This window comes from Diadema antillarum, unplaced genomic scaffold (assembly GCF_040938485.1).
Source record: "Diadema antillarum isolate AM-2024a unplaced genomic scaffold, OU_Dant_1.0 seq00000321_RagTag, whole genome shotgun sequence".
Lineage (NCBI taxonomy): Eukaryota > Metazoa > Echinodermata > Echinoidea > Diadematoida > Diadematidae > Diadema > Diadema antillarum.
This window is the reverse complement of record NW_027271340.1, coordinates 1275530-1347618: the sequence shown is the minus strand read 5'-3', so window position 1 is coordinate 1347618 and position 72089 is coordinate 1275530. Positions and strand designations below refer to the sequence as shown.

General features: G+C 39.1%; 2 protein-coding genes across 3 annotated transcripts in view; one reads left to right on the top strand and one right to left on the bottom strand.

Moving 5' to 3' along the window:
- The window catches only part of LOC139730583 (endoplasmic reticulum membrane sensor NFE2L1-like), a 14992-nt gene extending 7720 nt beyond the window's left edge, over positions 1–7272 (top strand). The window contains exons 1-4 of one of the 2 annotated variants that reach the window (XM_071641437.1): positions 1–585; positions 1043–2000; positions 3117–3224; positions 4239–7272. The exon at positions 1–585 is cut by the window's left edge and continues 815 nt beyond it. In XM_071641437.1, the coding sequence (XP_071497538.1) occupies positions 19–585; positions 1043–2000; positions 3117–3224; positions 4239–4891 (2286 nt within the window). In that variant the 5' untranslated portion in view covers positions 1–18 and the 3' untranslated portion in view covers positions 4892–7272. The remainder of the gene's footprint in view (positions 586–1042; positions 2001–3116; positions 3225–4238) is intronic. The other variant, XM_071641438.1, reaches the window with a different exon arrangement.
- Positions 7273–20169: 12897 nt separating this feature from the next.
- LOC139730582 (uncharacterized) lies at positions 20170–71366 on the bottom strand. Its single transcript, XM_071641436.1, has 21 exons — positions 71161–71366; positions 65213–65288; positions 63384–63503; positions 60381–60499; positions 59726–59832; positions 56094–56325; positions 54811–55035; positions 52297–54222; positions 51197–51407; positions 49459–49841; positions 43981–44121; positions 41651–41722; positions 34410–34457; positions 33396–33514; positions 28525–28612; positions 27515–27639; positions 26399–26692; positions 25803–25946; positions 25138–25297; positions 23828–23994; positions 20170–20883 (listed from the first exon to the last, which is right to left on the bottom strand). The coding sequence occupies exons 2-21, from the start codon at positions 65253–65255 to the stop codon at positions 20823–20825; spliced, it is 4785 nt and encodes a 1594-aa protein (XP_071497537.1). The 5' UTR covers positions 65256–65288; positions 71161–71366; the 3' UTR covers positions 20170–20822.
- Between the last annotated feature and the right edge of the window lie 723 nt (positions 71367–72089).

Here is a 72089-nt window from a genome sequence, read left to right as displayed (position 1 = left end):
CCAGATTCAGAACTCATCATGATTCGCAAGAAGCTACCCTACGATGCAATGCTAGCGATAGCATTGATGATGAGTGTTCTCCGTGTCGACTGGACAGATTACATGAGAGATCATCTCTTCGTAACCCACCCTAGATTGCAAGACTCCATCCTAGGGCCCAGTGTGGGCCTGACTGAGACTCAGTTTCACAACTTGTACAATGCAGCAGGGGTAGATTTAGGCCAAGTGCACAGCAAAAATATAATTCGAGACTCTTTTTACTACAATCGCTCGGTGTTCAGGGAACTGGACTCGCTTTATCATGGACATGGGCTTCCATCTATCACAAACAGATCAAGGGTGGAGCTGCAAACATTTTTACTTGAGACGCTAGACTCGGGGAGTGGGCACAGGACTAATGGCAATGCAGTTGCCCAGCCCCATCCCCAGAACCCAACGCAATTAAACCTAAATGTTGACCAGCCGATGCACGATAGTGACAGTGATGAAGGCTTTGAAGAGATGGATACAGAAATGGAGGGGGCTGTTGGACAGTCGCCCCTGTCCGTATCCCCAGTGCCTTCCTCGGATGAGCTCAGTTTAGAGGTACCCGGGCATTTTTGACGATCATAATAGATCATACACAACATATCACTTATCTGTGAACATGTGTTCAGTACGAAATGGTACAATTAGAAGCAGTATGTAGCCCAACTAAGGGATTTCCTTGTTGGTAATACATTTATATGCATTGTGTGCTGCTTGTTGTCATTACAATTTAAGTTCTATGAATATTTTCTATTATTTTGTGGCCATTTGATGTTGAACAGTCTAGTCTAATCGATGTAAGTTTTACTCCAAGATACACATGGCACTAATGGTCATGCAAAAAAAAAAAAAATCAAAGCTAAAATGATGAGAAGTTATACTTTTCCTTGTGAATCTACCATTAATGTTTGAGTTTTTTTTTTTTTTTTTTTTTTTTTTTTTTTTTTTAAAGAAAGACAATCCTTTATTAGACCTGTTGGACTAACTTTACATATTATCTTGTGTGTCTTTCCAGGACATGGACCTGATAGAAAGCTTATGGAGACAGGACATAGACATGGGAGTGTGTCCAGACACTTACCCATACAAAGGTGACATCAAGCCAGGCTTCAACGATGACCTCAAAAAGAACATCAATCCGTGGGAGTACAGCATAGATGGGGAGACTGGAGAGTTTGTGCCCGGCCCTCTGCCCGATGATGGGGTACAGACAGCAGTCCAGCCACAGGTTCCGCAGCAGCCCCAGCAGCCCCCAAATGATCCACAAGAGACTAGCCTCTCGCTGGAGGACTGTTTGCAGCTCTTGGAGGACGAGTATTCACCCGACACAGCACAGACTGATCTTTCCCCAATCCTAACACACCAGGAAGCGGAACAAAGGTGGCAGGACCTTGCCACCATCCCCGAACTGCAGGGAAGCATTCCCGAGCTCCTTCCCAACTCCACCACATTGAACAGCTCACAGGGAGGGTATGCTGCCCCACAACAGCACTACATGCAAGCAATGACCAACGGAAGCAGTGGACTCGCCCCAGAGGTCAACGATCTCTCCCAGACACCAAGGCTAAACGACGTGTTCGCCATGAATGCCACAACTAATGGCATGGTGAGTCTGCAGAATGCCACCCAGACCCACCAACAGCCCCTCCTGATGCAGAACGACACATTTGGTAACTTCACAAACCTCAACTCGCCAAGTCACTCCTCAAACGCCTCAGTGGCCTCAAGCGACGGCAATATGACAGACTTCCTCATGCAGGCATTACCACAGCAGTTGAACCAAGCCAATGCCTCAGCAACGTACTCGCCGGCTAACTTGAACATGACAGACAACAGCAGCTCTCTCCTCATGGAGCTCCTCAACTCACCCAGCGCAGCCCACCCGCTCAACCCCTTGGACCTTGACTTTGATGACCAGATGCAAGACGTCCTGGCGGCTTTGGACAGAGATTCAGTTGAAGATGAAGACAGTGGTGAGTGCACATTTAAAAGTAAATCTCAAACATGAAATGCAGTCAGATAAATGGCGTACCCAAGCTCACTCGGATGAACAGAAGGAAGGGGGGGGGGGTCCAAAATAGACCTGTATGCATTCTGGCTATGACTTTATATCAAACTACAATGACTATTGTTAGGATCTTCTGTCTGATAAGACCACACTCATTCATGATGTTCCAGTTCTAGATCTTGTTCTTGCTTTTCTTTTCTTAAAGAGGAATTGGGTCATACCTGAATTGGTAACTATTCCTTGACCTTGTTTCTGTGCCAGGAAATGTCTTGAGAATGTCCAGACACTAGAGTTACAAAGGGATTTCAGGGAGGCAAGAGCAGAGCATGACTTAAAGCGAGCACGGAGTGTGGGCCTCCTAATTTAGGCCATGCAATGTTCCTGTGCTTTCTTGTGGAACACTGCCCTGCATTGCCAAACTTGGAATTGTGCCCGCTCTCAGCGACTGACATGAAAGGTCATCGAGAGTTTTGAGCTGAGCTGCAAATTCTCGAGAGAAGGCTGATAAGGTCTATTTGCAACCTGATCCTGTTGATGCAGGAGAATATATTTTCTTGTTCTCTGTGCGTCGCTGCTCCTCACAGACTCAAAAGTAGTTGCCGAAGAGTTATTTCTTCGTTTTGTTTTTTTCTGTCTATTGTCGAACAACAATGTATCGGGTATCAGCCCAAAGTGCTTTGGTTGGTGTATTGAAGAGGGGCACGGTGTATTGTTCTGCTCTCTAAAATGATGCATTTTGGAAGTGAAGGGCGCTTGCTCGAATTGTGTAGCACAAGGCGAGGATTTCGAGTAAAAACACCTGTTAAGATGGCTTACATAGTTCCAGCTTGTATTTGGATTCCTTGTGGTATCCGCATGCAGACTGTTGCTTTTCTGCCAGTGAAATCGCCATTTTATCCTCATTCATTGCATGGTGAGTTCATTTTGGAAATTTTGAGACATTCAAAAGAAGTGCAAATTGTACTACCTGCTTCATTTTGAGCCCTAACATGTCTTTTGTAGAGTTGGTTTTCTGTCCAGCACATGTTTTAATCTCAACATGCCTGTCACTCGTTTTTTCATCTCACGTGTCTCCTTGCAGATGACTCTATCTTTGATGAATCGGAAGGAGCTACTGGCGGCTATTCCTCTTCAAGTTCAGAACAAGATGTCTTCAAGGGTGCTACTGGGGGATATGGTGTCTTGAGAGGTGAGCAGTGAGCAGTGACCCTTAGCGGGGGTCATATTACCCGGTCTATCTTTTTGTACCTAGAGGTGTAATCCACAATCCATTTAATCATCAAGTATCTGATGTTTCGTGCATTGTCCAACTGCACTCGCTGATGGACCCAGTAGATTTGATAAGTTATGACAAAGGTATTGCGTATTCACAGAGATTGAATTGCAGGGTAGGGTGAAATGAGATTGATGTAGCGTGGGCCAAAATACTCAAATAGTCCACTGCACAAACAAAATCACTCATAAAAACAGGTGGCTGTAGGAGCTAAAGGGATAGACATTGCCAATAAGTTAAAAGAAGTAGGTATAGCTCTTCTCAAAGCAGTTTATAGATCTTCAAATCTAACAGACAGATGTGTTGTAAAGAATTCAAGGTCATTTGCGTGAATTTGATAGAATAATACAGCTCTTTGACAATATTGTAAGTGACACTGATGTGTCAAGAATTTACCCCCTATGATGCATACAATTTATGCTTCCTCCAAAACGAAGTAAAGCTGTCTTTTCCCTATTTCGGTTTTAGCTTGGGGTTATGTGATCTTTGGGTCACATGTCTTGTCTTTGTGTCAGATGATAGCATTGCAAGCATGTGGCCAGTTTCCAAAGTTCGTACGAATACTTTCAGCCCATTATTTTATCTGCGTGACACAGCAAATATACTTCCTTTTAAGGAACGCAATTCTGCTTCCCTCGGTTGCAACTCGAGCATGTTGTCACTAACCACCAAAGCTACACACTCGCCACCATTATATCTGTAATCAAAAATAGGTGACTGAAGTGTGAGTGCTGAATAATGATGACTTAACGTAACGTTGGAAAGGACCTCTCAGCGACTGCTTTCCATTACAAACAAATGTTTTCCTGGCATCCTCCTAGTCATATGTATAAGGTTTGCGGGAAGTCCAGTCAGTTGAGGGCTTGAGAGTCGTCGTGCTACCCCTTTGCCAGTATTCATCTTGTCATTGTCCGTGTTGTTTGCATACAGGTCACGAGAGGCAGTTCGGCAGCGATTCCAGCAGTAACAGCTACAGCAGCCAGCCGCCCAAGATGGAAAACATCAAACACAACCATTCCTATGCTGCCCCCTCACAGTCACAGATGCAGAATGGGAACGGTGCGCAGAACAGCAGCTACAACGGCACCAACAACAACTCCTTCAAAAGCAGCCGTGACGAGAAGCGAGCAAAATCCCTAAAACTGCCCATGAGTGTCGACAAGATCATCAACATGCCGGTGGATGCTTTCAATGACGCCATCAAGAAGTACGAGCTCTCCGATGCCCAGATGCAGCTGATCAGGGACATCAGGAGGCGGGGCAAGAACAAGGTTGCAGCCCAGAACTGCCGCAAGCGCAAAATAGATGCCATCAACATGGTGGAGTCGACGGTCGGCGAGCTGCGAATGGAGCGTGACAAGCTGGTGAAGGAGCGGGACAACATTGACAAGGAAGTCAGCGAGATGCAGCAGAGGTACGCAGAGCTGTGCGAGGAGGTCTTCTCATCTATCCAGGATGAACATGGCGGCCCTGTGGACCCCAATGACTACACATTGCAACAGATGCCGGATGGCACGGTGTTCCTAGTCCCACGCAATGGCAAGTGGTCTTCACACAGAGACAGAGATGAGCAGTCTATGTAGGCCTGTGAAAACCTTACGACGAGCTCATTGCAGACTCTTTTCCTTCGCAATACAGACTTGATATATATAGACATTTATATATATGTATACTCTGCAAGTTCATCGAGTAGGATCCCAAGCATCACTGTTTGAAATTTGATTTCACGTTTGTCCATGTGCCATTTTTTTGTTTTTAGATGATTCGTGTGTACATTTCCTGTATAGCTCTCATTTCCAGAGTTGCAAACTCAGTGTGTTGAATGAAAAAGAGTGGTTGTGATGTAAATGCTGTATCTACCAGTTCATTCTTAGAGGTATATTAGCCTTGCCGCAGAAATTGATATACTAACACTCCCTGCTGTCTCCACAGGATATTTCTTTTTAGTCTTTATTTTTTTCCTTTTTATAGTTGGCAGGATAATTGTTTCATTGTGCAATGCCACACTAGGGATAGTATTTCTGACAAATGTTAGTACATTTACTTTGAGCTAAAGCTCTCTATTGAGGGTGTGAATTAAGTGTGAATTTTCATTGACTTCAAAAAGTTGTCTATCTGTAGCAGCCACTTTGCAAAGATCGATTTACTTGACATGAGGTTTGGTTTGATCGAGTAGACTTTGCGTTACAACATGCAGGTTCATTTTCTGATATTACAGTCAACCTCTTGTTAATAGGCAAACTGTGGCATTTATTATACAGAAACTTCATGATTTTCTCCATTTTTCTGAAGTCAAGAAAAACGTCTTACTTAGAAGTTGAATTCTGTTTAATACATTATGCTTTCTTTATGCAAATGTCATGTGACATTTGCTGGAGGGGCTGTAATCTTAGTACTGCTTCCATAGCATGATTGGCATTGTGCATCTATAGAGTACACACTTGTATTGTGTAGTGGAGTTGTATGTTGCTAGTCCTATGAGATCCTAGGGACAGGTCTAGCGTAGAGCAAAAAATATTGTCGGCCTGGGAGGTTGGGGACTTGGTAGTGGACTCTTGATACTTGATGTGCCTCTACAGACAAATACAAACCATCTGTCTATCCACAGCTTCCAAAAAGTTCAACAGTTTCTTCATGTAGACAAGACAATCTTAATTTGTTTGTTGGTTGGTTAGTCATTTGGTTTGTTTCTTTTCTTTTCAACCAGTGAAAGATGCCTTTTGGAAATTTACTAATGATTTGACATTGCTCTGTTTTGTATTTGCTTATGTGTTTTGGTTTTTTTTTTACCTTGTGTGTAAAAATCATATCCATGTGAGGTGTCTACACAATACAACATATTTTCTAGAACTAAAGATAATCTGCTGTCAGTTTGTTGATGTTTTGCAAGTAGCTGCAGCCTAATGCCTTATGTACTGCCAATGAATTTTAGATTGTTTCACTTTATAGTTCAGTGTATGAAAAGTTATGTTGGTCATATGTTGATCATTGTCGGCAAGGCTGCCCGATAAAGTGTGGAAAACAGTGAACAAGCTTACTTTGGGTTCAATCATAACAGAACTGACAGTGGTTTTGTTTCACAATATGATACTTTTACTGAAAAGAGGGAATGCAGAAGAAATTTTAGTTTTGTTTAATTTTATGTTGTTTGCCTTCAATATGAATACAAGCATTTTTTTTTTTTTTTACTGTTTGTGAATGATGAGAACAGTCATGAGAATATAATATGAACATGCTAAGATTGTGATGCAACTAGATCATGATTTCTTGTAAAATAACCATTTGCTATCATATGGTCAGTCTTGTACATAGTGTATATAAGGATCGAAAGAGAAAACAGAATTATTATACCATGGATTTATCTAATGATAAACAGTGATACATGTATATGAAAAGGGCAAAGAGCGGATTATTTATAGATTGTTCATAGTGCAGTCAAAAAAGGTATAAATGACTCAGTTCTGCAGATTTACAGGTTCAAGTAGCGTGATTTATGTTTTGATGTTGAATTGCTTTCATGTTAACTATTTCTTGTGAAAAATCAAAAATGAAATTTTGATATCATTAGAAATATTCTAGCATTATTTTCCATATTTTGTGTAGCTGTTACAGACCAGTAGACACCTCCTATGTGTTTGACTTTTCTTCACTTGATATTCAGATGAGTTTTTGTATTTTCTTGAGATACTTTATTTCAAATTTCTTGTTGAAAGAGAACACTGCTTGAAAGCATCAACCACACATTTCAAACGATGTATATCATCTTGAACCGGTACGAGTGGAAACATGTGCGTACAAGGATTGTTGAAGTTCAGTCTTTTCCTTTTTCCTCCATCTGCCTTGCTACCAGATTTGACGGCTTTGGATGATGTTTATTTAATAGCTATGAATTGGCGTTTTGATTCATCATTTGATGCATGAATTCTACTCAGAAGAGATTGTGGAAAATATTGAGAGACATGAAGATCATATTGAAAAAGAAAAAAAGAATCGCTCCTGTTCTTGTAAATATTGATTATCTGCAGGAAATAAAAAAAATGAAAAAGAAAGATTGTCAAAAATTACAAATACATGCCTGTCCTGTGTCTTTTTCGTATCTCTGTAAGTGTGTGGGTATCATGGTATTTTTTTTTTTCTCCCACATATTTTAAAGTTTATATAAAACCTCACAGGGGTGTTCCTTAGGAAAAGGTTTATGCCAAAGATGTCGTGCAGATAAGTTACCATGGCAAAAATCTGATACTTATATTCAATCGGCTGTTGAGTAGCTGCTGCAAACATGGCTACAATTACTGCAAGTGTCTGTTGTTGGCCAATGCCACATGAAATGACTTGTGACTGCTTTTGCAGTAATTATAGTTCCCCTAGCAACAGCTCTCATACATGAAGCTGATTGGCTATTGTAAAGCTTATGCTATTGTTTGCTGTTGGTAATTTTGAGTGGTGACTGTGCATGCAGGAAGTGTGAATGTTATGAAGTGCCATCATCTGCTTGTACATCAGGCTAATAACAGATGTGTGGGAATTTTGTTGTTGTTGTGTAGAAGTCCTTGTGGATTGTGATGTGTGTGTGTGGGGGGGGGGGGGTGGTGGGGAGATTCATGTACTGTATGTTTGCAAAGAATGAAGGACAAAGGATGTAGAAATGCAAAGTGTGGTTTGTTTGGGTTTTTTTTTTTCTGAGTGGGTGTGCATCTGTCTGAATGCTGTGTGATTGTATTCATGTACAAGTGTGTGTGCGTGCGAATTTGTGCATGTCTGTTATGTATGGCTCTGCATGTGTGTGCATTTGTCTTTATGCATGTGTGTGTGCCCATCAAAGTGTCCACCATTACAATAACACTTTCATGTACATTGATACATTACATTGGCCACTGCAGTTTTCACACTTACAACACACACCAAAACTACACAGACATGTGTTATCACTATTGACTAAATGTGCTCATTATTAGACAAGTTCAAGGCATGTACCATATAGGCCTACATTGCTTTTGGAGTTGGTCTGCATGTCAAAGCATATAGGGCCTTCTGCTTATTAGCCAGAAATGTTTGTTTTGAAAGCAATTAACAACAACATGTAAAAGAGGAAACCAGTGAAGCAATGCAGACGCAAGGACTGAACACAAGTGCACAGAGTGATAATATTTGTGCCAGTTAATCTTTACAACATGGATGGCTTCCAGTGTTGAATTTCATACAGGATAGAGCAATGTTTAATGGGCGGGGGAGACTTACTGTGTACCAGCAAGTGCATGAGACACAAAGTCTATTACACTGTTTGCAATTAGCTATTTATAGGATTCATTGCAAGACGTGAGGCCAAAATAACAAACCAAGCCAACAAGAAATCAATCCAAACACAACCTTCACCACGGACCATGTATAATGTTCTTGGGGGCCTTCAGAATTTGTTCGTATGTGTGTGGGGTGCATGGGTTCGGCCTGTGTGTGGGGTGCATGGGCCTGTGTGCTTGGTTTCGCTCACTTCTCTTTTCAAGGCTGTTCAAACAGGAAAGTGGGAGAGTCAGCAAACATCTGTGTGATAGCTTTACAGAGCATGACAATTGATATTGAAATGCTGGTCAGTTATGGTTGGTGGTTTGTTTGAAGTTATGGATGGCTGCTTACTGGACTTTTTAAAGGCACAACACTTTTTGGTTGGTAAACAGTCCTGATCATACTTAGGCAGCATACTTTTTTTTTTTTGTAGGTACACAGTAATGATCAATATTTAGCGGAATACTCAAGAGGGGACAATTCTCAATAACTTATATCAAACAAATGCAATGTAAAGATGCATATAAAACTGAAAACATTTTTTTTTCTTTTTAAGTTGTAAAAAGGAACAAGTTGTTTTTGCATTCCTCGGTGACTCTTAAAAGTGCATAATGGCTATAATTCCTTTTTCTAAAGAAAAAGTGCCTTCTTTTCGTGACTGCTATGATATAATATGATATAATATAATATAATATAATATAATATAATATAATATGACATAATATGATATTTTATATATAACTGTTTATGATACAGCCTCGTACTTCTCTCCTTTTCTTTCTAAGGGGAATATTATATCCATAACAGCCATGAAGACGTTTAAACATTTTGATTTTACTAGGCCTACTGTTTGAAGGCATGCAGCGGTCAATACCCTTGAGCAAAGCAGAAAGACAAAACCAAACCCTCTCCTGATTTTGCACCAAACAAGAGGTACGGAGGATCACAACCAAAAGATATCTATGCAACTATGATTTATTTGATGAAAAAATATTGGATATCACAATGAGAGTTTGATTAAATTTGTATTAAAATAAAGAAGTTTCGGTCATTTTCTTGCAACATCAATACGAATAATTATGCACATTAGTAATTTGACATGTCACTGCTTCACAATTTCCTTTATATCATGTACAAAATAATTTCAAACATTCCATCATGTTTGAAATGAATACCAACTCCCGGTTGGTATTCATTTAAACGTAAGCTTAAAAACAAACTTCTTTCGCAATACTCTGGTGATAATATGAATCAATATGATTTAGCAGATGATTTGAAATGATTGATACTGATGTAGATTATTCGGCATGACTGTAGAACAGGTCTAAACATGGTTTCAATTTTAATTCTTTTCTTTCGTTATTCTTTCCTCTTGCAGCTGCAGGTACCATCATTTATACTGTCTCTATGACGATCTTGTTGGTGATTTCTCCTCTTCCTCTTTCTCATTCTCTTCTCCTTGTTCCTTGTGTGAGAGTGCACGCACGCTTATCCAGGTGCACTTGCGTGCATGCAGAGTGTGTGTGTCAGTGTAACAGCCTGTGTCGATTTTCTTTCGGGGAACCTACTCCCACAAGCATCTGCTTCTATGTAGGTTCCCTCCACACACAATTTTATTTATCCGTCATGAATTTACCCTTTAGAGTAATTTCAATTGATTTTGTGCTATGTAAATGCTTTTTGTATGTACTGAACTTATAACTTATAACATTTGTGTCACTTTACATTGTCATTGATGGATGTTGTAAACACAACACTGTATGATTTGTGTGGAAACCTAATAAATGAAATGAAATGAAAATGAAATGTTTACTCAAACATACATGTGCCATGCTCATATCACAGTAGGTATATATTTTATCAATTTAGGAAGGTACTAGATCGCGTTTTACATGTATATAGGTGTAATATAGGATATCTACCACTTAACATACACTGTACTGTACAATATACATCAAAACTTGGAAGGCAAATTGCACACTTAATCATCCATGTTTCCAGAAGAGTTTTGGTGAATATTTGCAAGACTTCTTGATTTAAAAGCTGTCTAGTTTTCCGACCAGTTTAAAGGACAAGTTCACCTTCATAAACATAAGGATTGAGAAAATGCAACAATATTAGTAGAACACATCAGTGAAAGTTTGAGGAAAATTGGACAATCGATGCAAAAGTTATGAATTTTTTAAATTTTTGTGTTGGAACCGCTGGATGAGGAGACTACGACAGCTTGTGAGTCATATGCGTACAACAGTATAAAGAAAATGTAAAAGAAAATTCAACATATTTTCACTTTTTTCGAATAATAAAAGAGCACTTGACTTGCCTCTTTCTAAAGGCAGGGGGAATAATATTACCCATAACATGTGTCGGTAAGGAGTCAGGGGAATGTGTACTTTTTTCAAAAGACGGAATTTTGTGAAATTCTCTTAATATTTTCCTTATATTGTTATACGCATGTGACATCTAAGTTATTCATACACAGCAGTAGTCTTCTCATCCAGCGGGTACTGCACAAAAACTTCAAAAATTCATAACTTTTGAACGGATTGTCTGATTTTCCTCAAACTTTCAATGATGTGTTCTACTAATATTGCTACATTCTCTCAATCCTTATGTTTATGAAGGTGAACTTGTCCTTTAAAGAAACTTTTACAAATGTGATGGCATTGTTTTTAATCCCTTTGATCAAAATCTGCTAAAACTGGTTTACAGCTGTAACATACATTTTTTTTTTCCTTTTTATTCAGCATCGTAAATTCACCTCCATGCAAGCCAAACCTTCTGTCGCTCTTGGGGTTGCCAGCCCAAATAGTATGACTAATAAGACGTTTCCTTAAACAGAATGAAAGATTCTGGGCAAAATGTCATGTATCAGGAAAAAAAGAATTGCATTATGTCAAAAATATTTTTGGATACGAGGCAGAAATGATACACAGTACTTCACATCTAATGGAATGTCTTGGAAATCATCTTTAATAACAACTCATTTCATGTCATATTTCAGTAATCTTATCACATATGCTACAGTTTATACGCTGCATAATGTTCGAGAATTTTCAGTGACATCAGCGCCCCAACATTAACACTACCAAATAAGTGAAAGAAATGTACAAAATACACATATATGCACGGATGTAATAAAGAACTCTTAAGGTTCATACCATCAATTTCTGCACTACTGTGGTCACTGCTTCATTGGGAAAGGTCGGGGGACAAATTTTTCACCCGTTTTAAAGTGGGGCCCCTCGCTTACATGGTGTCATGAAAGACACCTTCAAATTCTTAAAACAAAACTAAAACCAAAAAACAAACACACAAAAAAAAAGGTCTGAAAGAAAATCTGGGGACACTTCCATTGTGGGAAGCAGACCCAGAATGACATTGCTCATTCCAAATATGCCTACTCTGATTCATTGTGATATTACCAGGGGAAGGAAAATAAAATTGGTAGAAAATGGTAATCATCCAAATTGCTCCGCTATCTGGAAACAGAAGGGATGGACATGCACAGCTGCAGTATGGTATCTGTTTCCATGGAAACTGCATCATCACACCAACACTATCAAGATAGCTGTTTGTATATCAGTGACTTGAAACTTTTCTTTTCATATGGATGAGAGGAATGATACAATCTATAAAGGGGGAATTACAAAATTTAACAAGGTTCACATTATCAGGGAAAAAACAAACAAAATAAAAGAATCTTCAAGCACTGAACATGCAGGACACTGAACAGAAAATATCCAGAAAATTCTGCATCAGAGACTCCAAATATTAAATGTCACATTCCCTCCGATACATTTAGACACTATCATAAGCTTCTTTTGGTCACAAAATCTTTGCTAAATTTGTTTGTATTCTGCCACTGCCATCATGTGTCTCTCAGGCTAAATAAAAGATATACATCATTTTGACAAGTTCACTTTAATATCAAAACTGAAAACCAGCTTCAATCTGATAGTTATACATATACCTAAGAACATAGTTATACTAATTCAGAGGTATTAAATTGTTATCTTGAGGAAAATAATATAAATATGTTAATCAGGACAAAGTTATAGTTGTACTAATATTCAGATATATTCATTTTCTTTTAGGAAAATAATGTATGTATGTTACTTAGGACATTATTGGCGAAGACAGAGAAGTTTGATAAAATGCCAAGTGTCCTTGTGTAAATCTCTGGACATCACACTATCTACAGATGTTATACCGTAAGTGTCGATGTGAAGGAAAGACATGATGATGAAGTAATTATGACTACTACACAAGACATGTGATATGTGTCAATAAGTTGTTTATATGTTTGAGTATACAAATAATTCTATCAAGGACAAGGGGTGATTATAGAATACAAAGCAATTAAACCAAGTACAACAGAATGAATGTAATTACTAATATCCTTATCTTAATTACAAAAGACAGAGTCGCTACACCGCTGGCAGCCAAATAGAACAGGTCTATCTCTGCTTCATCAGCCTCAACAAAAAACAGACTGACTGAAACAGAGAAAATGATATACAGTTGAACATCTCGTATCCGGACAAGTCGGGACCGGGCCTCATCCGGATAAGGGATTTGGCCGGATACGGGAGACTCAATGCTTTATACATGTACATATACATACACATGTACTGATGTAGCCCATTGTAGTACCACATGTAGTAATGTGTATACTGCAACCTTTTCATTGTTACTCTCAGTAACAGACCTCAAAATAGAGGTTCGTGTTTGCAAGAGTGAAATCATTTTCTTTTATAAATTCTTGGGATGATTTACCTAAATAATTATTAAGAAATGTATCAAGTATATTATGTAATTCATGTGTGTTTGTGTAGAAGTTCTCAAGGAGTTGGGAATCACCCTTTCCTCCCGTAATTATTAAAAAAAGATTAAAAAATCACGGCGAGATTGCGTCCGGATAATAGAGAGATCCGGATAAAGGGAGGCTGGATAATAGAGGTTCAACTGTAATGGAAAAAGACCTAGCTCTGTTGAGGGACTTTTTGCCACTTTAATATCCTAGTAGGGAGAGCAAGGCCAGGACCAAAGAAAGCAGTATTTGGGTGTTCATGTGATTTTTTACCTGGGACCCTGCTGGTCTAGAATATTGTCATCTGGTCCACTCTGTTTTGGTCTGTTTTACATCACAACTAGCCTGGAAGAGGCAGAGGATTTTGATCAAGGTTGGTGATTACAGATTACGGGGAGGATTTGATTTTGTGACAGATAGGGGCTCAGGGAAACAAGACGCTTCCAACATGGCATAGTTAGACAAATATCAGGGAAAGACAAACCAGCATTACATGAAATCACAGTAAACTATTGTGCTGTTCTTGTAAGCAAATGGCAAAAGCTTAACCACAACTTCATCATGAATGACATTATATCATACACAAATCACTAGGTGTACACCATTCGATGCAATATCATTTAGACGAATGTGGCTTGTTGTGACGATTATGTCTGTGGGCTTCCTGCTACAAACCTGGTGGCTGATTTATGACAGCTTTGCCAAGCCGAAATGGGGCAAGAGTGGTTTCGAAGGCAAGACCTACTCTAGCGGATCCGCTCTTTGGCACCATTATGTCTTCCCGCCCTCACCGGGGCAATCTTATCAGGGACAATCTGACAGAGATCGCTCTCTTAACAGGGTCACAGAGCCAACAAATCCTCAACAGATGCTGTAAATAACATCAGATTCCTTCAGGGGCCTCTACACCAATGAAAGAGAAAGGAAAATAGTGCTATCAATTTGGTGCACAAACCTGGCCCACAAATTTTTTCCCACTCCACTTCATTCATAATAGATGCAGAATTTTAACAAGGAAGCAATATACTCAGCACATTCGTTGTCTGCGAAGATGAATGAATTCAACATTTACCTTGATCTCATCTAGATAATAACACTTTCTATTTTTCCACAAAACTTTATTTACCAAATTGTACAGATGCAAACAGTGCACACGTTTCTGTCTGGGAAGAACAAGCAGAATCACAAATCTGAAAATATTAGAATCAATCACCTCCCATCAAATGAAACAAGTTAAAAGCCTCAGACACAATATGGAACAAAAGTTTGCGGAAACACTCTTTCCATATCATTTACCTCACATTGCACCACCCTCATTAGCAGCCAAGGTCTAGGCACACTATACGAAATCAAAGTCAGAGGTACCTCCTAGTGTCATAAAAACTGGTATTGTGCAATACAACTCAGACTTTGCAGCCTTCCTTGTTGCGGAGGCTCGAGTGTTGATATCACATACAGGATTGCCAGATATCTAACACAGGTGTCTTTCCCCCCACATACTGGCATCAAAGACTAGGATGGAAAAGAAATGCAACATCAATAGTGTAGTGCCAAATGAATTCATCGCTGCAATCGATCTGTCAGTTAAGAATGTATTCATTCAGCGCATGATGACCACTATGAAGCTTTGAATCAAGCGCAGAATCTACAAATTCCACCTACTTCAAACATTGATGATCATCACTAGCACGAAAAGCACTGAAAAAATAAAAACTACAGTTGTATGTACAAACAATCACATTTGCAAGCAAAATAACACATAAATGAACATTGTGACGATATTTTTAACCATTGATATTACAATAAAGATAAAGCATGCAATATCTTTTCATTTCCACCCGAAAATGAAAGAAACAAACAAGAACAAAACATTCTGTAGATGCCACGTCCTCGCCGTAAAGGAGAGTTCCGGATCAGTTAAAAGTTAGTGTGAACAGGAAGGGTAACATTTTACAAGCCCAACAAAATCTGGATCAAATCAGATTAAAAGTATTGAAAGGAAGTTAAGAAATATCAAAAATTAGCTGATTTTTGCAAAACAGTTCTTGAACAGTTGATAAAAATATGCAACAATGAGTGAGCTGATGATGTCATCACCTTAGATGTTTCCATTGATCATGTACCCCCCCAAAAAAAAACTGAAAAAAAAAGTTTTTTCTGCTATTTAAGTGTAAAACATATTATTCCTGGGTAAATATTTCAAAATCATGATCAGTCAGATAAATCAGGATGCAAGAATAAGAATAAGGACAAACTACATCTTAATAAAAAGCCTAAACAAAAAACAGGAAATTAAACTACATGGCAAGTTGTGAGACCATGACATCATCAACTTACTATTTGCATATTCATATTGACTGTTCAAAAACAATTTTGTGAAAATTAGTGTAAATTCACAATTTCATCAGTTCCTTAATTTTCATGTCATTCTGATCAAATTTTCGCTGTATGCTTATAAGACTTTACTGTTTCTTTTCAGACTATAAGTTTTAACTGGTCTGGAATTCCCCTTAGATATTCTCTCAGCTAATTGCAAATGAACAGAGACGAACAGAACTGGCTATCATAAATTTCATAGTCATATCAGTAATAATGCCAAACATAGGGAGCATATTGCGTAACATGCAATGATCTCAATACTGTCATACATTAAACACTCTTCATCATCAATGTTACATTAAGAAGCCCACAAGATGTGAAAATTGCACAAATGTCATAGAAACTTTCCAGCAGTATACATAGCTGAGAATCAAATCAACTGATTTCATGTAGGATATAACCTTTACAAGAAAAAAAAAGGGGGGGGGGGCAATCACTATACCGTACTGGGTTAGCAAGACATGGCCTGGTTACAACTCCCCTGTAATAACAAGTTATGACAGATATGACGAATATAAAAATATAATTTGATAAACATTGAAATATAACTGTCAAATGTATAAGTGACAGGCATGTAAGAGGAATATTTTTCTTTTTTCTGTACACAAGTCTACTGGTAATACTCTACATGAATCCTAATTCTGGACAGCTACATGAATTGAATAAAAAGAAGCAACATAGAAAATGAGAACTGTGAAATCATATAGACATGATTCATAACCTCATTGTTGCACATTTAGTTGTTTAGGTTCAGGGGGGCAGTTCATGAAGCGCTTTGGTTGGATATTTTTCCGATAAACTGTTACAAGCTACTGAAATCCTAGCATCTGATTGGCTGAGAGTAAATTTATCCGACAACTTTGTCAGACAAAATGCTTCATGAAATGCCCCCCTGATGTGCCTAGCCTTGTAGCATCACTCATCACGCATCTGCCAATGGAGTCTGCGGTCAGTGGAGTCTACAGTTTCATCTCAGTGATGGAAATACAGCAATTCTCTCATCTCATTTTCAGGGGATACATGTATTCACAACACTCACAGAAATTACAAAATGTATATCTTAGCATTTAGCTCTTTCTGTGCCATGGACTTTGGACAGTGTGTACAATTCTTTGTACAAGTTAGGCAGAAGGTTAATTATCCACTGTTTTTATGAAGTGAATATGCTAATAACACTAATTGTCACTTTAGGCGTGAAATGTTTTTGGAATGTAAGAAATATTCTATCATCCCTGCAACATAGTTCATTCATACCGACATTGTGCACAGGTTTTGAATCTTGTGCAAAACTGCAGGGCAGGTGTTAGAAGAGTTTGAATATTTTGCAGTGGATCAATCTTTTTCATAATCCTCCATCTAAAGTTCGTAATTAAGCATTTCATCTGATAGAGCAACCTCATATTCAGGCCAAGATATTCACACTGAACACACAGAAAATTCTTGTAATACTTCATTCTTCAATGCTACACAAATGGATATTGTGAGAGCAGACATTATCTGCAGGTTTGGTGTCCCCACTCAGTCCAGTAATATAATTTCACCCATTATGGTATTAAAAAACTGACAACATATCACCAGCAAGAGCTTAAGTGAAATTTGAGTATCGAAAACAAATTTTCTGCATGTTTAATCTTTTTACTTCCTATCTTCTTTTTTTTTTTTTACTGTTATTGGTATCACAGAAAGCAAATACCCTCCTCTCAAAAAAAAAAAAAAAAAAAAAAAAAACAAACTACATTGCAAAACATTTCACTTTAAAGACAGAGGAAGTGTTCTGCCACAGTATTTTGACAGGAAATGCCTTCTCCACTACGGAAGTCAGGACTTGCAAGAGCAGGGCAGTTTGTTTGAAATGTTTTCTGAGTATCATTTGCTGCACATCTGAAAAAAAAGCCTGTAATTCATATTCAGCTGACTGTTCAGTCTTGATTTGCCTCACAGTACAATTCAGCCCAAGAGCTCAATTCTGAGGAGATACAGTAAACTCGAAATAAGTTGATCTTGACTGGACTGAGGAAAATTCATTGACTTATGCCATGTTCGTCTTATGTGTGTGTAGGTGAATAGTGCATGTGAGGCTATGAATGTAATTTGGGACTCATTTTCGCGAATTTCGCGAACGCCAAGATTCACGAAATTAAAATGCACGCGAAATTTCTTGTTTACACTATATGCATTGAATGCCAGTGGTAATTTGCGAAAATTTCATGCCACGAAAAAGGCCGTCACTTCCAATTCATGAAAATTTCATGCCGCGAATATATTATGTTTTACAGTAGTTGACATAGTGCTGTGGACTTATTTGGAGTTGACTGTATGTTGCTGGCCTATACCACTTTACGCCATAAGCTAACAAGGACTGCGAGAGATTGGAGCAAAGAGGATAGATGCCTGGAAAGGCGACTAGAAAGAGTTTTCAAAAGTCATTTAAATTCTTATGTATTTTATTGTTTTGGGAATTTCTTATGTATTTCTTTTTTTAATACTTTTTTCTTTTTTTTTCCAAGGAAATTGTCATGGAACACTTATGTACCATAATTTGCATATAATCAATCAATCAACCAAAGTGATGAATAGTACAAATAGTTGGGTTTGTATTAGTTTCATGACATAGCACTGTTTTCCATAGAAAGTGTACACAAAATTGTGCATGTTTTGGAGTGACATGCCGTTACAACAGTGGGTGTGGCTTCATAACGGTATGTGCGGACGTTGCAAATTTGGTCTTAAAAGTTGCACGAGACATGAAAGAAAAAAGTAAAGAAGCATCATGATGATGTCTTCTCGCGTTGCAGAATCATTGTGAGAAACGTCGGGTGGAGGGGGCCTAATTAGGATTAAAAAATACTATATTTTGTCTTTCTTTATAACTGTCTGTTTATTTGGCTGGCTGGCTCTCCCTCTCTTTCTTTCTCCTTTCCCACTCCACATTAGTTCCACTTGGAACTCCCTTCACCATAGAATTTCCTTTTCCCTCACCTTTGCACCTTCAGTCTTTCCTCCTTTTCTCCCAATTTCCCCAACATTCCTTCAAAGTGCTCCAACCAGGAATATAATTGAAGGCCCATCAACATCTGGAGCACACCACAGAAAGCTTAAAAATCATCCTGATACCTTTATCCTCTTATTGAATACTGCAGCAGAAGTAAAGTTGAAATATGACTACAAGGTTCAATTTTTTTTTCTGCTGTAATTTCTCTTGTAAAAATAATAATGAACCATGTTTATGTAATGCATGTCACATAAAGTAAATTGATATCTTTATGCTCATTGAAGGAGGGAAAATTAGCAATATAGAAAAGTATAGCAAAGGAACTGTAATACATCACGAAAATTAACACCCCCAAAATGATCTAACACTCGACCTTAGGTTTTATATAAGACATCAATACTAGCATATTCCAAAAACTTGTATCACAGCTGACCTTTACGCTCACATCTGCATTGATACTTAGTAGCATACATGACTATCTTGGTATATTTTGACATTCTAGATAAGATTGTTAGTCTACACTCATAACAGGGTATGGAAATGTAAACGTAAGTGATAAACTACTTATAAACAAAATTATCCACTTCCACCAATAAAGAAAAAAAACCCCAGAGAGTATGAAATGGAGCATGAAGTAATTACCAGAAAATTTACGGAGCCCCATGTGTGAGTATGATAAGTCTCGCTCTTACAAACTGTACTACCCCATCAACAAAATTTATTTGACATAGTAGGCAATGCAGCATGGTTTCTTTAAATCACATGAATTTGTAGAAACACAATTCTACAATCTTTGTGGTAATCTTTTGCATGATCTTGAGGTACTTAGTATACCCGAGCCGTCCACGTCCATTGCATCTTGAAATTGAACTTGACGGCTTGACATTAAAGAAGACAAGCTGCCCGCAAACACCATAAAGGGTCTTCTGCATAGATAATTACCCTTGAACGTTGGAATCGAGATAAAGGAAGACCTCAAAGTATGTTTACTCAAGCTCACCCTTGACAAGGGGTGTTGACGGTACATTATAATAATAATAATAATACTAATGATATAGGATGACCACACAGCACTATCTCCTCTCTGATCATGGTCTGTTATGAGTATTTGGGAGTGGAGTTGAAGTATCATAAGTGTAATCTAAAACCAGAATAGAACTTGTTGCAGGAGACAGTAACAAGAAAGAAAATAGCAAAGGAAAAACAATGTAATGGAAAATTTTACCATACGCTGGTCTTTCTTTAAAAAAAACCAAAAAACAAAAACAAAAATAAAACAAAAACAAAAACAAACAGAGGGAATTGCATGCTGGTAATACTTCAGTCATCTTCAAAACATTTCTTAAAAACATTTCTTAAAAACAATTCTAACACTTTGGCAGTAGTAGCCCCCAAATTATGGTAAAATATAGTCTAACCGAGACAACTCACATTGGAATGGTATATCCTTCACTGAAATTGCTCAGAGCAAAAACTGCACTGCTTCTTGCAATTCTTTAATAATTTTCTTTAAAAGTGGAAAGTTTAGATGTGAGAGTTCACCACATAATCCAACAATAATACAGTGGAATGAAAGTTGTAAAAGGGATAAGCTGGAAGAGTCTCTATTATGGCAGCTATATGATCTCTCACATATTCCTGAGCCTAAACTCTGGACCTATGACCGACAGCTTGTAGATATAAAGTAAGAATCATCAGGAATGACCTTGGCACTCTCAACTAGATATTTGTACAGACATCTCCAATAGCAGATCACACCCACTTTATCTGGTTTTTGCGATGGCGTCACCCTCGTGAAATCCCCAAACCCTGCATCGAAATGAGCGGCGTCCTGGAACGAGTGAATTCAGAGGCGTTAAATTGAGTTAGTACAAATACAGGCTCTGTGTGTGACAGTGGAATGATTACTGTTATTGATACAAGTCTTCCGCAAGTCTCCGAAGGGCACAGAGCTCTTAATAATTTCTGATCTTTCTTCTGGGCAGAACACTGCGTCCATATGGCACTTAGCGAACGTCTGACGCAGCCTTGACCAATGGTGGTGAGGTATTCAATAAGCAGCTTCTGGCCTCTTGATCTGAAGACTGTACTTGACCGTTTTACTGGTGAACCTGAGAGAGACAAAAACAGAGACAGACCAGGCCAATTGTGAATGTGATGATCCTGCCAGTTGCTCGATGCATTGAAAACAAACATTGCTGCTCCTTCATCAATACAAAATCAAACATTTTAGGCTGCATTCCATTGAAATCACATTCTCAGATCAATATTGAGGTGATTTTACATTCTGATGGTCATATGATTTGGATCCCTTTTTACAAGAAACTTTGGTTCTTGAAAAGCATTGCCTTTTTCTTAATATCAGGGAGTATGATTGCAAGTGTATGACTATTGGCGATTTCAACATGGTCAACTCTACCAGAAAAAAATTGCTCCTCATAGAAAGAGTGATAAAATGATCACAATGGCTCATTTGAGCTTTTTGGCTCAGGTGAGCTAAAAATCAGACAAACTCGGTTTTTGAATGTCTCGTTCATCACTGTCCAGCTATAGGAACGGTAAAGGAAGGACATATTTCACATTCTCTCTCCTTTGTTGGGAACACCTGTTAACACAGGTCACCAGTACAATGAGAGGGTGCATAAAATGGTGTCCAATCAATGAAATCTCCCTTTGACAATAGCCCAGCCTGGGGAGAGGCACTGTCAAGTCTCAAGAGACATTGATTAGTGCAACACTGAAAAGACAGTCAATATCCTTTTCTTTCTGTAGTCCACAGAGGATTGCGTAACACCTGAAGTAGATCAGCAACACCATGCTTGCACCACATGGGTCATGTGACAGGTCACATGATCACCTGTATGCTATGAACTTTTGAACTCTCCATGAAATCTGCTACCATGGCTGATTCCTTCATGGCAAAACATACTTCATCTTGCACAACAAGGGTGAGTGAAAAACAATGCATTAAAATTAGTAAGCATTGTCTTTCATGTCTTTTATTTGTTGTTGTCATAGTTATCATGTTACCATTATTATTATTATTATTGTTGTTGTTGTCATTGTTGTTGTTATTATTATTATCATTATTATTATTATCATCATCATCATTATCATTATTGTCATTATTATCATCACTATCATCATCACTATTACTACTATTATAATTGTAATCATCATCATTATTTCAATCATTATTAATGTCCAGAGACTAGGAGCTGAGCTATTGAAGGGGAAATGGTTGTACTACGTCATGATAGCATGTATGCTGATGGCAAGTTGGTACGTGTACTCCTCCTTTTATAACTACTCATATGTCAGCTTGGATTGGAATAGCTTTGGCAACCCTGCACAGACTTTTGACAGGGAAGTTTTACTGTTCCCACAGGTCCATTTCCGTGTAGGGATCCCCGTCTCGAGTTTCTCCGTAGAGTGCGGAGAGGTTTACCGTCCATTGACCCTGCGAGGGCAGTATACAGTAGATCGTTGCACTCTCATCCACGCGTCAGGAGGACAGTCACTGTCAATGACCTCGCACTCTCCACGAAATATTGATTACTATCCCCTACTGCTGTAACATTGCCTTATACTGTCCTGGGGTCCGTCTTTCATGAAGTCATCACATAAGTCTTCACAAAAATCTCAGAATGGCCAATGTCACTCATATGTAGCAATGAGAGACTTTCAAAGAGAAGTAAAATCCATTTCATGAAGTCTCTCATAAGTGTGTCTCATGAGAGAAAAGTCTCTGAAAGAAAACTGTCGGTTTTAGAGGAAAAAGTTCTCCCTTTGTGCATTAGCTGGAATGTGATTTTAAAACTTGTTGAAATGAGAGCACTGAACAGTTCCCTTGCCTGACAAATTTAAATCAAAAATGTATTTACATTAGAAAAGCCCACATATGTCTTGCAATAGCTTCATGGTATGATGATGTTTAAGTGCCACAAGCAATGGGTAGTTATCTTTTCTAAATTTGATTTCTGACCCATCACAATGTTACCCTGATAAAGTCAGATATATTTTATCAAAGAAAACTGCAAAGTAAGGGGATATGGATGTAAAATATGAAATGTGATACTTGTTGATATTGATATCAGAAGTTTGATATCATGGGACCTGCGGCTGTACACGCTTGCTTTTACGCAGGCCCCATTATATTTCTCACATTATGACTATAGCTCAACTCTAATGTATACAGACCTTTGTGTTTATTCTGAGACAAACTGTTTGATATCACGGGACCTGCGGCTGTACACGCTTGCTTTTACGCAGGCCCCATTATATTTCTCACATTATGACCATAGCTCAACTCTAATGTATACAGACCTTTGTGTTTATTCTGAGACAAACTGTTGTACATTCCGGTGAAGTTTCATCTAATTTATGTCTTGTACAATTCTTGTATTGTATAATCATATTTTTTCTGTGCTATTTGTGAGAAATATGAAAATACATTGAAATTGAAATTGAAAATAATGCTTCTTGTCAGAATTTCAGAAATACAAAATGTTTTTAAATCCAAAATGTAAATGTATCAAAGAGTATGTGATTTTTTAAAGTTAAAAATCATGACACCTCCTGTCACTACTTCCAAAAACAAAAATATCTTGTGATTTTTGAAAGTTTGATATTTTGATACCTCTTTTCACAGTTTCCAAAAATAAGAATGTTCTGAAATTGATTTTTTTTGCAAGTTCTCAAGAAGCATGTCACTGTGGTGTTTTGAATTCCCTGACTAACTCTTGTACTGCATCTGATTTTCAAGGGCAATTTTCTCAAGACTGTGTTGATCTGCTTGCCAGCTACCATACTGTCTGTGTGGTAGGTTATTTTTCAAAGTAAGGTGGGGTAAAATTTGATACTTTTGGACAGCTTGGAGTCTGGAAAATCTGCATGTGCAAAATGAGGCAAAAAACATCCAGCAACTTTATCAGGGTTTTCTGGTGGAGAGTCACATTACATTGAATGCCATCATTCTGCACAAAAAAATAGCGCCGACTTGCATCAAATCATTTGGGTCTATTTGTCTCCATGGCAACCAAGCAGGGGACTCACCTGGAGAACTTGTTGTCAAAGATGAGGGTGTACACACCGGGTCTCCTAGCCAGGAGCTCCCCCTGGATGGCCTGCTGGTGTGAGTTACACCGACAGAGAGGAATCAGCTCCTCTGGAGGCCCTGCCGAGCTCAGCGACTCCTGGAACGTTGCAGAAAACCCGATGCTCTGATGCAGGAAATTGGAAAAGAGTCATATGAAAAGTTATGTGTTCCAGACTTAACCCAGTACTCTACACGGACTGGGTGGAAAGATTATACATGTTTAGTAAAGAGATTGGGCTAAATGACTGCATAGATACAGGGCTGCCAACTTTAACCCTTCAAAATCAGATCTTAGAAGTGATTTTGTAAATAGAAATCTAATCCTCCAGTTAAGAAAATTTTACAATGGGACAACAGAAGAAAAGTAAACTACATGACCACAGTCCAGTATGACAGTGTCGTTTTCATGAGTGGATTGATGCAGCGTTGGAATGAAAGCTTTCAGACGTGAAAGACAATCAGGAGACCCTCGTCACTGAGCACTGATCCAACGAAAGCCAGAAGAGGCTTTTCTCAATTAAGAGATGTTATATGGTTACTTTACATCAGACTTATTGGGAGACCCTCTCTGTTCTATACTTGCACTTGTAAACTTGCAAAGCTTTTTCAAGAATTCAATTACTCCTAAATAACAAGCATTAATGCGAGCTAAACAACCACAAAGGGTGTGACAACATGACAGTCCATATCCCTGATTTAGAATGTTAGCATCAGAGTATGCTCACAATAAGCACTCAGAAACAACCACCCCTTCCTCCCCCCCCCCCCCCTGCACACATGCTATGTTATTACAGTGCTAAAAGTATCTCCAACCCCCTACTGACCAAACACACACACATACACACATACAAAAGAGCAAAGGAAATGGGAAACCCCCCCCCCCCTCAAAAAAACCCCCCAAAAACAAAAACCAAACAAACAAACAAACAAACAAAACAAAACCAAAAAAACAAACCCAAAAATGATGAACATATAAAACATATAGCATAAAATATATAAAAATAGAATTTGCAAGCTGGCAACAGTTGATGTGAGAGATGTGAATACTATACACCAGAAACATTCATGGCATGACACTTTCTCGAATTCGAAAACATGAAAACATTAAGGGCATACTACATGTACTGGATGGTGTAGAGAAAAGCCTTCATGTGCAATTTACTTTCACAAATCATGGCTCCTTGCAAAATTCACGAGTTTCATGCACGCGAAGATTTGTGGTTCTACAGTAACCAGTCACATGACACAAGATGCAATGAAATCTCACCTTGGGAGATGACACAAATTCCCAACAGAGCATGAGTCCCACTTCATTGATGGCCACGGTCAAGGCGTGCTTCATATAGGCCGCCACGACCACCTCCGCCCCCGACACGCCTTCCCCTTCCAACTCCTCTGTGGTTAACAGGTGGATGTCTCCATTCATTCTGGTAGGCAAGGAAAGGATATTGCATTGGAAAGTTCCTACTAGCGTAATATCTTTACAAACACACTAGTATGTACTATAAATGGGGAAATATTCAGGTGATTAATTTGTCACTGGGTGGCTGGTTTGATGAAATTTGCCCCTTATGAATTCTGCAGAATCAAAATGTAAAAAGAGTATTATAAATAGCAAGCAAACAAATTTCTGTGCTTTCCTTTTCATGAAGCCATCTTGTCTGATGGAAAATGAAAACAAACAGCACTGTGATAAAGAATGAAACTGCACAATCTTTAGCATTCTATTCACGCACTGTGCAGAAATACCACTATGGGTACAGAATGGGTCCACACCACTTCATAATACCCATGGTGCATATTAGTATTACAATAAAATTAGGAGGGGGGGGGGGGAGGTTGCCTTGATGCAAGCCACGCAGTCTGATGATAATGACCATCTAACACCCTGCTGCCCTGTTAAACTTCCTGTCCATCATTGCTGTCACTCACCGGCTCTCTTCTTCAGTATTCCCAGCATCTTGCCTGGCCTGCGTCACCTCGTCCTCACTGATGATGTCGAAGTCGGGCTCAGAGGCCGTGTTCTCTGACGTCGGAACGGGCGATGGCGTGTGCAGCTTCCTCGAGGTGCCTTCACTGTGGAAAGGATTCATTCTGAGAATAGTCAAAACAGTGCTGACAACAATGATGATAATGACAAAATTCGGCCCATTTTGCAACACCACTGTAAGAACACTACCATTGGACATGCATCAGTTCATCAATTGCTTGAAACATACAAGAAAATAAGCCACTGAATGTGCAATCAATTTTGCAAATATTTTTTTTTTTCACCAATTTGGAATTTCACAAAAATTTGCAAGTGGTTAAATCAGCAATGAAGAACCTTAGTGATGCGATAAGACTAACTAACAGCCTTAAAGTTTTCTTAGGGTAAGTTTGCAGTTTCTATCTTGGAGATGATACATACAGCAGTTACACGTATGTGATGAGATGCAATATTTAGAGAGTGTCATTATTCTTTTTTTTTTGCTAGTTGTGACACTGTATACCCTGTGCCAGTATTTCAATCTGTAGTCCCAACTGACCTTTGGCCTTTGGAAGCATCGGTCTCCTGAGTTGTTTGAGAAGCATGGTAGTCCAGCTCCTCCACTCCGACGGGCTCGCTGCACACACTGTCCGTCATGATGTCCGAGGTGGCCTCGTCGCTGACCATCCCGCTGGACCCCAAGGCCCCGTTGCCCTCTTCGCCTGGCAACGGGCTCCTGCCTTCCAGGTCGTCTCCACTGGAGTTGTGGGATACCACGGAGGTGTTGACGCTGGGCGCCTCCAAGGAATGCTGGTGGACCACGTAACACTTCTCGCACACTCGACTCTTCTTTCTGCAAGAGAGGCGACACGGCAGTTCCATTTCCATGAGTATTAATTATGCCTAGTGTGGCACATAAAATGTATTCTCTGTAAAAAACAGTATGAAATATATATGGACTACAAAAAGCATACAATATTTTTTCTCTAGGAGGAATCAGAAACCATCTGATTAACAGCAGATAGATGGCTCTAATCTTTTAAATGCTAATTTTAGCAATCACTGATTTGTGTGAACTACATGATCCACATCAGCATACTGATTATGATTAAATAATCACTAGTGCATTATGGTAATAATCTGCATTTTCATTTCCAAAATTACTATGTTATAACAATCCTTATTGTTATTGTTTTAGTTCTTTTTGCTATAAACATTGAAATTGCTGTTATTACTGACCTTATTTTAATTATATTTGTCATCATCGTCACATAACTGATAGTAGCAATTCTACTTCTTCTACTACTTCCACAATAACTTTATTATTATACTACCATGATCATTTGTATTCAAGTAGTCAGTAGTGGTGGCACGACTAGTGTATGTATTGCGGTAGTGACATTGAAAGTAGTAGCAGTAGCAGGGTTAGCACCCTCCTCTTTGCAAGGAGGTGGAGTGGGATCTTTAATGTGCATGAGTCATGATTCACGCACACATGGGTCCTCTATTTAATGTCCTATCTGAGGGACAGAGTGTTTTTGCCTCTTACTTGGTGGGGACAGCATAGTTACACACAACATTGCTCAGCTATTCTAAATGGGAATCGAACCCCAGCCATATGATTACGAGGAAGACATGCGAGCTACGGACCCAGCCACATCAGCGCCCTACTTACTTGCTGTGTGAGGTGAGGACGAAGAAGTTGGTGCACTTGGAGCAGAAGATCTTCCCACACAGTCGGCAGTGGTGCTTCCTGACAGTCAGACTGAACTCGCATTCACACAGCATGCAGAGGGTCACCTTCAGAGGGAAAGACAACCAATAGCAACTTCTTTGATACAAAATATGCATTAAAGGTAAAACATGACTGTAGAGACTGTCAATTTTTGCTCTGAAATGGAGACATGTACATATGAAATGTGTGAAATCGCATATTGATAACACAATTCTAGTTGGTAATGAAAATGTGAAATATTACTCAAAAATGTATGCCCAAAGAATTGCAATCTTAAATCATTCCCAATCATGGTAGCTATGTGATGCTTTATAATCGATAACATCAATTACAATATATCAGGCCATAGCAGAATCCATCGAGCGAGAATGAATCATATTCGAAACTAGTTACCTGCATTCAATACTGCGATTCAATACTGCGGCAAGGGCCAGTTTTGATCATCACATACTAGTAGCATTCTACCTACTGGCTACTGGATGGAGAGGTTGCTTCAGGAAAAAAAGTCGGGTACACTTTTATAATTTTACACTTTTGACCTCAAAATGCTCCAGAACAACTTTATTTCAGTGGCAGGATTATCAACAGCTTCGAAACTGCTAAATTTGTATCTGATCCTTAAATTGGTCACACATTCAAGAAGACTAAGTCAATTTGCCTGATTGGATGATTTTTTTTTTTCTGATTTCCTGCAAATTTAAAACATTCAACCGAATCAATCAAATCTTTCTTCATTAAAGGAAATTTAGTCAAACACAAGGTTGCCAATCTCATGAAGATAAGAATTTAATATCTGCAGCATAATTAACCCAAGGATGTGATTGGTTGCCGAAGACTAAATGTCACCAGTCAGAAAGTGCCCAATCTCTGTGGACCAAAATTTTGAACTCACAAACAAAATTAATACTGGTACTCTGCAACCTGCTTCGTGGCCACTGGAGTTTTCTTACCTGTTTGTCATCCATCCAGCGCTCGGATGCCTTCATCTTGCGATGGTACTCCAACTTCTCCGTCCTCTGCCAGTAAGTATCTTTCTCTCTAGTAGAAGTAAACATCCAAAATGACAACGTGCTTTTACATATTAAGCATATTACACTCCCATATCTGCACAGTGTTAATGCTCATTCATATCAAGGTTTATTGCAACTATTGAAAACTTGCCCTTCATTGACATTATGTTAATACTGTAAAACGAGGAATGTTCGCATGCATTTTTATTTCGCGAATTTCGCGAGCGCCAAGATTCGCAAAATTAAAATGCACGCGAAATTTCTTGTCTACACTATATGCATTGAACGCCAGTGGCAATACGCGAAAATTTCATGCCACCAAAAAGGCCATCGTCTCCAATTCGCGAAAATTTCATGTCGCGAATATATCATGTTTTACAGTAAACACCAATTACCGGTGTTCAATATTTCAAAGAAACGGCTGTGATAAAAATCATGCTCATAATTTCTACCATGGCTATTACTTCACAACACAGGATAATTGGTGTTCACTTACATAGATGAAGGGCATTTGTCGATCAGTTGCAATAAAAACAATTTGATGCAAGAATGGCTAACTGGGTCAAGGTTTGTTGTGGAGCATGAGTAAGCTCATCAATTATTCAATAGGGCACACATCGCCACTCTTCACAGTACAAAGATGTTGACATGAGACAGACAGAATCAGCACTGTCCAAAATGTGATCGAAAGAGAAGAGTTAGGGCGCGTTTACACCGAGAATGGTAACGACAATGGTCTGGGTTTTTTTTAGCTATGGTGCGCCAAAAGGAAGCATGTCTGGTTCTGTTAAAAAAAAAAAAATAGTAATTTGGCACAAAATCACCCAAAATGTTATTCTTATGTCAAAATCAAGGGCAAGAAAATCACCAGTTGAAGATTAATTTTGCAACAAAATTATTAGCGGGGAAGTGATATTGTAACAGAACCAGACATGGTTCCTTTTGGCACACCATAGCAAAAAACCAGACCATTGCCATTACTGTGTTTGGTGTAAATGGGCCTTTAGGCTTTAATATTATCAAAACTGTGATCATTATATAAACATGACACTGTGACACACACAAATACTGACAGCACATCTTAACTTGGCATGGCATTACAATCATGCATCTATGAACATGGCACATTATGTGCAAGACTGATTGTGTTGTTATTACTCACTGTGTGCATCAATGTAAACAGGATATGCATGGAAACCAAAACTATTTGCCAATTAATGCCTCGAACAAGGAGGTCAACATTTATGAGAGTTCATTTGTGTGATGGTACAGACAGAACTCTTTCCTCATTTCAATGCAAAAGCTACCTAATTAACCCTGAAGTCAGGTAGATTTGAATGTCTTTGGTTAAGTGTATATTCTACATTGGTCTACATCTCATATTTTACACTGGTCTAATATACGAATAATTTATGAGTTGTGAGTGCATAGGGCACGAATATCGCACGAGGCGCGAGATAAGCCACTGGTCTATTCAACAAGGCGCGTAGCGCCGCGTTGAATAGACCAGTGGCGAATCTCGCGCCGAGTGCGGTATTACGTGCCCCAATGCACGAACAAAATCATAAATTATTCGTTTTATACAACACCTTGTCCACAATCACAGTACTAAATTAGTGACCGCTAACTCAGGAAGGCCCAAAAATAAATGTAACAATTAGGCCGAGAATTGTAAACCACCCTGTGTACTGCTTTCAAACACTCGTCATGATTCGACCACACAGTCACAGGAATCACAAACTCTGCAGGGTCTGTACCCATTCTACGCTAACGTTAGATCGAGTTAGGCCTGACTGTTAAGCCGATCTGAGATGTCGGTAGATCTAGTAGTAGGTCAAGACTTTTTCTATTTCCGAAAATGATTTTGTATAAAAACACAGAAAAATAATCAAATTACGGTTTCTCAACTTGAAATGAAGTCTTGATTTTGGGATCACTGTGGTCCACGTAGCAGATCAGAGTCAAAACTAAAAACACAGCAGTAGGTAGGCCGCAAACGTGAACATGCAACGAGGTAAAGTAGCTGCGCGTACACGTTAACGTTGCAGTACTCCGCCGCGACTGGTCTGTTTACCGGCAGCGCATCGCAGCGCAGCCGGCCAGCACGTACAATGTAGTTTGCTGGCGCTTTGCTGCTGTGAGCCACAGAACTCTGTGAGCGGCCATGCATTAGTAGCCCCCCACGAAGCCATGCTATAGTACCTTCGAGCCGTGCAATAGGCCCATGCCAGGGGCCTATTGTATGGCTGTCACTCTCAATGAGTTTGGTAGGTATTTTCTATTGAATGTCATGTGACATGTTCTTGGCCAATCACAATTCGACATCATTCTGAGGTGTTGTATAAATCCTTTATATTGCACTGGTCTACATGTGTACATCTCTTTAATTTACACAGGGCTGTATCTCTTATTCTACACTGGGCTAAATTTCTTTTCTTGCACTGATCTTACATCTCTTTGAATATCAAACACTGGTCTATAGCTTTTCTTTTACACTGGTCTACAGTTCTTACTTTACACCTTTGGGGAAACGAGTGGCAAGTGTTTCTAGTGTGAAAATGAATCAGACCTATCCAACAACACCTTAGTCAGACATCATACGACCAAGAAGAGTGACACAGTGTCACATGACAGGCCTTCAGTTCAAGTTTAGTCTTGCCAAGGCATGCCAAACGAGGCAATCTGAGACTTTCCCTTTTAGTTCCAAACAACTGATTGAAGTGAAAGTATGCATGTGAAACTTTGAAATTCAATAACTGTCTTGTTTAGGGCCCGGCTTCAGCGAAAACCTCACCCATTCTATTTGTTTCATTCTATTCTGTTCATTACAGCCAATTTAGGGGGGAATTATACTTTAAGCTTTGTCTGCTTCTATATAAGCATATGATATGTGATGCCACGATCTTAAGTACACCCACTTAAGTCAGCTCATCACTTCATGGAAACCACATTTCATTTGTTTGGTGCTGCGTCTGAATGTTACACATTATACAAATAGTGAATGGTCATGAGTGCAATGGTACCAAGATTTCACCAAATGCAAAATCTTGTCCAATCTCATGAGTAAAGATCACAACCTATTTCTTTTCATAAAACATCTCATATATCAACGGATGTGGTCTACACTGATTCTTGAATACCGGTACAACACAGAAATGGCAACCATTTTCCATGAAAGACAAATGGTTGTACATTGTATTGTGGCATGGTGATAGTCACAAACGAAAGTGATTGGTTGAAGTTGATGACAGTACAGTAAGTGAGTGAGTGTGCGGGCAAAAATATGTATGTTGTGACATCACAGGCGTGCAATGGCGCAAAAACTACAGGTTGATCATGAGCCCAACACTGTAGTACAGTCAGGTAAATGGGTGACATCAGTGTATAATATTCAAAATTGGTAGACAAAAACTGCACGCTCAACAGCGACAGTGACCAATGGCATTTCTTCCTGCATGTCACATGAATGAGCAATCGACCAACCAGATAGCTAGAATCTTTTTAGGATCTTTTTAAAGCATATATGATATTCTTAGGGCTCCATATGGTACAGTGAGAAATCCTCCTTCATTTGATCCCTTTGTCATTCATATGTGACAGTTTGTTCTGGTTGCAGAGTTTTAATTAGCATCTCAATCGCTAGATCTGTACTGGGTCTTAAAATGGCAACACATCTCTGTAATGCTATGTTCCTGTTTCTCTCTGAAATTTTGGCACCATCTTTTGGCACTCCTTTTTGATTTTGTGCTAATTAAATGAATCTAAATGAACTTAAAATAATGAATGAATGACCAGTTCAATCTAACCTTTCTTCAATATAAGATATGTGATGATATTCAAAAGAACCAGCTCAATAATGGCATGATGATAATTTCTGCAGCAAGTTTTCTCCAGGCCTTTACAGGTTAACCCTTTGCTTGCCAACGCACAACAGACAGAAATAGCTAGTTTTGTGTGGGTGTGTGTGTGTGTATTCTATATTGGCACTGGTCAAGTCCTCTGGTCTTGACCATAATGTATGAAAGACGAAGCCACTCAAGTGTAACCATTGGACGGCCACACATGACCGATATGATTCAAAACGGATCAGGGGAATAACATAGTGCCTATTCATTGCAGGGTTAGTCTCTATGTTGACCTCTGTGCCAAGAGTACAATCCAGTCACTATTAAGGTGTCAGTTACTGTAAAAGCTATCATTTTCATGAGGGTTTAATATCTGCAAACTTAATGAATCAATCTCGCGAAAATGTCTGTGACCTCCTCATTCGCAAAAATAATTGTACGCAAAAATTACAGCTTTTATGGCTTCCACACAACATTCCATCCTCTAAGCACTTCAAAGCTGCCTTTTTGTTGCACTTGAACGGGACGCTGCTGCTTTCACAGAAATTTTGTTTGTTCTGGCTAACAACAAAGAGTCAGAATTTCCACCATGCTCTTGATACAAACATTCTGCCTTTGTGACTTTTGTGAGAGATGTACAAGCTGTTATGCTTCCATGCATCTTCCAAAAAATTAAGAGATTTCTTTGTACATCTCCACAGGAATGTTAGCACTATGTTATATGAAATGCCGTATGTAACACTATTCAATGGTTTGCTTCCGTGGAATTAAAAACATGTGAAATTCATCTTCTTCAGCTGAGCGTGAAAAATTAACAGCATTCCTGAAAAATTTCCATTTCCAGAGTGCCCCTAGCAACCTCGTTTTAATAGGATTTTGCTGTACTATGGCAACAGGACTCGATGTAACTGATTATGATTTAAAATCTCTATATGAAATGGGCACCCAGGACAGAACCACACTCACTTGATGACCTTGATGAGTTGTTTCTTCAGCTGCTCATTGTCGTCTAGTGCTTGGGCCAGTTCTTCCTCCAGTGACGCCATCTTGCTACCATTCTCGGTACGCAGGACTGTCACCTCGGCCTGAGTGACATGATGGGGACGGGGAAAGACAGCGTGAATGAGTGAGGCCAGCTGAGAAAACATGCATCACTTGATCCTCTAGAATATTGCTCTCAAGAGGGCATCAGAGAATTAGTCCAAATTCACAAATTTAGTTTAAATTTTGTGCATGGATTATGCAAATTTCGTCTGCGTAAATGTGCATCAGATAATTGGACATTGCATAATAAATGTGTATTGGCACGCACATGTTAACCCGTTGAGGATGAGTCCTGAATATACTCGGGCATGTGTCTATGGGAAATGTGTGCTGTAGCAAAATCAGTCCGTCCTCAACAGGTTAAAGCATGCCTCAGTATTTTGCGTTTGTTTATTACGCACATTGTATGTATTAAATGCAAACAACAGAATTGATAATATAAACTACCTTTCTGAATCCGGGCCAAAGAGTCATAACGGCCAATGAGAGATTCCAAATGGATTCTGTGTTAGATGATTTTTGTTACTAGGCAGGTAAAATTCTATGTTAACATTTGTTTGGTTTTGCTTATTAACTGTACATGTATCTTATCCCCCATTACATGTTCGAACAGTTAAAACAATTGCAGTGCATAATCATTGCAATCAGAAAGTTCAGAAACCAGGCCAAAATATATTAACTGTGGGCATTAAATTATTGCTATCATGGTAACTGCAATTCATTGGTTGAGAAAGATAAGGGCTTTGAGGTGCCACTAATGCCATAGGGTTAGCTGCACATAATGCCCTTTTCTTTCTCAACCAACAAATTGTTGTGGAAGCAATGTTAAAAAGTGTTTTTGATGAATGGGCTCTTCATATGCCACTCTATGTTTCTCTAAGGATATTCTTTATAGGATTTTGTCATCTGTGTGAGTTGGATGGGCCAGAAACTCACCTGCAAGTCTGTCCTTGCTCTTTTCTCATCCTCGAGACATCTTGACAACTTCAGAAATAAAAGAAAAGTAATAGAAACACATATAAAATTGATACATATGAGAATATCAACTTTTGAAGATAATGACATAAACCACATTCAAAAATAGCACTAGCAAAACCAAAAAACAAAACAAATCAAATCAAAATAAACAAAAGTCAAAAGAAAACAAAATGAAAATAATCAACTTGAAACTATGCTTGCAGTGCTTCCCCAATTTTTATTTTTGTTTTTTGTACTCCTTTTTTGGGAGTCCTTTTTTGCTTGCATTTTTTTGTTTCATTGGGCTCTTTTTGTGTGTGTGTGTGGGGGGGGGGGGGGGGGGAGGAAGGGATGTCTACACACTGTCTGTGTGTATTTAAAGTAATACACACAAAGTGGCCAACATATGGACCGAACAATCACGAAGATTGCTATGGGAACCACAGCATACTGTGGGTCTACCTTTAGAATAGGCTATTTACAGGGGTCAAAGGGCATAACACTTCAGATGCTGCACGTCCAATAACTCAACCTCTGATTTCAAGTTTCTGATTTCAAACTTGAGTAATATATTTTGAACTGATAAATGTGCAACATCCAACATTCATGATCATGGGTGCACCAATATGCAATAAGGACAAGTATCTCCATCATCTGACTTTATCAAAATAATCAGGGAAAGTGTCAGTTTAGGTTAGGAGGATTGGGACATGTATGCATTTTGGGGGAGTTTCTTGGCTAATATGCCATAGTTGGTATGCACATTATTATAACCAGCATGGAGTCGGTGTTGACATGTATAATATGCTAATAAACAATGCATAATCCGTACCTGGTATGTACACCATATCACAGACCCTCCCTATCAATGTTTGCTGAACAATCAGTGCGAGTTCACTTTCTGGTCATTACAGCCTTAAGTGCGACTATATGGAATCTACTGATGAAACTAGGCATCTCAAAGTCCACCCACAGAGTACATATACAGAATGTCCTTACCCCCCCCCCCCCAAAAAAAAAAAACAAAAAAAAACTAAAAATTACAATAGGACTTTAGCATTGATACTGTACGAGCTGAAATTTTTGCAGTGGTTTTCTTTTCGCGAATTTCACGAATCGCCTTTGAACCGCGAAAATAACAACACGCATAAATAACAACACGCAAATAAGTAAGTTCAGTTAGACCCTCGCAACCGCAAAATTAACAACACGCGAAAATGTCCTCCAAGTAGCAATTCGCGAAAATATCTGTATGCGTAAATTTCAGCTCGTACAGCAACTTCTAATATGATTAAACTGTCTGAATGCTACTTCAGGGTCTTAAAATATAACATCTAAGCTATATTTTGCAGAAAACCCAATTCAATTTGGTTACGTGGTCACAGAGAAATGTGGATCGTTGTAAAGCATGTCATGGGTATGATTCTTTCAAGTTTAGCACTTGGATGCTCTTGGAACTGCATATTAATGTGGAAAAAATAAACAAAACTTGGAGGGAAGGGGTTCCTGACATGCTATACAAAAATACCCATTTCTTTTTGACCACTGAAGCAAATCAGATGGGGTTTTCTGTAGGATGTAGGTAATAAGTTTCATACCCTGAAATTGTATTTGGAATGATTCACCATTTTTAAAGTTATCATTATGGAGGGTCCTGTTGTAATTACTATAATTTTTTTTTTTTTTTTTTTTTTTGGGGGGGACACATATGGTATATATGCTCATCTATGCATTTGTTGAAACTGTCAGTAAGATGAAACTGTCAGTAAGACTTAATGCAATGACAGTGTCTTCATATTAGTAGCCATTTCCACATAAATCTAGAATGTGTGAAAAAATCTCTCATCTCCCTTTCCAACCACCACTGCCACACACACAAAAATACCCACAAAAACTATTACATAGAAGAGTAAACTACTTGAACTGGGAGGCTACTGTCCCAAAGAATATGTATGCATTTTCATTGTCCAATGGTAGAGTCAAGTTGTACAATTATAACTGGCTGTCAGATTTAATGTGAATGGAGTATAGGGTAAATACTGCAGGAAATAATATAATACGGACTGGCCTTGAGGGGGATACAACATTTATTGCCTGAACTAGAATTCGACGAGGGCAATACAATTCTTGTGAGGGCAATTAATGCTGTATCCCCCGAAAGCAGACAGTCCATATCATTATCATTACCCATTTCAGGCATCTTGAGCGCCAAATGAATCATTACAATGTATTTTTTTACAACTTCCCAATGAATTCACGGTAACAATTTTCCACTCGGTGCCACGGCGAGCTCGAGCTGGCTCTACACCACACTGCGCGCTACATCCCTATACACAGCTCAGGAACGCGGCACGCCCGTATAACCACCAGTATAACAGCCAACTCACACAGGCTCAGGGATCGTCCCCTATTTTTACGTGTTAAACTGCGGGAATTTGCCCTCAATCGCGAAACTTGGGTATGCGGCGCGCGTAGAAGCAGCAAGGCTCACACAGTAACAGCGATCGTCCTTTAGTTTTACGCGTTAACCTATGGGAATTTGCCCATTGTCGCAAAACTACTTCGTGAGAAACTGTCATCAACAGCAAATTTTCATCACCGGGAGCTCAAGTGCCTGGATGCTATATTCCCCACGTATTTAACACGCATATCCCATAGGCGTTTGCCAAAGCGGGGAATATGGAAAATTTGCTCCTCTTCTCTCTGCTGGCATGTAATCTCGCGCGTAGTACGAGGGAAATACAATTTTGTAAAACCACAGCTCAGATGCCTGATACGGGTAATAATAGTTACTAGTATGGTGTGTTTTTGCTTTTTCTTTTTGTTTAGTGTCCTGGGGAAAAAGGGAAATAATTCTTTTAGGTTCTATTGTCACAGTGGACAGGGAGTACAATCCTTGACTTGGTGCCCCTAAGAGTAAACTGTCCATGATATAATCAAGTTAAGTGAATGGAGGTCAAGATATCTACACTCTGTTGCATTAAATGTAAAAGTTGAGTGCGAGATATGTAACAAAAAATACAAGATCACCTGTCAGTCATCCAGGCAGAATAGAGCAAAAACAGGTAGGCTTGAATTTCATACAGCGGCATATTGCTGACTGCCAATTCATCACAATTGGTGGTGTGGACCAGAGGTCAACAATAGGCGCGGTCAGACTGGCAAAAGATCGCGGAGTTTAAAGGGGATGGCTAGTAACCGATTAGTGGGAATCAGTGGGAATGCTGAGGGATGATTGTTCCAATCCTTGTGGTATTCATTTAAGAGTACACTACATATACTACTGTTGTGTGAAAATTATTTGCTTCAGAACGGTCTTATATTCAAGTAATGTGCAGATTAATGCCCCGTCACTGACCAGGGACGCTAACCTGGAAACATTAAACTGCACATTACTTGAATATGAGACCATTCTGAAGCAAATGATTTTCACACAACAATAGATATATAATGTACTCTTAAATGAATCCCACAAGGATTGGAACAATCATCCTCCAGCATTCCCACTGATTCCCACTGATCGATTACTAGCCATCCCCTTTAAGATCGCGAAGTTTGGGCCATTCGTATGCGCGCAAGAAAGAGTGCGCCGTCCGATGGCTAGTGATTGTGATGTAACAATGCACATCTGTACATGACAATGGCCTCGCGCTTCGGAGACACCGCCCGCAAACAGATCGAGAAGTTTCGCGGGAAGTTTGCGGTCACACTGGCAAAACTTCGAGATCTTAAAGATCGTAATCTTAAACTTTGCGATGTTTTGCCAGTCTGACCGCGCCTAATAAGAGAGTTTTCATGCCCAGGAGGGAGGAAGTGAAGAACCCAGGAAACTAATACCAATGTTACAGCCAACACTAAACATGAACAGCTCGTTTAAATGCAACCAAAGACTACCTGAAGATGGCTGTTAACATCTGAGAGTCATTCATCCGCCTGGCATGGCATTATAAGCGTGCCTTTAATGGATGCACTTAAAATCTGTGTGCATTTTTGTAGCAGTGCGTGTGATGGTGTGCTTCAGCAAGGGAGTGATGCTCTCAAATATTGCTATTTTATAATTCTGCTATAGAGAATGGGAGATGTTACCCGAAGGTATTCTTAAAATTAAAATAAAAGAATTGTGCATGTCTGTATGGCTATTATATATGGATGCTCCAAAACATTTCATATTTTTGCATAATTGTGATATTTCTTTATATTCTACAAATTTGTGATTTTTTTTTCGTAGCATTACTCTCATTACACCTCCTTCCCTATTTTAAATGGAATTAGGACAAATAAATAGCATAAATTCTCAAAGTTTGGGGAAGAACTGGCATTAATATCGCAAATGTTTGCTTGCAATCAAAGAGAACACAGCAAGTCATGTATACAAAGGCATTACTTAGTCAAAAAAAAAATCTTGATCACAAAACGAAAATGACAATCTCATTTTGACATGAACATTTTTCATGGCCATATAATAATAGGGTTGCAATTTATGTGTTTGACTACCAACAAACCATGGTGGTATATAATTCTAACATTTTGTTTTCCCATCATGCACATAAACTCTGTTTTTTTTTTTTTTTTTTTTTTTTTTTTTTTTTGGATGCCATATCCTTTTATCACACCATACCTTATTCATTGCTAGCATTTCATAAAAAAAGGTAGAATGCAAAACCTTCTCTTTCATTGAGCCCTATTTGGGCAACATACCATTATTCATCTCAGTTGCAAAATTATCAAGACTCTCCAAATTGCTATTAAAGTTTATAATACATCCTTTTTAGTCAGTGAATTTAATGCTCTGTTGCAAATTTGGCAACATTTGAATATTTCTTTTGCTGATTTGTGCAAATTTGATGAATATTACTAGTTCCATAACTTCTGTTCCAATACAGGATATGCAGTAAAATTATCAGAGACTCCAACCCAAAGTACCTTCTGATCTGGAGATTCTCCCGACTGAAACCCCTAGCAAACGGGAGACTCAAAGTTGATGTGTGCGAAGCGCGAAATTCCCAGGGTTTTAGATGCTCTCTGGTGCTATCTAAGGCTTATTTGTCAACATACGATAGAAATATGTAAGAAATCCTTTCCAACGGGAGACAAAGAGCCAGAGCGGGAGAAATTAAATCTCAAACGGGAGAACGGGAAATTTTGCAAAAATGGGTTTTCGGCGGGAGATCTCCCGTCGAAAACGGGAGAGTTGGAGTCTCTGAATTATGAGTTGCCAATTTGCAATAAAATTATGAGTTGCCCATTTGCAGTAAAATTGTGAGTTGCCAATTTGATGATTACAAGAGGGTAATTTCTGCAGCAAAATGACTCCTGGACTCGATATACAGTGTACGTTAATAGCAACTGACTGATAGATTGCCCTTCATCTACATAAATAAGCACCAATCATATCGTGTTTAGAGTAAAAGCCATGATAAAAAGCTGGTGTTGGACTCGAATCAGTTGTCTCCCGACTGTGAGACAGGAAACGACTTGGTACAAGAATCATTCATTTGAATTGATAGTTCAATTTCCCAGACATCAATCTATTTGTGAGATATGCAGGCATGAAATACATGATTTATACGACAGTACAGCTGTCCGGTTCAATTTACATGAAAACACAATTTGCTTGTGTGCCCTTGAAGTCAGGGTGTATGAGGTCATAAACTATACCACATTGTGACTGATATAACAAAAATGCTGCTTGGTATAAATATATACATTTGGCTATCATTGCTTCTATGTGTGGGCTTGCCAATTATACTTAAAGTTCATTATAATGGGAATTCCCTGCTCTATGGATATTCACTAGACATTTCTGTCCTGCTAAATCCAAAATTTCTGCACATGTATGCTACAGTCTCGCAAAATCAATGACACATCTGTAATGTCGTTTGCATTGTGTGACGAGACATGCAAGATGCAGCTTTTCATGCACTGGGGTTCAAGATATCATGCCTGAGACATATCATGTATTCATTAAAGTTGGATTATATAGAAATTATTACAGATAATGGTAATTATGTCCTTAAATGTTCAATGTATCGTATCAGACATTCAAACTGTTGTCAAACTGCCACATCGCACTCTCTCACTACAGTGAGTGAGTAAGAGTAACAAAAACTGAATGTGAACAAGAAGAAAAAAATGGAACTCTTCTTTAAATCTCTTCAGAATGGCTGATCTAGAAAAATTTCATCCAGTAAATTAAAATGAAAAACGACTGTAAGCACGCTGATCAAGAATCATAGATATCTACATCACTGAATCACTGAACTTCATACTAAATGCAGTACCTATGTGCGATTAGTTTTTTTTTCTTTTTTCTTTTTTATAATGTGCGGTCAAGACTTTTTTTTTGCACACCGCATAAATATGATTTTGTGGGTCTTTCAACAGAAAAGTGATGTATATTAGATACATGCCACACCAATATTTTTTCATATATTGCGCCATTTCTAAATTGCATTTGGCTGAAATAAAAGTCTTGTAGCTATAGCAAGTGAAATGTGGACAATCTCGATCCCACCTTCACCCTCCCCCCCCCCCCAAAAAAAATGGTATGGTCCCTTGTTTAATATGTGATGTCAGTGATATAATAATGTGGTTAAATGACTGGAAAATATCTCATAACAAAGAGAAGATATGGCAATTTTATCATGGATAATAAGTCTAGAAATGAAAAAAGTATGCCATTGTTGCATCTCTCACAAATGTGTCATATAGCAGTAAATTTTTCTGCATGTATATATCATCTTCTGTCAAGTCTTGACAGAGCTCTTTTATCTATTAATTTTTTTAATATTAACTGGTGATTAAAGTTCACGTTGGCAATGTGGATAATAATACATCAGGCTAAAATTGACAAGCTGTGTCAAAACTGGAGGTGTTTTTCTTCACAGCATCTGGCTCATACACACAATACCTCTAAAACGTGTGAATGATATGAGAAATTTCTGCAAGAAAAAAAGATGTCATTAATGCAGTTCATTAAAAACATGGCACAAGGTCAATTTCATTCACCACTGCAAGCAGTCCGGGTTAGAATACCCAAGGAAACGCTGCATAAATCTGAAAGAGGTTAGTGGCACGGCTGTCTAAATGCTGCGTGCTAAAGAAAAGAATCTACATACTGTACATATATATACATGACAACACATTGCGGAAAGGTGCATGCATGCAGTGAAGGAGATGCTAAACAAAGCTATGCACAAGCGACTCAACTAGCCCTTTACCTCTTCCACACTCTCTTGGTGTATGTTGATCTGCCGTTCTTGTCGATTTATTTCATTTTCCTGCTCGGTGAGCTGATAGGTTTGGGGGGGAAAAAGCATTTTAATACTGGTACTGTTTATCTTGTTTATTAGAGCATTTTTAGAGACTAGAGGCCTACATGTATACAAGGCAAGAATAGCTTTGCATTGTTTCATGTCACTCTTAGCATCGGAGAAATGAAGAAAACTTACCAATATGCACTGAAACAGTTTCAGCGCTGTCAAAATATCTAGAAAACAGGGAACAAACTGACTTTTTTTCTGCAAATATTCTGCCTTTGCAATCACATACTGCAAAAGACATGACTTAAGAAAAATTCAAATACAGTCATTCATTATTGAGAAAGAAATATATACTGTAAAAGTGGAAATCTTCACACAAAGCTCCAAAATAAAAGCATGAAAATATATTTGCTTGTTACAATTCCATTAATTAATGTCTTCATTCCGCGGAATTAAAAACATGCAAAATTCATCTTTATATGCAGCTGAAAGCAAACAATTCTCCCTATTGCATATAGTCAATATTAAGCGATATCACCTCGTGATATTGATATCTGATCAATTACTCTTGGGACGTATACTTCCGGTTTTGCGGTTCTGGAAAATCTACCAAAGATCCTACGTAGTATAGAATCTTTGATCATACGTTCCTTTCTGGAAATGTCTGGAACAAATACACGAGTTTGACTTCAGGTTAAAGTAGTCTTTCCTGCACAGCAGATTTTTCCACACTCTCCGCTAAACTTTGTCTGTTGGGAACTTCACCCACCTCAAGTCCTTCATCCATGGATAATTTCCATAATTTCATTGTTTGGCATCATCAGTCTAGCATTAGGCCACTTTGCAAAAGAATCCCATTTATCAAATGTAATGTTACAGAGTAGAAAATAACTCTATCATTCGCCAGATTATAAGACAGAATTTGATACTATCCATGAATGCTAGCTAGTACTTCGGCATGCAATGTGCATAAAGCATACATTTACACATTGCACGTTCATAACCAGCAATCTAGATCCCAAGAATTAAAAGTAAGAAAATTAGAGTGCCAAACAGGTTCAGATTCGGAGAGCTATACGCGATAGGGAGAATTACTTGTGCCAAAATATCCACTTTTACAGTATCTGGGAAACTTGTATAAGATTTTGGCATGGGGGCAAATGGAGTTGTCTTCACCAGCTGAGAGGCAAGATCATCTATCATATTAACGTATTATGTCACTCAGTGAGTGAGGAACCGGAATATTGGGATATTGAAGTCTACGCACATGGGGAAGACAGAATCAACAAACAGATAATATATGTTCACTGTGAGAACTGCATCTTTCATAAGCAAGTGCTGGGACTGAAGGATGTCAAATGAAAACTAGTGAAGGTCAACAGTTCTTCTTCTTTTTTTTTTTTGGAGGGGGGGGGGAGGGGGTAACTAGAACAGGCAGAATTACACAGAGTCCATACAGAGCTAGTGTCCTTCTTGCACTTATGCGAAACACACAGCAGCTGAAGTTTTGCTAAAAGCGGATCATACTGAGACACTATTACTGTTTCACATAGACGTGAAAGTACACAATTTGTATCTACTCACAAAGAAAGGCCACCACTATCTCACACTGACCAAGTTTATTGTGCCTTTCTCATCAAAAGGAAAAAGTGAGATTAAAAACCTTTTTGCCTGGTCAGATAATTTTCAAACTCACAGGACTTGGACTTGCAAGGTTACTAGGTGCACAGTTGTGGCTTTGGCAGAGCAAGCATTAAAAATGGTCATTATGATACTGATAGTGGTAGATATAGTTTCCTGTGAAAATCTAAAATTGTTGTAACAACACATGACATGTGAATCCTGGTAAGAGAGTATATCAGGTTCAACAGTAAAACAAAAGTATAAAGTGTCAGCAGGAGAGAGGAAGTTTACGACCTTCTTGTTCTGAATTTATAGCGTATCTTGGATTATATATCTTTAATTTCTTTGTTTTCATTTTTCTTCTGAGGGGGAGGATTTATGTTTGAGGGGAAATTCAGTTGCTGCAAACAGAAAGTCATCTCTACCCTGTTGTCTAAGGGTGTGTGTGTGTGTACACACATCTGTATGTTGTGGTGGGTTTGGCTGAAGTGCTAAACGTTCACACAGACATTTGTTGACTCTTTAAATATGACAAACTGCTGATAATAAAGCTGCAAAACAAAACATCAAAGCCTATTATCAGCTCATTAAGTACTTAAAAGTTAATTAAAAAAAAAGAAGAAAATCTGCAGTGAGTCAGCAAATTTGTATTATCATTTCTTTACCTTCTTCTGGAAGCTGACTTTGTCCTGGTTGGTTTTCTGCTTCAGCGTCGTCAGCTCAATCCTGAGCTCGCTGATCGTCTGTTCGTGCTCACTCTTGCCGGCTTTTAACAGTCTCACTTCAGTCTCCTGCTCCTGATAACTCTGGAAAATGAGAGAATATAAGACAGGGTATGGGACAGTCATCTCTGGTGTATACAAAGCCTTAGCAGACAGAATAATAGCAATATTATGTTACTAATATCGCACCAAATCCACTCTGTAAAGCCCTCAAGCTTATTCGGAAAAGCAGCCTGGATAATATTGCTAAACTTAGAGAAGCCTTAATTGAAACTGATTGGAGTCAAGTCTTAACTGATGAAAATGTTGGAAGTGCTTTTGATAATTTTTGGGATAAGTTTTTGTTGCTGTACAATAAATGCATACCATTGTGTCAAAGTACTGGTAAAAACCGTAAGAAAATTCCTAAAATGCCATGGATCACTAACTCATTATTAAGGTCAATTAATAGAAAAAATAAATTATATTATAAAAATAAAATATCAGGATCACAATCTGCGTATAGAAAGTATGCTGATTATAGAAACACTTTGACTTCTACTCTGCGCACAGCAAAGAAGAAGTATTATTCTGATCAGTTTCACTCAACTGTTAATAATATCAGAGACACATGGAAAGTTATTAGAAATATATTCAAACCCACTCAGAAAAAGTCAGGTATACATGACATTAGAATCAATGGTGAACTAATTGAAAATAAAAATGTCATTGTTGATAAATTCAATGATTTTTTTTTTGTAGTATTGGTCCCAGTCTGTCAAGGGCAGTGCCTCACTGCGAGAAGATGTTTTCTGATTATTTACGGGAACCAAACCTACGTAGTTTATTTTTAATCCCAACAAATGAAGAAGAACTTTTTAATGTTGTGAATTCCCTTAAAAAGAGGAAGAGCCCAGGTTATGACGGTATTTCAAATGATTTGATAAAGAATGTTATATTAGGGGTTGTTCAACCTCTTGCACATATTTTTAATCTATCAATGAATGATGGTATTGTCCCTGTGAATATGAAAATAGCGAAGGTGATACCTATTTTTAAGAAAGGTGATCCCCAGTTATTGAGTAATTATCGTCCAATTTCTCTTTTATCCACATTTTCCAAAATCCTTGAAAAACTTATATATGTCAGGACGGTGAAATTTTTTAACGTGAACCAAACCTTCTCCAATTTTCAATTTGGTTTTCGTGAAAAGCACACAAGTCATGCTATTTTACATTTTATTGATAAAATTTCTACGGCATTGGATAATCGCATGCACACAGTTGGTATTTTTCTGGATTACTCCAAGGCTTTCGACACTGTTGATCATACTATTTTATTACAGAAGTTATCTCATTACGAAGTAAGAGGGAAAGCCTTGGAGTGGTTCACAAGCTACTTATCTAACAGGAGGCAGTTTGTCTCACTGAATGATGCAAAATCGGGGTTACAAAATGTCACATGTGGAGTTCCACAAGGATCACTACTTGGACCACTATTATTTCTTATATATATTAATGATTTTCAATATTGCTCTGATGTATTCTCATTTATTTTATTTGCAGACGACTCAAACATATTTTTATCTCAGGAGAATCCTCAGGTCCTTTTACAAACAGTTAATATTGAGCTAAGTAATATCATAACTTGGATTCATGCAAACAAACTGTCATTGAATTTTCAGAAGACCAAATATATGCTTTTTAGTAATTCTGTTAAAATATTACCAGGAAATGTTTTGTTTGGTGGAGTTGCGTTAGATTAAGTAAACTCAACAAAATTTCTTGGTCTGTATATTGATGACAAACTGAATCGGAAAATACATGTGAATAACATTTGTAAGCTCTTACTGTAAAAGTGGAAATTTTCACGGTGTTCAAATTTTCGCGCATTTCGCGCAACCAGAAACAAGCGCGAAAATAAAAGCACGCGAATATTTTTGCTTGCCATATGTGCCTGTGCGTGATGTCTTGATTCCGCGGAATTAAAAACACGCGAAACTCTTCCGACCCGGCCAAGCGCGAAAAATTAGTCACGCGAAAATATCCACTTTTACAGTATCACAAAATACTGGTGTTATATGCAAACTAAAAAGAGTTATTCCCAAAGAAATATTGTTTATCCTATATTCTACTTTAATTCTTCCATATCTTAATTATGGTATAGTAGCGTGGGGTAATTCTTCAAAATCGCAAAATGAAAAGCTATTTTTGATCCAGAAGAGAGTTATAAGAATAATTTGTAATGTACATTTTCGTACTCACACTAATGCTCTCTTTCATCAACATAAAATTCTGAAAGTGGAAGATATCTATTTAATGCAGTTAGGGTCTCTAATGTATGATCTTAATGCAGGTGAACTCCCACTGGCACTAGCACAGCGTTTTAAGAAAAATAGTGATGTTCATAGATATAACACAAGGCAGGCTTCAGGTTTGCACTTAACCCGTGCAAGGACACAATTTACTCTTAAAACGCTAGTACATACTGGACCCAGGTTTTGGAATTCGCTTGATGCAAGCATTAAACATACTTCAAGTAAATCAGCCTTCAAGCGTAGGCTTAAGTCTCATCTTTTAAATACTTATTGTGTTGATTCGTGATGTCGTTAAAACAATGTTAACAATGTTAATGTCAATAACTGAAAGTAAGTCCTGTATGTTACATTACAGATGCATATACTTTTATGTCAGACTTCCCTTAAAAAAAAAAGAAGAAAGTATCAATGTATAATATAATTGAAACCCAGTTGTCTTCTTGTCATGTTCTGTTTTGTTTTGATATGTTTTGTTTTGTTTTGTTTGTTTGTTTGTTTTTTTTTTTGCTTCTTTGTTTGTTTTTGTTTTTGTTGGGTGTGTGTGTTTGTATATGTATTTTATCGTCTCACATAACCCTTTTTTATCTTTCCTTTCCACCCCCTCCCTTCATTCCTACCCTTGTTTTATGTAAATAATCTCCCTTCACCCCATTACACATAGCCTCCCTTATCTATTCCCTGTTTACGTTTGGAATTGTGTATTTTTTGTTATTTTTTTTTCCACTACGTATATATATATATACACACAATTTATTTTTTTCTTTCTTTTATTCCTGAGGGACCTTGTCTCACAAGCTATGCTTCACTAAGGTCTCCTCGTTTGCCTTTCTCAACATATTTGTTACCCTTTCTTTATCATTTCACATGTACATGTAATCATATACTTATGTATTTGCAAAAAATTTTAGTATTAGTTGTTGTTGTTCCTATATACTCTTGAAAGAAAGTGTCAATGTTATTGTTATGTTATTGTTATATTGCCTATTGTTGGAAGAAAGACAAATGAATAAATAAACTTGAACTTGAACTTGAACTCAAGGCACATACATACTATTATTACCCCAGTCACTGGATATAATAAATTTCAGACAAACACTAACAGTGCTCACTCTCCACTCCCTCAGAAGCGATCAAGCTTCATACCAGCTGCGCCAGCATGCTAGCATTTTTAATAGCAAACAGCTATTGCGCGTGGCATCGCCATGCAGTCTCTGTGACTAGTACTACTGACGATCTTAGACCTCACACAGTAACCTCTGTTTTGCTCTCTGACTCGGTCGGCAAACAAACATGATGGCAACAAATTTCTGTCACGATTTCTCGCTGGACTGAGGAAAGCAGATGGAAGTTTGTACACGAAGAAGTCAATGTTCGGCATCAAGTACGGACTACATCGTCACTTTAAGACCATAAGAGATGTTGACATTAACAAATCTGATAAGTTCCATCTTTTTTTTCTTCCCACTAATAAGTTCCATCTTTGTCAGGAAACTTACAAAGTAATGATGTGTAAATTGAAGAAGGCAGGAAAGGGCTATATCAAGCACAAAAGCGCAATATAGAGTGAGGAAGATATGACCAAAATTCTTGCATCTGATGTGCTCGACATCACAACCCCACAGGGTTTGCAGAACAAGGTCTTCTTGGACATAATGATATATTTCGCCCACGGAGGACGTGAAAATCTGTGGGACATGCAAGCAGATGACTTTTTACTCCACACAGATAAGCAGAATCTTCGTTACATTACACACCGTGACACGCTTAGTAAGTCCAGACCAAAAAACGAGGATGAAGAATGTGGCTACATGTACGAGATTCCAGGTTCTTTCACATGCCCAGTCTCAACATTTCTGGCATACAAAGCAGCGTTACATCCTGCACTGGACTGCTTATGGCAGCATCCTAAATCCACTGTTCCAGCAGAGGGTCCATGGTACTCCAACTGTCCATCAGGTGTGAACACTCTTGGGAACAAAATGAAAACAATCACCACAGCAGCTGGTTGCGCAACAAAGAACACAAACCACAGTCTATGACAATTACTGTCCTGGATCATGCTGGTTTTGCTAACCGTGATATCATGTCCGTTTCTGGTCACAGGTCAGAATTCTCCCTAAAACACTTTGCTTCTACAAGCAATGACAGGAAGAAGGAAATGAGTAGCAAGATCGCTTGCAAAATGATGCAAGAAAATGCGCAAACAGCGTCTACTGCTTGTGCTAGAACCAAGTCTCACAGCACTGCAGCAATACTGAGAGTCGGTCAGCTGAGCCCCAGGCTGTTGTCCCAAAGAACAGCTGATTCTCCAAGAATGCAACTTCAGCATTCAAAATGCAACATTACCTTCAGTCCAGCACTTCCATTTTCATGGACCCGTAACTTTCTACAAAAGCAGCAAATAGACTGCTTCAGTCAGAAAAGTGTAAATATATGTTCTTAAAATTCAGTGTTTGGAGTTCAAGGTATGCCTAGGAGTGAACTGTTATAAACAAGTTTGAATTGTATTTTGTTTCAAATAATTGCCTGTTTCTATGTGAAGTTCATGTTTGACTGTTTTGAACATCTTGACCTCCAAGGACCAGTGACACACACCAAAATGTAAGTCCCTCCTCTCTTGTTTCTAAATTCATAAAACATCAAATGACAAGATCTATTTAGGCATTATATAAAACAAATAATAAATGTTTTCATTCGTGCAAAGGACAGAATATTTCATTCAGAGAAAGATGAAATCATTGATCCATTCAACGAGGTGCAGATCATTTCATCTTTCACCTCATTAAATATTCTGTCCAATGCACTCATAAACATTCATTATTTGTATATTATCAACTGTTGGTGTTAATGAAATGATTCACAATAAGATCAAATGCCTGTATAAATGGTACCAGCATGGATCCAGCTATAAGGACTAATGTACCATACTGCATGTTAGATTTGCAGTTTTAAACATGCCATCATTTTACCAATTCAATTACTCACCTGCACAAATGTCGATTGCTTCTGAATAACACAAATATAGATTAGAAAGAAGCAACAAAAAAACAATGAAGACAAACAAATTTCTTGTGACTGGAAAAAAAAGGGTGTTTAAACATGGACATACATACAAGAAGCACTACCTGCAGTGTTTGCTGGTATTGCATGGCCTCTGAGCTCAGCTGGAACTTGAGGGCAGCAATCTCCTCCTCCATCGTGCTCTGCACCCTGGCCACCTCCTCCCTGGCTCCCTCCAGCTCCGCCTCCAGCTCTCCGGCCCGCCTCCTCTCTCCCTCGAGCTCCGCCTCCAGGGTGCGGATGGCGCCCGTTCTCTCCTCCCCTTCCTTCTCCGAGGTGTGGATCCTACCCTGCAGCTGCTCCATCTCCACCTTGGTCTGCTGCAGGTGCTGCGAGGTCTCCGTGCTCACCTGCTCCAGCTTGGACGAGATCTCATCCCGCTCCGTCCGCGACAGCTCCACCACTTCCTGCATGCGTAGGATCTCCAGGTTCAAGTCATTGTTCTTCTCTGTGACGGAGAAAATAAAAACAGAAATGCACAAAATGAAGAATGTGAGGTAAACATGGAATTTTTCACTAATCTAATCAATTTTGACTAATTTTTCAAGCTTGGCGAGTCGAGATATATTTGGCATATATTTAAACAGCTCATCAATGCCACAGCAGTTAAGGGCTTTGCTAGCATATACTGCAGTTAAATGTTACTGATCCACATTACACCAGCATAAGTCACTCATGCTCAGAACTAGCAAACACGAAGAAAGCTACAACTATTATAACAGTAATATCCCTACTATGTATTTTCTCTGAAATCAAAGATATAAAGTGATATTACATCCAGCCCCCCCCCCAAAAAAAAATAATAATAAAATAAAAATCAACATGCTTTTATTCTATGCTAGTTTCATGTGCCATGAAATCAGCACAAATTTACTCCTCATAAGTTTCTCTTTTACAACATCCTCACAGGAGTAAAATATGATGCTGTGCAATGAAAGTAGCCAAGTCATGGCATCATCACTGAATAATACAACATGGAAGTCGTTACAGGAACTCTACCATGTAATACAAAACCAAACATAACATACAACCAAACCCAAATTTCACGATTTCTCTCTCTAGAGCATTACAATGATTCGTCACATGATATACGCACACGATGTTTACCATGCGTTGACATTTCATGGAAGCTTCAATACCCACTGATATGCAATGTCTTTTTACGACAGTTCTCATCCTGAAAAGTATCTCAAAACAGGAATTATGACTATACATATTCCTAAATGCTCACTATTCTACATAGTTTAAAAGAGTAAAGCTCTAGGCTTAAAATAATATAAAACTTCTTAAAATCGGACTATTCTCAACCATTCAAAAAGTGATTGAAATAAGAGAGAGATAGGAGGTACAGTTTCATAGAAAAGGGAGATAAGAGGATTTAAAGATCAGGGTCACTCAGGCTTGCTGTGCAGAAGAAACCATGAACATCACAGTGACCACAGCATCTGTCTTTATAAAAAAAAAAATATATATGGTCCACAAAAACTGCTTATATCTTGATTTTGGATTTTTTTCAAGGCAAAAAATTTTGACAGAAGGTAAAGGAGAAATTTCTCTCCCACATAGGACAAACTTTAAAAATTTGAGTCAGTCAACCCAAAGAACTATTTTGGTCCATTACAGAGAGTCCCAATCTGCGACTTTTTGAAGGTATTGAGCCGAGCGGTCACTATTACTCTACTTCTTGGGTAAGTACAGTCATCTTTGACTTGTGGACAGCTGTGTTGTCTCGTCAGGAGCATAGTCTGTCATCCATCACACCATGATCTTGATGCGACACAAAAAGTCTGTGAATGAGACTACCTTTGACAGCCCTATTCTCTGTCTCCAACGTCTCGCACTGCTCCCGGAGCACTGCCAGCTCCTTGCCCAGGGTCTCTGCCTGCTCCTGGTAGTGCAGCTGCTCTCCACTGGTCTTCTCCTGCTCCTCCTTCATCATCTGGAACTGCTCCGTCAGGAATTCCACCTTGTCTGCGTGCTCCTGCATCATCTTCGTCTTGCGCTCCTCGTACACCTGGGGGAAATTTTGGGACAGTTTCCATCTCTGACAAATTACAGGCATACTTCACATATTATCATGTGGAAAATTATGACATAAATGGGACTCACTGAAATTCAAGTTACTGTAAAAGTGGTTTCTTTCGCGTACAGAAACTTTCGCGGTTTCCATCGGTGCCGACTTTTTCGCGTGTGTTTAAATTCGCGGTCGGTAATGATAACGTTGTAACAAGCCACGAGTTCAAAACATTTTCGCGTGGTGTTAAATTTGCGGTTCAACCTCAAAGCGCGAAAAGCGCGAAAATAAAACCACCGTGAAAGAAACCACTTATACAGTACTGGTTTCAAGTTGGTTAACACAATATTTGAGTATATTTGCAATATAAAAGTGATAATAAGCCTTCTTGTCTTAACATAACTGTAGGACAATTTTGCTGTTAGAAAGGATATCAGGATGTTTGTTACTTTTCCTATCTAATGAGAAAATTCTCAAGCTATATGAGCTTGAAATCAAAATATGTATTAAGTTCAACAGTAAATGTAAGTTTAGAAAGAAATTACATTAGGTCAAAGAACTTGTGAAGGATGCTTTACACTTCTTGCAATTTCAACATAACTTCTTAAAAAGATGTAAAGGTCCTAACACAAAATGCAGTTCTTATGAATTTTGAAAAGCCTACAGCAGTCTGGTAAATAAATCAAAGGCTGAATTTGATGCACCTGACCTGGTAAGTGACCACATATTGATGGTAAAAACTGGTATTTTGTCACTCAGTCACATAGATCTTTGGCTGTAACAAAAATAAGTCTATAACTCCATAGCTCAAAATTTGTACAAAGGCACTGCAATAATATTCATAGTTATAGCAAAAAGCATAAAAGTGCAAACACAGATCAATCATCACCTGCTCAAGAGAGACACTCTCCACCTGAAGACGCTTGAGGTCCTCCACCGTGTCCTCCAGTTTCCTGCAGTTCAGTCGTTCCCTCTCCAGGAGCTTCTGGACTTCCTCCTTGGACTCCTCCGCCTCCTGCCTCTCCGTCTTCAGCCGCTCCACATCCAACATCAGCTGCGAGATCACCTCTCCCTGCTGGGTGAGCTTCTTTTCCAAACTTTCCCTCTCCTTCCGGATCGTGTTCAGACTTGCCTGGAGCTCGTCAGCCCTTACCTCGAGCTTCGTCTTCTCCCCGATCAGCTCGTCTCTCTCCTTGTCCTTGCCATCTATGGCTAAGCGGATTCTGACGATGTCCACCTCCAGTTTTTCCTTCTCCTCCACCTGTGTCCTCATCTGCTCCTCTAGCTGTTGTATTTCCATGTTCTGTTCCTGCAGACTCTTTTCTTTGTTCTGCAGTGTCTGTGCCATGCTGTCTACTTTCACCTGCAGTGACGCCACTTCCCCCTGACTCCTCTCCACTCGTTCCCGAGTTTCAGCAACATTCTTGGAGTCACACGAGGACTTCTCAGTCAAAGATTTGATCTCTGTTGACAACATATCATTGGTAGATTGCACATCTTGTACCTTTTTGAGAGCATCATCCCTTTCTGCAAGGACATGTGAAATCTGTGTTTGAAGAACATGTGTCCTAGCATCAATTCCTCCATCTGTTTCACAATTGCTCTGTTGTAGATGCTCGGTAGATATGCCACTAGAGGGCGTACTTTTACTAACCATCTGCATTACTTTCTCAAACTGCAATGCGATGTATTCCTTTTCTTTCTTTACTTTCAGAGCATGACTATCACCGTCTTGAAGCTGTCGCTCCAGGTTTGCTACCTTCTCCTTCTCACACCTGATTAGATTTGCATCTTCCACTTGTTTCTGGGTGTGGTCCTTGAGCTGATTTTCCAGGTCCTCAATCTCCCGTTGCCTGTCTTGACACAGCTCTTCAGTGTGCTTCATCCTCACTTTTAATTCCTCACTTTGCACTCCTGCTGCATGTAGCTCTTTCCTCAATCTCTCCAAGTCCCTGTGGGCATCAGTCCATCTCTGCTGGGAACTCTCTAACTCTGCTTTCATTCGAATGCCATCACTTTCTTTGGATTCTGCCAACTGTTTTGATGCCTCAACGAGCTTCACATGTTCTGCTAATCTTGATTGTAAATCATCCTTTTCACTACTCAGTGTGTTGACAATCCCCTGAAGTTCCTTGACTGATTCCGCGTGCTCAGTTTTGAGATTATTGAGGCTTTCATTGAGGACCCTGCTCTTGTCTTTCTCCTTAACAAGACCTTGCTCCAAGTCTGCCACTTTGGCCACCATCTCCTTCTCCTGGCTGCTGCAGTTGTCCTCCAGGAGCTCCACCCTGCGGCTCAGGGAATCCCTCTCGCCCTTCACCTCCAGATTCTTTGCCTCTGCCTCAGAGAGCTTGTCGAGCAGCTCATGGACCTTATTGGCAGACTGCAGGTGGTTGGCGACCTCCGCATCCTTGCTGTCCACCATCCCCTCCATCTTCAGGAGGAGCTCTGCATTCTTGTTCTCCATCTGGCTCAGCTTCTCCTCCAGCGCCCTGAGGGCCTCGTCCTTCTTGGCCTCTGACGTCTGGCTGATGTTGAGCTCACTCCTTGCCCCTGCGAGTTCCACACGCACCTCAGCAAGGAGTTGCTCACCCTCGAGCAACTTGGTGTTGTGGGCTCGCTCCGACTCCTGCCACATCCTCTCCTGACTGGCGTGTTGCAGGTTGATGGCTTCAAGACGGTCACAGAGGTCGCTGTTCACCTTTTCGGCCTCCTCTACTTTCTTCTGGAGGTCTGATTCTTTCTTAGACAGGTGGTCCTTGGCGTCCATTGATTCCTTTGATGCTTTCTCTAACTGGTACTGCAGTTCTTGTACCTAACCCCAAGAAATAAGAAGAAACAATGCCGAAATGAACATGAATGTGAATTGTCACCACAAATGTCTGATATTCCACGTAATCCCCCTCCCCCCCCCCCCCGAAAAAAAAAAAAAAAAAGAAGAAGAAGGAAAAAACAATTCTTCAGGCTGTAAGCTTTCAATGACAAATCATAATTTCTTGCACTTTATTTCCAAAATCCATTTTGTTTTCAAGTCAGATCATATGATTTGAGTTTTCTTGGCTTCTGGGCCCTGTTTCATAAAGCTGTTCGTAAAGTTACGAACAACTTACGAGTGACTGGTGATCAGTTCTGATGTGCTATACTTATCAGAATTTCCATAATTCAGCACAAGAACTGATCACCAGTCGCTCATAAGTCACTCGTAACTTTACGAGTAGCTTTAAGAAACACCCCCCAGGAGCTGCCACTTTATCAACGTAAAGTGACAAGTGGTCACAATAAAATACTAAATAATCCATTCAATTCCAACAATGACTAAAAAGGAAAGCTGTGAATTTTACATCGTAGTCACCTCAGAGAACAAGATACTATTGAAAAGCTGAGAGCAGCATCACCAGCATACCTTCCTCTCCAATTCCGACTGCATCGCACTCATCCTCTCCTCCGTTTCCATGGCGAGGCGGTGCATCTCGTCGTTGTCCTTCTCCAGCTGGATGATGCGTTTCCGCAGCTCCCGGTTGACCTGTTCGCACTCCTCCAGCTCCGACTGGACTCGCTGTGCCATCTCAGCCTCAGCGTTAGGCCGAGACTCAACGGTGGGGCTCCAGTACCCATCTGCAGTGCTTGGCTAAAACAACAACAAAAATAAAAGAAGACTCCCTTTGATGTTAAGCCCGCCGCACACTACATGATCTGAGGTCGTACGACCTTCCCACCATGAGACCAGGTCATGCCACCTGACCTTAGGACCTGCAACCTGCCTCCCACGCGCTTTAGCACAGAGCGTGCGTGCAGCTAGCAGCTACCTAGCTATAAACGCGACCATGTGAGAAAAATTTAACATGCTGAAACCTTCCGATCAGGTCATGCGACCTAGTCCCACAACCTGAAACTTGGGTGTTTGACGACGTCAAACCAACAGTCGGGATTCATATGACCTATGTGTATTGTAAGGTCGCGTAGTGTGCGGCGAGCTTAAATAATAATGATAATAAATTACATTCATATAGCACTCATACAGAAGTTCTTAAGTGCTTTATAAAAGATACATAAATAGAACCCACATACACTTTCTTCAACTTTTCTACAATAAATGCAATAATTCAATACAACAAACATGTTGACAATAATAAAATTGTTGTATTCAATGTCAGCCTTTGACACATTCTTATGGTCAGATTTGGTCAATTATCATTAACATTAAAGATATCAAAAGCAGGAGAAAAGATAAGAGAAATATACGATAAAAGCACAAAAATGAGAGTACAAGAAGAAAAAAGAAAATGAAAGGAACAGATGAGCAAGGGAATGACATGTAAGTAAGAAAGCTACAGAACACGATGAGGGCAAAATGGCTGCCCAAGAAATAGGGGCTTCAACTGTACTTTAATGACATAAGGCTGACTGCCACTTTTTATCTCAACTATCATTGAATTCAACTTCAAGATTTTAGGATTTAAAAAAAAGAAAAAAAGATGAGAATGCAAACTGTGAAGTGCTGTAATGATAATGATGATGGAATGATGAAGAGAAACTAGAGTTTAAAAGGGGTAAAAAAAAAAATCATGGGAAGGTAAGCATGGGGAGAGAAGATGATGACGCTGGAGAGAACAAAAGAACACATTGAAACAAAACACACACAAAAAATGACAAAGATGTGAGCTCTAGTTGCCATGGAGATCTCACCTGTGAGCTAAGACTACTGAGACTCTCCGTTCTTATGGGTAGCTGCCATGCATGACCGTACATTCCCGGCGCAGTCATTACATTGCGGTGGGAGGAGGTTGGCCAGGCTGCATCCAGGTCGTGACCTGACGGAGCCAGGTCAAACTGGAGGTCGTTGAGGTCGTAGAGGTCATTTATCAGAGGAGAGAAGAGGCTTGGATTTAGCAGCAGAGAGTTGGGATTATACCATATGCTGTGTCACCAGAAAACAATGAAAAGAAAAGAAAATGTTTTCATCAGATAAACATATGAGAAGAGGCTATACATAATGTATCAAGAACACAAATTAAGGCTCAATAATATTTCCTATGCAATGAAGGAATCTGATACATTAAAAACATGGATATTGAGAAATATCTACAGACGTTGAGTAATTGTGTTTTTTTAGTCTACCACAATGATGTCATCTTCTGTCAGTATCTTTCACAACTCAGGCGTTTGTAATGTACGGCTTTGGCTCCAACACGTTCTTGAGGATAACCTGTCTGAAGTGGTTGTCGATGACGCATCATGCTGTGACGAAACTCTCAAGATACAATTTGGCATTAGTGGGACCAGCAAAAGCGAAAGCAAAAGATAAACAAGCTTACTCCCTGATCCTTCTCATCTCTCTTCAACCTGTCACTCAATAGCTTTGAGTCACTTCCCATCCACCCTCTTGCCAACTTCAAACCTGGCACCAATTCAAGTATAACACATTGGACAGGGTACTTCACACAGACAAATAAAAAAGTTCTGGTCATTCACTACTGGTAAATGAAAGAATGAACTGAATGAATCTGGCCAGGGTTTACGTCAGATTTTTATCTTATTTTTTTCTTATAATACAAATACAGTCACCACAGCCTTAATCAATACAACTCTGGAGTAGGACCTTAGTCCCAGTTGAGAAATTACTCAGATGAAAAGAGGGCAGAAAATTGGTGTGACATTCAATATGAAAATTGGTTTTTAGGGTGAAAATTGAGTCCAATTAAACCGAAATCTTATTCAGTTTAAAAGGTGAAAATAACATGTCCTGGGCCCTGTTTTATGAAGAGTTAAAAGTGATTATATACTTGATTTCAACTGTAAGTCTATGGCAGCCTGTGTGGTAAGGAAATCTAAAATCGATTTTATCTTTCGATAAAACGGGGCCCTGATAATGTTAACGTTATATGGTTCCATCAAAGTGGTGTTCTCTAATGTCAGAGTCCCAATGAAATGCCAACAACTGTACTATCACACCTTGACAAAGCATAACATCTTTTTCAAATCTAACGCACTTCTTCCTGAAACTGGGTGTACCATGCATTAAATCTAGAATACAGTATGCCTGACAGTGCACATTGCAGGTTCAACTGACCCATTCAGGGGCCGCAGAATGTTTTTTTCAGGGTGGGGGGTAGCTGCGGGACCGGGGGAAGGGGGGTATCTTCAAATAAATGACTTTACACTAAGTTTGCACTTAATATGACTCAAAGCATAGTGCTAAACTAACATGCAAAAGAGGTAATGCCTATTGACAAAAAGTACAAATAAGCCTTAAAGTTGAAGTGGAAAATTTGATTTGTGCATTTCTAAACACCGCATTCCCTTATCACTACAGCAGCCATTATTTGTCTTTTTTCATCTCCTGAAGCAGCCAAATATGGGAAATGGCATTAGAATCCTTGGAGAGTAACTACAAATTGTAGGAGAAAATGTAACTTCAAGCACAGCAAAGGAATGTATCACACATGCAAAGTCACAACATAATACATTTGAAGACAATTGATCATCCAGAATAAATTGCAACAATTAATTTTGATCACAATCAAAGGAAGAAACAAAGCTCCTGCCCATAACAATGGATTCTTCAAATTCATGAAATTCTTCCGTCGAGATGTTTTCATACTCAAAGTAGCTTAGGGAGGGCGTGCCCCCTTCCCCCCCCCCCCAAAAAAAAAAAAAAAAACACAAAAAAAAACACACCTACCCTACTGAGAAAGGTATCCTTGATTATAAAGCTGTTCAATATAACAAACAGGCAGATATTTGTGCCAACTCAAATGCTTATCACTTCACTGGCATATTGCCATTTTCTTATGAATGCAAACAAATAAACAAAGAATCAAACCCTAATCTTAAAATTTGTCAAATCTAAAACACAACATGAGGACTACCTCCAACTTTGATGAGTGTAGGAGTGTATCTCCAATATGTTCTTGGCATGAGAAGGAAAAAAACAGGCTCTTGTTTTTAAAAACATATAAGAACAAATATATGTCTACACAGCGCATTTGATGCATCATTACACAAGCCATAAAATGTCGTGAAAATAATTTTATGGAATTTTGATGATAAAAATTTGCCAGACGATAAGCTTTGAATTGATGTATAATTTGCCTTACTTCATCACAAGGAAAATATTTTCATAAAAATTAAAAAGTTAGAAAACTGTAAAGGTGATACTGCCAAAGTTGGCTTTACACGAATTGTTCTTCCTTTCATGATTTCTGACTTAACCCTAAAAAGGCCAGGGGGGGGTGTTGAATCAACCCCCCCTCGACATTTTTCGCGACTACTCCGCCGCGCGAAATTTTTTGACCGCGCCGTTCGCTGACTTTTTACTTTAAAGTCTCGCGCATCTTTTGACACCATTTTCACGAAAATCGTGCATACCGTTACGACGCCGCATAACGTTTTATACATGCCTGTCAGACCGAAAATGGCTCAAAAACGTGATTTTGTGTATTAAGTCTACGCAAATGGAGTTTTCTCTTCTTATTCATAAAGATATGATTATTTTCACTTTCATAAGCTGAAACTAATTAATTTCAGCATAATTATGCTTGAAATAGGTTCTGTCATAAATTTTGTAAAAAAAAAAATGGTAAAACAAAAGGTCGAAAAAACAAGGAAATACATAAGAAATTCATAAAACAATAAAATACATAAGAAATTGATTTGGATACCAAATTATTTTTTCAAGTACATTGTTAGGAATGCTACAAAGAATGTTTTCACCAAAAATTAGGATTCTAGGAGCTTTGATTTCTGATTTAGAGCAAAATGTATGATTTTATGCATAATTAGCATAATTAATTATTATGACGAAAATTTCCATTTCTTTTTGTATAGCTTGGTAGATTACGCCACAGGTAATGCACGTGCCAAATTTCATGGCGATTACGTGGTCGACGGCCGAGATCTCCTCCGGGGGGGGGGGGGGGGTTGAATCAACCCCTCCCTGGCCACAGAACACCCAAAAAAGCCCGGCCTGGTTAGGGTTAATATGGGTAATGTGATGATGCATCACAAATGAGGAGTGTGACTCAATGATTTTTGTGACAGCCAGACAACTGTGGAGGACATCTTGGAATGGCCAAAGAATGAAACACCGAGTGATATCTACTTGATTACTTACATAATGAAACATACGACCCCCTCATATTTGTATGACTTTGCGCAAAAAGTCACTGATCTACTAACAATACCATTTGATCTACTAACAATACCATTTCACTTAACAGCATGTACATTTAGGGGGAACACTTCCCTTCCAAGAATACATCTTCCCTACATGTACCAAGAATGTTCCAGCAGATGTATGCAAACCCAGTGCAACTCACCTTGTGACCTTGTGATTGTTGAAGCACTGCTGCAGACTGTCCCCTAGCCGATGGTGAGTCAGGCTGTAACGGATAAAGGCCCTGCCCCGCCCAAGGGATGTCTTCACCTGCAAAGGAGAACATTGCTAGTTAGGGTTGGGGAGTGACTTCCCTGTTGTAGTGCCTCACGCCACACTTTCTTAAACTGCTCAACAAATTTACTTACACAGGAAATAAATCAATGAAAGACATCAACATTATTTTAACACTCTTGAGCATTATATTCTACTCAAATCTATAATGTTTATCAAAGCATAATAAATTCAAAGAGTTCTAAAATGTGTGGTGTGTAAGGGCCACTGAACAAATCTTCTCTGTGAAGAGTAAATTCCTCATTGATGCTGACACTGATTATGAGGAAAAGTCTGTAAGCCAGCATACCCCAGTGGCATCTTTTCCCATGTTCGAATCTAAACAAGTTTATGCATTTATTCACCTTAAAATGGATTCATTCAATAGCAACATACTAGTGTTTCATACAAAGAAAGAATAAATCGGGAACTTTATGTATTTACACACCATCAAATAGAGGAATTGATACTTCATTCAGAAGCAGCTGAAAAGCTTTGAAGTCATCCAAATTATGTTCAATTACTAACAGATGAGGGATACTTGCCTCGCTCTTTCCTCGCACAAAATGAATGCCGTCATTGAGACCCTTAACTTTGTAGAGGCACTGGTAGATATAGTCCCAGTAATCCTTCTTGCCGGCAAACATCCCAGATCGTGCAGAAGCTAAAGGGTTAAACAGACACTCACAGGTCAGTCATTCCTGCTGATCACACTAGACTCCCAGTGCAGGAGACAGTCCAAAGAAGAATCTTTCTGTTTTACAGTGCTACGGACTCGTACTGCTCCCTTCCACTCCCTGAATGACACAACTAGTTTACACATGTAACAAATGGGTTGTCAACCTAAACTCAAAACAGGCCGCGGAAATCAATTCTTGCCTTCCACAGAATATGTGACTCGCTACAACAAAAGGATCCTAAAGTCGATGATGGGTGAGCCGAAAAAATCGAATTTGAAGTGAGATCATCAAAATCTGTCAAAACATTCGGATTTCTGTTTTTGACATAATTTTGTAGTCTAATGTATCTTCTATCATCTGCCGAAATTTCGAAGCTAAATGATCAAAGGAAAGGCAAGAAAATAGCATTTTTCTGGGCCATGATTTCTGACTTTCAACGGAACAGAAACGTGTCCGAAGATTTGGATTTAGCGCCACAGCTAGACTCCACCCCTAGCAATGAGGAGGTGATCTAATTGGTCAGTGCATGACATCCTGGTTACTGATTGGTCGTGCGTAGACCACTGGCGCTAAGCTTGAATGAACATCGTGGAGGTTGTCAGGAGCGTGCCTGCTACTGTCAAACGGTGAAAACTGTCTTGCTTCCCCTTGATCTCAATGATAGCATCAGAAGGAAAACTTGGAAGGCGGTTTTCTCAAAATGTTGATTTCCTAAACCACTCGACATGCGCTAATAAAATTGTCGATATCTCCACAACTGAGTACTTTTATGAGTCATATTATATATGACATGAAAGTGGAAGAGTAAGGGAATAATGTCATGTCATGTTCAGAAAATTGTCCTCCCCCGACTTTCGGATCCTTTTGTTGCAGTGGGTCACATATATATATATATATGGTTGTTGACTGTTTGAAGTGTTATTTCCCCATATATCAGTCCCAAAGTTTCAAGGTTGGAGGGTAAAGGGGGGGGGGTGGCATCACTTAGGGCATTCTAACATACAATTTAGAAAAAACAAACGAACAAAAACAAAACAAAACAAAACTCGTCTACGAATCTTCTCCTGTATGCAAGAAAGGAGGACAACTTCATGAAGAAATTGATAGTGCTACAGAATACCTTTATATGAATATTCCACTCATGTTATTACGGCTGCATATATTTCCACCACATCCATAGTACTGATGCATTAAGTACAGAGAAAGTCACAAAAAGATAAAATTTCTGTCCTGCTACAGTGCTACTGCATTTTTAGTTTTTCAAGCTCTAAATTTGCAGTCATGATGTGTTTAGTTTGGTGTAGAATCTCTCTCATTCCTTGTAATGAAATCTTGCCTTCAATGATAATGTACATAGAATTCAACTTGGTAACAATTTCTTGTGCTATACATTTGTACCTTACAGATATCTTAAATCTGTCCCCACCCCAAAACAAGGCAATCGCCAAATTGTGTCTCGCCCATTCGCGTACAAGGAATTAATATTTTTTATAACTCCCAGAAGTCAATTGACCTGCTTATGACCTTTGACCCTGTGGTGACCTTCAACACCCTAAGGGACATTTACCATCCAAGTTTGGTCACAAACAGACAAAGGGATCAAAAGTAATGAGCCATAATCGAAACGCGCCATAAAAACTTAACATTGGGCCCTAAAAATTTGTTGACCCCTTTCTGTGACCTTTGACCTTGTGATGACCTTTAACTTCCCAAGGGACATCTACCGTATAAGTTTGGTCACAAATGGACATAGGGATCAAAAGTAATGAGCCACAATGAAAACGCGCCGTAAAAACATAACATTGGGCCCTAAAAGTTTGTTGACCCCTTTCTGTTACCTTTGACCTTGTGATGACCTTTAACTTCCCAAGGGACATCTACCTATAAGTTTGGTCACAAACGGACAAAGGAATCAAAAGTTATGAGCCATAAACGAAATTCACCCTAAAAACTTAACATTGGGCCCTAAAAGTTCGTTGACCCCCGTCTGTAACCTTTGACCTTGTGGTTACCTTCAACTTCCCAAGAGACATCTACCATCACCCAAGTTTGATTGCCATTGTAGCAACATGTGCTGAGTTACGTGTGATAAGAGAGTCTTGCAAGTAAACTTTAACGTATGACCTCAAATGACCTTTGACCTTATCCTGTGACCTCTTTCACTGCACCATAACATCAAGGTACCCCCAGTGCATCCATCACCCAAGTTTGATTGCCATTGTAGCAACATGTGTCGAGCTACATGTGATGAGAGTCTTGCAAGTAAACTTTAACGTATGACCTCAAATGACCTTTGACCTTATCCTGTGACCTCCAATGGCACCATCACATGAAGGTACCCCCATTGCATCTATGACCCAATTAGGTTGTAATCCAAGCAACTTATGTGAAGTTATTTGTCAAAAGAGAGTCTTGCAGGTAAACTTTAACATAGAAAAGAGAGTCTTGCACATACTCTTTAATATATGACCTCAAATGACCTTGACATCATTACATGACCTCCGACAACACCATAACATGAAGATACCCCTAGTGCTTCTATCATCCAAGTGTGGCTGTCATTGCTGTAACAGTTGCCAAGTTATGCATCATAAGAGAGTCTTGCAGGTAAACTTTAACATTTGTGACGGACGACAGACGACGGACGGACGACGGACGACGGACGGACGACGGACGGACTCCATTTGGATCCCTTAGTCTCGCCTTTACCTCCGGTGGGCGAGACAAAAATACTCACCTACAAAAGAAAAAAAAATAGTCTCATTACCTTCTTCAAAAGCTAGTTTTAATGTTGTAGCATCTTATAATCATATAAGGAATCATGCAAGATGTGCAGAGTGCTTAAGCGAGCGAGCTCAACATTCTTACGCTTCATATCAATCTGCAGCATGTACTCCAACTTGGCGCAGAGCTTGTGGAGAGGGACACTGTCATCAGTGATCGGGACCTGGGTGTCAGCATACTGCCTCTTCAAGTCCTGGATGAACTCTGATGAAAGCAAAGAGTGGACATGGTCACAACAAATCTGTCCCCCATCGACCCCATTCTTCTACACCCGTGTAAGATCCCTTTAATACTGTACCTCAATCCATTGAATGACAGTCTAATCTTGCATACATCAAAAATGACTGGTAAACAAGAGGAAAATAGTTTGCAGTAGATCTCAATTGTCTTTTTTTTTTCCCTTAACCATTTTAAGACAGACTGATTTTTAGACAACCAGCATTTCCCATACATGTAGACACTTACCAGAGTATACTCGGGACTCGTCTTCAATGGGTTAACATACATTGTACAGGTTGTGAGGACATTTGTAATGATTTGTAATGCATAATCTCGACTACAAAGGGGGATATATTTCATATTTGTCACTTATTAAAATATTTTTTCTTGCAAACATTAATCCTTCAAAATAAACATAGGCAATTCTTCTATTTTCAGTTACATAATTAGAGTCCAGTTTGTTTGTTTTTAAAATGGACTTCATGTTGATAATTCTAAAGTGAAAGGCAATATGGGATGAGGGAATGCTAAGCTGCGAAGACTTACAGACATACCGTGATTGGACACATAAAGATTTAAGTGCCATGATTTGTCCATGCAGATAATGATACCTAACTCATATACTGGTCAGATCATAAAATATGCATCATTGTCTAGTTAACAATCAATGAAAGACCAGCAAGTTGGAATTGAAAACCACGCATCTGCTCTACTAATGTAAGGTATATGTCGTTACACTCTGCACTATACTGGCATGTGTGTCAAGATTGCATTCTGTGAGTATGGCATTAATCATGTCCTTGATTTTGCATTCCATGTTATTTGTTAGTTCAGGTATAATACACTGCAGATGGGGTCATGCTGGCTCTACTTGTATATCAGCTTCCATACAATCAATACTTCAACACAAGATGCATCGGCAAATTTTCTGATGTGATCACAAAATTATTGTTTGCACCTTTAACCCTAAAAGGGCTGGGCTTTTTTGGCTATGCTGAGACTGGGGGGTGGATGGATTCCACCCCCCCCCCCCAATTTTGCATGCGTGAGACCCACGTCATAATCTACAAGATTGTGTCATAAGATTTTTTGAAACAATCAATTTCTAATTTTAATTAATTAATTATGCAAATTAGGCTCAAGATCATATTTTAGCCTAATTAAAAGCATTGAGAGTCTAATTTTTGATCTGTAAATCTGTTTAAGCATATATACAACAATTGTACATCACAAGAACTTCCAAAACTCATTTCAATTCTTATGTATTTTATTGTTTTCAGAATTTCTTCTGTATTTCTTTGTTTTTCAACTTTTGTTTGTTCTTTCTTTCATTGGAAATTGTCACTAACTACTTTTCTACCATAATTAGCACAAAATTAATCAATGAAAGTGATAAATTGTAAAAATAATCAGGATTTTATGACTTTCATGACAGAGCACTGTTTTCCATAAGAAACCCCCCCCCACCCCCCCCCCCCCCCCCCCCCCCCCGCCCTTTTAGGGTTAAATCAAGTAACGTAAGTAGATGACGAAAACCATGCAGATGATGGAAACCAATCTATTCACTGCTGAATATTACAAATAAATGAACTCGTTTGCATCACAGAACCTGGTCTGAAACTGAATTTGAAATGGTTGATAAGAGCATTTACATGTCACAAGCCCATATACCCATGTAACATAAAACATATTACCTGTTATCTCAGAAATGATCTTTGGTGCTCGTCCGAGAGCCATGGTTGGGTGGTATTCTCATGAAGAGATGACCTTCTGTGAAAACGAAATGAATGAGTTGTTATTGAGTGCAAGGAATTCAGTGATTTATACTGCAAGCAGGTATGCTGCAAATTGAGTAAACATCTGTGGTACACTTTTGGTAGATTCATAAATATTTAGGCTACAGTTACCACAAAAAATATTCCTCTCATTTGCCCAAATGGACAATTTGGGGCAAGGATGTCATACTTTTAATGACTTAGTGCCCATTCAAGTTGCCTTTGCAAGCAGTACGTGGGTTTGTTGCACTCCAAAAGCAACTACAAAAGAATAAAATAAACGAAACTAAAATAAAATAAACAATATTATTTTAGTGAATTTCTAGAAGACTTTACATGCAGAATGTTTTTCAATCCTTCATTCAGTTTGATACAGTGCATAACAACTACATATTGTTTCACACTGGTAAGTCTCCATACCACTCATTTCTTATCACACATCATGCACAAAGTTTGCCACCTTTTGGTTCTCCCCACACCCATCTGATGAGTTTGCACACGTACACGCATTTTGATTATTCCTTGGTTGAACTTGACGCACTGTATAGTGTAGTATCATTAACACAGTACGTCAATGACAATGCAACATACCTGGTACTTGATCGCTGCTTCCGCAGTATCTTACTTTCATAGATCAATAATATATTACCATCCCCATGATGATGGTATGAATACTCCAAAATTTTGACAGACTTGGTCTTTTGGGGATGCGTACATTTGTAACATATTTAGTGTGGACTTGACCCGGGCGCAGGGCGCTGTAACTAGTAACCGACATGTACGTGTTGGGGTCGCTGTTGCGGTTAGTGTGGACTATGGTTGTATTTAAAATGTTTGTGGGTTTAGAACTGTTACAGGCAAGTCACAGTTGAACGAAAGAATCTTTCCCCTAGACTACAGCTAGAGGGTCTAGACTGGGAGGTTTCGCTCATACATAAGTATCCCCGATGGAATCCCATTTTCTTTGCTCAATTTTCCACTAATACATAATAGTTGACACAAATAAAGGGTACCCTGGCAGGCCGATCCAGAATCTACAGATAAGCAAAGAGGATGCACTTGAGAAGTTGTCAAATCTGAGTCCATCCAAGTCACCTGGTCCAGATAAAATTCATCCACGGGTTCTAAAAGGTCGGTAAACCCAAAGAACAATGTGGATTGAGTGAAAGCAGCAACATTAGTAGAACACATCAGTGAAAGTTTGAGGAAAATCGGACAATCGATGCAAAAGTTATGAATTTTTAAAGTTTTGGTGTTGGAACCGCTGAGTGAGGAGACTACTAGAGGCTATGACGTATGAGTGGACAACGATACAAAGAAAATATAAAGGAAATTCAACAAAAATTCACTTTTCTAGAATCATGAAAGAGCAATGGACCAACCGCTTTCAGAAAGCAGGGGGAATAATTGCTACCCTTAACATATGTCAATATCAAGTTGATGGAATTTGTAATTTTCATGAAAAATTGATTTTTGCAGAATTTTCTTTATATTTTCTTGGTATTGTTGTCCACTCATACGTCATAACCTCTAGTAGTCTCCTCATCCAGCGGTTCCAACATCAAAACTTTAACTAGATATATCGCTAAGGCTACTGATATGCCTCCGCCATAATGCATGGTTCTCCTAATAGGTCTATAGTACAATGTCTTGACAATGTGTGATGACAGTTTCACACAATTGGCAAAATATTAAAATGACAGGTTTGACACAAATGTGCTGAATGTTCACTTTCCTAGAACTAGGTTCAATTGGATGAATGATTAAAATGTCAGAGTGCAGGTATTTGGGGAACTGATGATTTTTACTTGACATTTGACCCTTTTATAAGTTTATGCATTGAGTAATTTTCAAGGTATTGAGAAAAAGTATAATTTCAGTATTAAATGCGAAAATAGCATTATCTAAACCTGGCCTTTGACCTTTGACCTCACAGTTTCAAAGAGAATCACTGTTAGGTTGAACATGCATAAATATGTAAGTTTCATGATGATACCTTGAGTTACTTTCGAGATATGGAGGAAAAAGTGCAATTTAGCACTTTCACTTGACCTTTACCTTTTGACCTTTGACCTTTTGGCAAGGAACTTCCCCAAAAATATATATTGGGTAATACATGCCATACATCAAGTTAAAGAAAAAAAAAATTCAGGCATATTGCATTTTAAGGAAAGTAGTGATATTTTGAGGAGTTGATCTTGACCTTTGACCCCCTGACCTTTGACCCATGACCCCCAACTTCCCTAGATAATCACTGCCCATCGGTACAAGCATATATACTAAGTTCCATGAAGATACCTTGAACCATTTGCGAGATATGGAGAAAAACATGAAATTTCATTTTTTTTCCACAAAATAACCTGTGACCTTTGACCTTTGACCCTGTGACCCTAAAATCCACACAAAGTATTATCCCCCAAGGATATACCCTCATACCAAGTTTGATGTAAAACCACCACACGGTTCTTGAGATATCGACAAAAACAAAACGGGACGGACGGACGTACGGACGGACGGACGGACGGACGACCCGAAAACATAATGCCTCCGGCCACTTCGTTGCGGAGGCATAAAAATTCATAACTTTTGCATCGATTGTCCGATTTTCTTCAAACTTTCACTGATGTGTTCTACTAATGTTGCTGCTTTCACTCAATCCACATTGCTCTTGGGGTTTATCTTCCCTTTAAGGAAGCAGCAGAAGTACTAGCAGACCCGCTGACAACAATCTTCAGTAAGTCTCTGGAGGACAGTATGGTCCCAGATGGATGGAAAGAAGCACATGTTTCCACCATATTCAAGAAGGGCAAATCTTCCAATCCTGGAAATTACCAACCAGTTCGTCTGACATCTGTGGTTAGCAAAATAATGGAGTCTACCATGAGGGACCATGTAATGGGATTCTTGGAAGAGAACGAGCACCAGCATGATTTTCGTCATGGGAGATCGTGTGTGACACAGTTATCGAGGTACTAGATACATGGACGAGGATGCTTGATGAAGGCGGAGGAGTAGACGTGGCCTACCTAGACTCTAGCAAGGCATTTGACTCGGTCCCACATCAGCGGCTAATAAAGAAAGTGGAGGCCTTGGGTATCCGTGGGAGCATACTGAGCTGGATCAGAAATTTCCAGACTGATCGTACTTAGCATGTGGTGGTGAATGGGAAAGAGTTATTGTGGGCAAGGAGTCACTAGTGGAATCCCGCAAGGAAGCATATTTAGGGCCATGTCTGTTCATGATGTACATACAACAGATGACCTTCCTAACAATCTGAAGGGTCATGCAGAGATGTTTGCGGACGACACGAAAATATTTGCCCAAATCAAGGACACACAGGATATTGATACACTACAAGATGACTTGAACAGCTTGAGTGACTGGGCAGAGAAAAGGCAGCTGAAGTTCAATGCTGGGAAATGTGGTATCATGCACTACAGCAAATGTATGAAAATGATGGGAAACAACATTCTCCTAACATATCCTGTACGACATAAGAGATGGAGTAAAACGAACTAAAATCGAGACAAGAGAAGAAGAGAATAATCTAGGAGTAACATTTGACCCCACACTGAAATTCAGCAGACATGTACCGGTGCACGTAGAAAGAGTGGCAAATACAGGCAATAGGATTGTGGGCCTTATCAGAACTTAGGACTTTCGACCAAATTGATGAAGTTATGTTCTCACTCCTCTTCAAAGGCCAAGCATTAGTGAGACCACACCTTGAATATGGCAACTTGTGTCCGGAGTCTACAACTCAAACTTGACATTTGATATTTAACAGCACCATAGAAAAGGTCCAAAAAAGGGTAACAAACATAAAGCCTCATCTACATAATCTGCCATATGCTGAGAAACTAGAGAAATTGAATCTGCCTACTTTTGCCTACAGGAGACTAAGACTAGAGGTCACAATTATGATCCAAGTCTTTAAAATTATGAATGGCATTAACCCGCCTTTACCGACACCAACTGTTCTAAGCTTTTCAAGACAAAAGATGAGAGTTTATATATCTTTGTGGCCACAACTTCAATTCAAGATCCAGAAAAAACATGCACGTTTCAATATCAGAAAAAATAACTTCACTCACGAGTCACAGGGTAGTATCTCACAGGGTCTCAGTGGAATACGCTACCACTGTACCAGTACCAACGTCAGCAGTGGAAGCAACAACAGTTAACAGAATCAGGTCAGAAGTTGATGCATTCCTGTCAAAGAAGTATGGTAGGGGTACCACCTATCGGCAGGAGGGTACCTTCCCACCGGCACCCTGCGTATCATGGCTGTTTGCGTATAGAACGCGAAGGTACGCACGGGATTAAGTGTCATTAGCTATAAAGACAATAAAAACGAAGAAACGAAAATCAAATTCAAAAACAAACTAACAAACCAAGCTAAAAATTACACATCCGCTCAGTAACGACGCGTGGCTGTGAAATTCATGTGTATTACCTAATACCTATGCTGTGAAATTCATGTGTATTACCTATGCTGTGAAATTCACGTGTATTACCTATGGAGGGGAGGGGGTGCCGATCGCAAGGTACCCTTTTTAGCTGCGGGAAGAAAACGGAACGCACGCACTAAAATTGCGCTATTTTAAAACGGAGATTCATAATCAACGAGACGGTCACGACATTCAAAACTGCAGTATTTATGGCATATTTGAGGTTAACTGCGACAGCCGCCACACGCAGTGTGGCGGCTGCGCCGTGCTCCCATAAAAGATCTTCATGTTGAACAAACGGGTGCCTTTGCGGCGCTATATTTCCTTCATTTTTCAACAGAAACTACTAGGAATACTTACATGGGTTGATGAAACCTAAATGACTATCATCGGCGACTGTTTGATGCATTTCATTGCTTGTGATGCACAAAATGATGTCTTATAAGCAGCTCACCGATGTTCACAGAATTCACAATCACTTGCACAAGCGCACAGAATACTTGAACTATAACATAAGCGAAACTGCGGGGAAGCCGCCAGGACCGCGCCTGGCGGCGCGGTCTCCGGGGCTAATTTAAGGTAAGAATTAGGCGAATTTGTGTTATATTTTTAGAATAAACAAGCTACAGATCCTTAGCCTAGGGTGACGATAGGTGGTACCCCCAACCCTACAACAAATTCAGATACAAGTACTTTGCTTGACCGAAATATCGGTCTGTATCTGGTCGTCGGGGATATGTTCCGCAGAGACCGCGTCTGGCTTCACGGAGGAGAGCGATAACGTCAATTATTAAAAGACTCCTTCTGACAGACGGATCTTTCTGTCTAACCTTAATACTTTGCAGAGTAGCAGTCAAAACTGCAAATAAGATTATAAGAAGTCAAGGCAGACAAGTTTGACACACAGAGGAAAGTTTGCTGGAAGTGACGTGAGAGAGCATTACAAGACTAGCACTAGCAGTAGTATTGTGTTTCCAAAGCCTGAAACTATTAAAGGCCCGACAAGACAGGTGAATACAGCACGCACGGCCCCACGGCACGGGTGAAAGAAAAACTTTAACTAAATTTACACTTTGCCGTGACTTGGGCCTGGGGATCTGTAGCAGTCCCACAGTGGAAATGACAACAAAAGCACTGATAGTGATAGTGATAACAGTCAGTGTAACGTTGCAAGTTGGAGCTAGGTCTCTAATATTTTACTCTAAAGAGTATAACCCTTACAAACATATTATCATTAATAGCAGCATTCATATAACATTGCATAAATTACCAGTTCCAACAGACCATAGTCCATACATTACCTTACAGCGTGCAGGCGTTAGGCTTGTTGGTGATCTCGCACAACTGTTTGACCAGTTTGACGTAAGGCCTATGTATGAACAGTCAAGTGCAATTCTGTTACACACGTAAACTTACTCTCAATGTAATTCTCCGTCTCCGAGTAGGCATCTACTTGTAACTTGCTAGAATTGCTCTAGCTCTGGCGCATGGCGGCGGCGCGTGGGACGATTATGTTTTGAACATAAGTACACTACCGTATTGCGATTTTTCATCGACAATCACAAGTCACGGCATACTTAGTACATACTCAAGTCACGAGAAATCGCGATCCACCCCTTCGTTGCATACATCCGTGGACGCTACGAGGATCATAGGATCGGATGCTTGTGATAAAACCATAACAAATGTTCCATGGGAAATCCCGTGCATGCAACACACCTGCGCCGTCGTAAATGTTACCTGTGTATACTAGTGTAGGGAGCAACCTCGTAACCAGTGGAATATGATTGGCCTACATCTAGCGACCATGGAGTACAAAACGGCACAGTATCGCAGCGAGGCTCGCACTTTGCATCAGTTCAATTCAATTCAATTCAATTCAATTCAATTCAATTCAATTCAATTCAATTCAATTCAATTCAATTCAAATCAAATCAATTCAATTCAATTCAATTCAATTCAATTCAAATCAAATCAATTCAATTCAGTTCAGTTCAGTTCAGTTCAATTCAATTCAATTCAATTCAATTCAATTCCATTCCATTCAATTCCATTCAATTCAATTCAATTCAATTTATTGAAAACCACACATAATAACAGTAATGAATAAACATAATTGAGGAATGTAACGGTTGATCTCATTGGCTATTCTCTTTCGTCATATTTGTTATGTTCAATTCAATTCAATTCAAAGGTTTTATTTTCACTTCTTTCAACAGAATGTACAAAAAAATATAGATTCGACATGCGTTTGAAGGAATGATACATAGATAGCAAAGAATAACATTTTTCAATAATCATTACAAAATTAGGCATTACAAAATCATTACAAAATCATTACAAAA

What these genes read in the sequence shown, in the direction of transcription:
- LOC139730582 (XM_071641436.1), bottom strand. Translation starts at nt 65,255, where the DNA reads ATGGCTCTCGGACGAGCACCAAAGATCATTTCTGAGATAACAG. An exon ending in ACCAAGAGAGTGTGGAAGAG is followed by an intron (nt 34,458 to 41,650) that starts GTAAAGGGCTAG and finishes TTATTTCTGAAG; the next exon opens with TTGTCAAGATGTCTCGAGGA. An exon ending in GTCCTCACCTCACACAGCAA is followed by an intron (nt 26,693 to 27,514) that starts GTAAGTAGGGCG and finishes CCTCTCTTGCAG; the next exon opens with AAAGAAGAGTCGAGTGTGCG.